Genomic DNA, 72089 nt, shown 5'->3' with positions numbered 1-72089 from the left:
ACAGTTAAGGCCAGAGGCAGCGGACAGCACAGGGCCACAGACACATGACGTTGACGACCCCAGGCCATCATCTCAGAGGCCATCCAATATTCAATAAGACAGGGTGCCTGACTTAAGCAGCACAGAGTTAGTGGCCCTGGATGCACAGTGGCTGGCACAGGCACACTGCCATGGGATGGTTACTTGCAGTACACTGAGGCAGGGCCACGCAGACTGAGCAGATCCTCGATGATGTCCAAGGGGACTGTGGCGGAGGGTCACTGGGGACAGGGGAAGGTTTCCTCCAGGGCATGATCCAGAGGGCAGTAGCTGTCCGGAAGCAGCAAATGGAGGAGTGGAAGGCTACAGCCTTTTTTCCACCACCGATTCCATTATCAGCTACATGAGGATGAAAACGACCCCCTAGTCTATAGACTCAGATGCCACCAAAATTCGACCAGAGAGTGTCCATGAATATCGGGGAACAGACTTAGTGGAACTCGAGCTGAGAGGGGAGGCAGTCTGCTATGATGCCGGTACAATGATATGAACTCCACCATTGCTAAATCAAGACTCTGTGACCTACACGACCGCAGTGTAGGCCGAGGCAGCTTTCAGCAGTGGCCCACTGACATGTGTTGTTGGCTCACGATGCACAGAATTAGTGACACCAGGGCAGTTGTTGGTAGTGTTTGTTCACCTCCTTAATGATGATCCTTTTTTCCTTGCGACTGCAATGGGTCATCCTCCTACACCTCTCCTTGCATGCAATGATCTGTACGTTGCCTTTGAAAAATCGATGCTCAGTTCCAATTGTGAAACATACTCGAGCGCAGCGTAGGCTGAGGACAGTAGTCTGCGTGGGCCCACAGACAAGTGTGGTTGTGATGCTATACACAGACTTGGTGTCACCACATTGAAGGGAGTTTAGTAACATAAACTCAGCCATAATTAATGTTCTCTGCCATGGTGTATTCAAGACTCAGTTCCAAATGTGTGACCTACTTGTCCGCTTTGTCTGCCGGTGGAGTACATCAACTAGAAAGGAGTACTGCGGGTCTGTATTGCGGAGGCCATGATGGTCTGAGGAGGCTGCCAAGGTCACGGGCCTCGGGCTTGGAGCTTGCACTGGCACGTGGTGTGCCCTCTTTGGCACACGCTGTTGTCGGAAGTTGGGCATTGTGGCCTGGGTGCACAGGGGAGGGCACAACTGGTTCAGCGACCAGCGTCCCAGGGTGCAGTAGGTGCACAGGATCGCAGGCATCAGCCTCATGGCGGGGTGAGGGGCACCCCCCTGGCAGACACTTAGGGCATTCTGGAAGAGGACCACGCCCAGAGGTACGTGCCTTTTATTCACACCCCTATGCTGGACTGGCATACGCCATGCCAGCCCACTCTGCTCACGCTTGCGGGGGGACATAACAAGCTACATTTCTGTGATCTTCCCCAGTGCCTGGGGTGACATGGTTGCGTTCACTGTCCACTACACTCCAAACACCAGTGGTGAATGTCGACATGGATATGTGTGTGGTCTGCATACTGCAGTCTGTCCAGCAGATCCACGCCACACTTGGCATTGTGAACATTCTCATTCATGGGTCACTTGCCTCCTTTACATATGCCTGGTCCCCACCTAATCCGACATTCTGCTATTGTATGGCTGAGGTGCCAAGCCGTTGATGGCTTATGTGCATGGCTGGCCCAGGTTCCCGCAGTAAGTTGTGCTGTAGTGTCTGGTGAGTGTGCATGTTGTTTGGCATGTTGTATATGAGCTTGTGATGTGTGCATTCCCAGTGCTGAGAGTTGCATGATTGTGGATTTGATGTGTGTGGTGTGTTCATTTGGTATTTACCAACGAGCTGTGCATTTCCGTGGGTCCCATCCTGGTAGCGCTGGTCGACAATGGACTGTAAGAAGATGTAGTAATCATGCACACTGCCTGGGTGGTTGGTAACAACATTGGTGAAGAGCCCCCGGTGGTCCACAATTGCCTGCACACTGATGGAATGTGTGCCCTTTTTGTTGCAGTTATTGTGTGCAGTGTTGCCAGGGGGCACAAGTAGGACATGTTTGCAGTCAATTGCCCCCTGATATGTGCGGGAAGCCAGCTGTGGTATAGTCGCCTTGCTTGGTCTCCGGCTGTTCCTGCACAGTGTGGGGGAAGTATAGATAGTGGAGTACCAAGCTGATGGTGTCATCCATGACCCTTGTGAGGGACTTGGATTGGGCTGGCTGGGTGTGACTCCTCCGACACAGGCAGTTGGTTGGAGGGTACCAGAGGCCAACACGTGAAGCACGTCCAGCAGCTTTGTCTGAGGTGGGATATTGATTGTTCGCTGTGTTGGTACTGTCAGCCTGTGGACAATGGTGGTCAGGATGCGGAGGATGTTTGTCCCTTTGAGCCTGTGGTGGGCAATGACATTCTCTGGTGTTGGGTCGATGAGGTTGGTGTGTACTCTGAGGGTCACTTTCTTTGTCTGCGCTGCCTCAGTGTTGGTCCAGGGTGGGGGATCCAGGGGGTTGTGGCAGTGGATGTTGTTGCCCTCTTGGGGCTCCGCGCTGCATGTTCGTTGGCTCCATGGCATCTGTTGTTCGTCAGGTGTGACTCTGCGCTAGGCTCCCTTTTGTGGTGCAGGCAGTCATCCAACTTTACACCAGGTCAGAGCAGGTGTTAATTTCCTGCTGATATTGTGTCTTATTGTATGTTTTTTGGTGTTATCACTGATCTGGCTGGTCGTTGCGAATGTTACGGCATGGTGTTGTCATAGCTATTTGCACGGGATTGCCTACTCTGTATCTCATTACAGATAGTTGCCGGGGTCGTCAGTGGCGATGTTTTTGCGGCTGCTATCGTGGGTAATCTGGTGAGATGGGCTGTTAGCACTGTCTTGTGAATGGGGAGATATATTTATCATGACTTCGGCTGCGATAAAGTGCCGATAACGGGGCGATAGTTCCTTGAGACCTGCCCCTTTGATGCTTAATGCGGGGTAACCACCCCAAGTACAGATCTAAAACACTCTTATTTAAATGAAAATGTTTTTACTAATTTTCATTTTGTGACAGCAATATCTTCTTTATCAGGGCTGCATCACAGTGATCCCTGAGAGCCACTGGCCTCCTGTTGGCATAGTTTGTTTACCTTTCACTTGTCTCAGTATACCGCATTTCAGTTGTACCAGGGCTTGACTGACCACATGGTCCCGATTTCTTTTGTTGAGAACTTACACAGCCCCGTGTTTTTTATATTTATTTTGCATATCTTGATTTTCCTGTGTACATTTTGAAAAGAAAATAGTTTAGAGGCTTGTGAAATATGCTATGTATTTCTTAAATGGAAATCTCGCTTTTACTGAGCATATCCATTTACGCTTCCTATTTCTGTGCCAATATTCGTTATTGATGAGGGCTATGCATATCCCCTAGCCGTTATTAGATACTTACATTTTAGAAAACTTTACCAAATACTGCTGCCAGCATCTAATGGTCCATGAAATAGCGCAATGTGTTGCAAGCATCAAGCACGGTGAAATTCACTGCGGACAAATTCAAATATTTCCAATAAAAAGCGTCGTACAGAGTCTGCAAATTTGCGGTGAAGTTTTAAAAGTAAACATGAATTCAAAACTGCGCTTGCTATAAACCGACACATGTCCGATGCTTAAACACAAACTAAAAAGGCTTGTGTTTTTATTATTTTTATCTAGGCATTAGTTGTGCACCACACTATCATGTTTGTTGTACCTCCAAACGCCACAACACATTGTACCTGGGTAGCATTGTGCATTAAAAAACAAGTACATGAATAAAAAAATAAGCTTGGGAGGCAATTGAGTTGTTTTCAAGAATTAAAGGAGCGTGTTTAGTGAGTTATTCAAGAACTTTGCAGGATATAACATTTGCATTTATTGGGTATAAGGCAACTCCATGCTGGTTCAAGTTCTGGTGTATGCTTGTTAGACCTGACATCCTTGGTTTTGTCTTCCCCCTTAACTTTGCCTTTCACCACGCCTGTTTTTGAATTCGTTTTAATGGCATTTAGACTCTGTGACTTTAACCACTGATAACTAATGTTTGTGTACTTGTGCTCTCTCCCTAAACAATGAAAAAATTGTCCTACACCTGATTGGCCCATTTAATTTGCTTACTAATTGGCACATTTAATTCATTTAGAAGTCCCTAGTGTATGATTCTGCATTATGCCCTAGACCTGTATATTAAATGCTACTAGTGGACCTGCGAAACCCATTGTGTCACCCACTGATGGAGCACTTAAAACATGTCTGAGACCTGCCTCTACCCTTTAGTGTAATTTTTAACTGCCATTTTGACCTGGCAAAAAAAACAACCTTTTCCAGGTGTAATCCTCCCTTTTTGATACAGAAAGTGCCTCATAGGGATGGCCCTAATATCTTATATGGCAGTGTGCAGTGTATTTAAAAAGTAGAACACATGGGTTTAAGCTTTTCATGTCCTAAATTTGCTGTTCACTAATGTAAGGTAGTGGCGGCCGCTAGCATGGAAAAATGCTGCGGCAGAATAGGTGACAAAATAACAATAGCATAAAATGTATCACCAGCCTCCTGCCACCTCACTGTGCTCTTCAGCACAGGAGCTGCATACACAAGCTCCCAGATTACCCGGCACCAAGCCAGATTCTACTCTCATGCTGATATTACCCAGCATGAGAAAAGCACCGAGATTGGGAAGAGTGGTCTGGTTTCAAGCTCCAGTAGGGACTAGTTGCTTGTGCTCTTTAGCCCTGTTGTTATCTCCAAGCTACAGCCTGGAGATATCCAAGTGTGCACGTCGGTTTGGCCGACCTAAGATGGCCGACCCAACCGACATGTGCACTTTATACCCTGTGCTTACCACTCTTCCTGCTGCTGTTGGCCCCGCCCTCAAGATTTGGCTGCTGTTACCTCCTACATGTAAAATAAAATGATAGTAAAGCAGTTTTAATAATTGTTTTATTTGACATGTTTTCATGCGGGTTCCAGTAATGGGGCGATGCTCCTCCGCCATAATGGAAGAGCCTCCCCTGATGTAAGGCCAATCTCTCCCACTGGCTAACATTGAGTTACCTTATTACATTTAATAACAGCTTACTTTTTATTAAGAGCAAATAAAATGTCATGTTTGGACTCTAATGAATTGTAATTTAAACCCCTCTTTAATGGTAAAGCTGGATTTAAAGTCACAATACTGGAAATTCTAGAAAGTTGGCATTTTCTTGCCCTTACCATTTGGTGCCTGCTGATAGTGTCCTAGGTCGCGTGACTGTGAATCACTCTGCTGTTGGCGGTGGTCTGTTCCTGCTAGACAGTGAGACAAAAGGGACTGGGTGTAGGCAGGATGGGTTATCTGCCAGGATTGATGGGGCGAGGCTGTTTCCTTCCCCAATAACATTTCAAAGGGGCTTGCCTCCAGCATACAAAAAGAACCTGACACTAGTCTTTTGTATCCCCAGACTCTGTGGAGCCTTGACAGGGGAACACAATTTTTTCCAGAACTAAATGTGGGGGTAGTATAGGAAGCCCCCCCACCACTTTAAAGGCTGGCACAGGGTATAAATATTAGAAGCTCAAAATACCTCTTCAGAACACTCCTGCACCTTTTCAAGTCTTTAGAAGGACTGCCTGGACCTGTAGAGTACTTACCCACTGCTCAAGAGAATTGCCCTGCTGCTACAATGCCTGCCTTGCTGCTTGAAGGAAAACTGTACAATCTCCTTGAAAACAGGAACAACCAAGTGACACCAAGGGCTAGTTGGCTGGCCTATTGTGTGAGGTACAATGACATAACAAGCTCCAGAGACCTTGAACCCTGCATCTGGCATCTTGTGGAGTGATTTCTAATGCCCAGGTGGTACTCCCCAGCTCCTGGACTCTTGGAAATTGTGTTAGAGCTGCGGCTCTTGCCTAACCCTAAAATTTGGGGCTTAGAAACATTTCACCAAAAAGTGACCAGATAACCAACAGAAGCCCGGGGCATACCTGCCAACCGATCCACCCAAGGTGCATTGCTGGTTGGCTTGACTTTGTGATAGCTCCTACTACATTCTTTTTCTCGTGTAACTGCAACAAATGATGGACAGAATGCAGAATTATTCAAACATTCTCCCCCAGTCAAGAGACATGGGTTAAATCCATCTTTCTTTTGCCCACCATGCCACCCCAGTTGGGACACAGCCATATGCAAATCAGTCTTGACCCTGTGCCTCATGGACCAGTCCAGACCGAACTGCCACGCCAGGTCTTCCCTGAACCCCAAACAAGCATCCTGGACCGATTTTGGGGTATGTCACCCTTCATCAGCCAGGTTAGCTTGAATCCAGTGGCACAGTGAGCAAGGGACCCACTTCTAGGCCTACCTGTCCCACTTAGGGTGAAAAGTGTAACTGCAACAAATGATGGACAGAATGTGAATGATTCCAACATTCTCCCCCAGTCAAGAAATCTGGGTTAAATCCATTGTTCTTTTGCCCACTAAGCCACCCCAGTTTGGACCCAGCCATACGCAAATCAGTCTTGACCCTGTGCCTCATGGGAACAGTCCCAACCAAACTGGCCAGCCAAGTCCTTACTGTACCAGAAACAAGCATCCTTGGACCGATTTCGGGGTATGTCATCCTTCATCAGCCAGGCTAGCTTGAATCCAGTGGCACGGTGAGCAAGGGACTTACGTCTGGGCATACCCGTCCCACACTAAGGGTGAAGAGTGTAACTGAAACAAATGATGGACAGAGTGATGAATGATTCCAACATTTTCCCCCAGCCAAGAGATCTGGGTTAAATCCATTGTTCTTTAGCTCACTACGCCACCTCAGTTTGGAACCAGCCATATGCAAATCATTCTTGACCCTGTGCCTAAGTGGGATGTGTATGCCCTGACTTGTGTCCCTTGCTCACAGTGACTTTCTACAAGTTCCAATTGAGAGTGCCTGTTAATCTTTCTGCAATACCATTGGCTTGAGGCCAGAGTGGGCTTATCCGATGATGCTCAATGCCCAAGCAGTTTAGGAACTTTCTGAAGTCACCACTGATTATTAGGGGCCTGTTGTCAGACTTCAGAAGTTTGGGGAATCCCCATGCCGCAAACATGTTGTCCAGGGGCGGGATTACCTTCTCAGCTCCAGTTGATGAGACCATTTTGATTAGTGGGAATGATGAATATTCATCTACTTCCAACAGTAGATACTTGCCAGACTCAAGTGGGCCAAAGAAGTCAACTGCTGTCATTTCAGACATTCTCTCCAGTATCTTTGACTTCTCCAGGGATAGTTGTCGCATGGCTGGTGATTAACAGATTCACAGGTGGCACTTTCACAGTTTATTCTCTACTATGGCATCTAGCCCGCAGAACCATAGTCTGTCCAGAGTGTCCTCTTGGTGGGAACTATCCCTCATTGCCCTTCACATGCCAGGCTGATGGCTCATTTGCAGAGTTTCTTGGAAATCATGATGCATGATCCTCTTGGGATAAGTCCTTCTCGTGTGGCCGCCATCTCGCCCCTGATGTAGTGAAAGGCTTTGATCCCCTCAGACTCGCCACTCCACTCTTTGCTGTGCTTTCACTTGTGCCAGTTGATGAGGCACTTAACAAGGGGTAGATCTCTATCTTCTTTTGTGGCATCGACTATTTTAAGAATCGAGCGTGCGGAAGACACGCTCGTGCTTACTATGAATTGAAGGTATTTCTCAGCAATGGATGAGTGCCACTTTGTCAGGTGCATTGGCTGTCTGGAAAAGTAGTCTGCCGGATTGTTTTTTTTTCCTGGTTTGTGGACAATGGTATAATCATACTCCAGCAAGCATATTTCCCACAGTTCAATCCTGGGAGGCATTTTAGCTTTGGGATTCCCAAAGATGGAAGTACTACAGTCCATTCGCCATTCCAAAACTGTCTTCAGTAGACCTACAGAAGAATTCCCGCGGAAAGACAGACAGTAAGACTGAGCATTTCCACGGATATATGCAGCGTTTGGTTTAACCTTCCTTCCTCCTTGCGCTTATCCTATCCTTTCCTCTCCCCCTGTACCTTTCCTTGTTCCTTTTTGTGCGCTTCAAGAGGAGAGAAGAACTATCAGAGACTGCTTTAAAGACTAGAGAATTCAGTTAAATTCAGAGCAGAACCCCCATTCAGAGCAAGGGCAGGAAGTCCTTTCAGGTGTTTAGAAATCTCATTAGTTCAATATTAGAGCAGTAGAATTGGTAGACTCAGAGTAATGTTAGTTCTCTTTAAACTGTAGACAGAAAGTTTCCTGCAGAACTTCCTCAAACTTATCACGAAGAGTTGCAATTGCCTTGAAGCCCACTGGTAGGACCAGTTCCTTTATTTAATATTAAGTGTCGTGAGAATGAGTGGGTAGTTGTTTATCTCTCCCTTCTGTGCATTAGGTACTCCTTTGGACAAAAAGCAGAAGCCTTACTCGCAGTCCAACAGGCAGTGCAGGTGGCAGCAGTTTCAAGGTGTCTCTTCTTTCTCTTCCACTTCCCCTTTTCCCCCTGACTGGTGTACTTTGCTCTAGCAGCGGAGACACTGGCGAGTGGGCAATTGGGACTAGCATCGATACTGCCTCTGCAAAGAGTTTGGAGCCTTCTGACACAAGCTTCGAGAAAAGCTTCGCTCCATTGAGTTGTATGATCATGTCCTCGATGTACAGACCAGGGCTGTGTTCTGCTTCTATTGCCTTGTTGGGCTGGCTCATATCAATGCAGATACTGACAACTCCTTTTTTGTCATTTTTGGGGACCACAACGATAGGGGACACCCAAGATGTGGGGCCTTTTCACTGTTCAATAATGTCAAACCAGAGGAGGTTCTCATTCTCCACTGCTTCTTGCACGTGAAATGCAACTGTCCTGTGCCTCTGTGCCACTGGGTGAACGCTCTCACTAATGTGAATGCACACACAAACATCCTCCAGTTTACTGAAGTCACTGAAGAGAACAGAAAACCGATGAGTAATGCCTCGGTCTGTCTCAAGGTGGTAGTTGATGGAGACAAAACCTATTGCAGCTGCTGTGGCAAAGCTGAAGAGTCAATCCCCAGATGCCTTGACATACAGTGCATTTATTGGCGCCATGATGGAGTTAGTGGCATGTGTTATGGTCACATTGAATGAGCCGTGCCTGTGGAGTGGATTGGATGTGGCCTATATATAGACTTTGATGGGTGACCACAAGGGCTTTAGGACTCAGTCAAGTTTAGTGAAGCGAAAATGACATCCCATTGATGGAAACCCCACTGTCAATGATGAACGGTATGGAATGTCTGTTCAGCTCCAGATGAACAACTGGACAGTTGCAGGTGGGTTTTGGCAGGTGCACCTGGTGGATAGTCTCAGTCTCTGAGTGCACATGCAGGAGTCCCAAACTGGTGGCAATGGGTAGACAGAGGACTCTTGGCACTGGTGCTCGACAGTTCGGGATATAGAAAGTGGCGGGGCACTTTGCCCCATGTAAGTGAGGGGTGCTGTGAATTTCCCTACGCAGTGGATTGGTGTGTCTTCTGCCCCATGAGGATTCTTTGTAGATTGTCAGTAAGTTACACACAACCTTAGTGGTCTCTTAAGTCTTGCCCATTGATGACATTGACCGAAGCACTACTGTTGATGATGAAGTTCAAGGAATGTGTCCAATCAGCACGAGAGTTACAGTGGATTACATGGTGCCATGTCTGTGTGTAGACAGCATCATGAGGTAGCCATCCTCCTCACTATTACTGACTGGGAACGCAATGGATTGAGAGGAAGACAAAGTGGGTGGCTGGCCTCTGGGTGTTGTGACGACGTTCCACACAGGATGGCGGGATCTGTTGCCTAGTCTGTGATGGCATTGACTTTCACCACTTGTTTTACCCCTGTGTCTACTTCTGTCAGAAGGCTGGTGCTTTGCTTGAGCGTGCCAGACGGATTTGAATTGGTTTTCCTTACAAAAACCTTTACACTCCTATACGATGGCTAGGCATCCTGTCATGAGGGTTTGCCATGCCACACCTGTAGCATGGTCTTGCAGCTTCTGGAAGCTGTGGCTTGTGCTTGTATTTGCGTGTCAAGTGGCTGCTCCCCATAGCTTACGCAGTCTCTTTGTTGGTTGTACCCACTTCCTTGGCAGATGCTTGCTTGTGAGTGCACTCTGTGCAAGCTGCAGCCAGCATCTTATCTAGAGAGTGGGCTTCTCTGAGCATGCATCTTCTGAAGGATTCAAATTGACAGCCATCTACTATCCTGAGGTGCCTGGCTTCCTCAGTGTAATGTTTGTTGAACCGCATTGATTGAAAAGACTTTCCAGGCGTGCTAAAAAGGCATCCATTGACTCACACAGTTGCTGTCGGGCTTTGCTGAATGTGTAGAATTCATAGTCCACAGTGATGGCAGGTTCAAATATCTTGGCGAGTGAGTCTTTCACCTTCTGATACGTGTTGGCCTCTACTGTTGGGATCTTATTGAGTGCCTCTTTGACACCATCTCCAGCGAGGATCTTGAGGTATTGAATTGCCTTGGTTTCATTGAGTTTATCCAGAGCCTCAATGAAGAAGTCAAATTTCTCAATTCAGTCAGCCCACTGCGCACCAACATTGTGTTCTTGGACGTGTCAAATGGGGTGGCGGCTTAAGAAATGCAGCAGCGTTGTGCATTGATCATCTGTCAGTGGACATGATAGCTGGTAATGTGGCACGCACCTTGTGCAGTTAGTGTAGGTGAAAGGGAATGCGGACAGTCACTTTGTAGATACTCAACAGAGGAGGCTGCTTCCAGTGGGATGCTGGTTTAAGGTAGGAAACAAGAGGTCGGTGTTCCCAATCCAAGATAGCCACTGAAGAGATGGAGGCTTGAGCTAGGAGGCAAATTGGAGGACTCATAAGCCAAGATGGCCTCAGGAAGAGAACAGAGCCTGGACATTAATACATGCTGGAGACACCGAGTTATCTCAAGAGTCCCCATGAGGGCTGCAGGAGCGTTGATGTGCTGTTAAGTAGCGTTGGTTGGCAGCACTGTAGATAGGGGTGCCAGGACTCAGGCGGCTGCTGAAGGACTGTGCTGTAGGCCATTAGGAGGTGCATGCATGATACACATGCCCTTGCGGTGGTCTGGCAAGTGCACTCGCAGCCAGAGGAAACCTGCCAGAGATGCAGGACTGGCAGCAGCACAGGGTCATCAGAGTTGGTGGAATGCTGCATGGGCAGATGCTCCCCATGTCGCCATTTGTCATGTCTAGCATCAAGAAGTAGACACATCACAGCATAATGAGTGAATTAATCTCTTTAGTATGGGCTCTCTCCAGCAGGCTGCTTACTTGGACGCCTGCCACACTGCTTCTGCTGAGCCAACTCCAAACCCTCCTCCCCATCTTCCGCCTCCTGCTGGCTGTGTTTTCACAGCTTTAGCCTGAGACGATCGCAAGATCCTAAGCCTGACTCCACGTATGTGAAACCATTCTGGATTGAATGATTAATCTCAAGATACATACATTACAAATGAGATTAATATATGGATTATATCTATGACACTATGTAGAAGTTCCTATCATTTGTTATCTTCAGAATATTTATTGAGTAATATTTAGTAACCAGTTAAACATTGGAGCTTTCCCAAAAGGAAATGCGCCATTTTTCCAGGTGGGTTCCAACCTAAAGAATAAATAAGAAATGATTCCCATTCAGTTATTTGCACAAGTGCTGCCACTGATGTTTTGTGCATCTTCTGTGGAGTGTGTATTAAACCCTAAAAAGAAGGGGTAGGCAAAGCAGTGTATTATTTTTCACAACATTTTGCAAAATTTCATTAAAATATATTTTTGTACAAAAGTGGTTTGCAAACATATAGCAAAACATTTTTCACACCGGGGCATAACTCTCATAAAAACACTCATGTGACATACCAGCAGGAGAGTGGTTTGAGTGGAAAATGTCTTTGGCATGGTTTCTGTGCGCATGAACCAGTATCCTGTAGGTCAAAATTATGAGGGTTCCAGGAGTTTCACACATTTTTCTAAAGTAATTTAAGATTCGGCCAGGCCAAAAATGATGCCTTGTGGTAAGATTTGTCCTGTGCGATAGTACCAACCAATTATAAATAGGATCACACTTTTAACACTGCCAAACAAATACAAAACACAAAGATAAATTGTTGTGCTTAAAATGACAGGTGTCAAGTGGGCGGTTGTTCAAATATACTATTCGTGAACAGCTCCAAACCTAGTGAAAGAGTTAAAGGTATAAAGAGATCATTTTAGAAAAACCAGTGCCGCTAATGATCGACCCAAAGCAGAACATCATATTGTCCATATTTCAAATGTATACGCACACGTAAAGATACACAGACATACACGCAATCTGTCTCTGTCTCCAGTGGAGACACAAGCACAACATTCGTTATAACTGTGAACTAATAGCAGGTGTGATTTCTGGTTCATCAGGCCTCCTTTTGCAGTTTTCAAATGTCAATTAACAGGAAATGGTGGAGGCATAGAGAGTACACCAGAAGGTAAGACGGTGGATATAATGGTTCTAGAAAGATCCAACAGCTCTTTAACTTCATGGATCTCCAAATAACTTACCTTACCAGTTGGACATCCCAGCACTATTTTTCAAACCCAGTGACCATGAGGTCTTTTGGGGCTCAATCAACATCAACAAAGGATATGTCACTAATATGCATTTTAGGCTTGATTGCACTTTTTGTTTACAACAGGGGGTAATTATAGCCCACTGTTAGTGTCATCCAATTTCTGCCACACTGAGGATACTGATGAGGGTTCCAGGATAAGCCCACTCCAGCTAAGGGTTTTTTTTATTTCCTTTTTAAACATAACATATTCAAGGGAAATCCTAGAGATTTTTCTATATTAAGATTATATCCAGACACATCTGAATATGCATTTAACACTTCAAAGAAATGTGGAAGGGAGAATTCAGGTTACCAGGGTATAGAAGGATGTTATGCACAGAAACAGTAAGTTTAATGCTCATTCTTTAGGTGGATACTTGAGAAGCTGCCAGAATGCTCCAGTCAACACAGAAAGGCTGCACGAATGATTAACATCAGCAATAAGGGAAAACCTTGCCTTTTAACTCTATTGATGGTAAGGTATTGAGATTGTATCCGATTTACTACAACAGAAGAATGGGGCGATGAGTATAATAGAGAGACTAGTTATAGGAATCTAGGGCCAAACCCATGCCATTGAAGGGCATGCATTAGAAATTGCCAATTAACTCTATCAAAAAGCCTTTTCAGCATCCAAAGATATTGCCACAAGGAAATGATGATTAAGTTCAGGGGTTTTGCTGAGAAAATTCAGAAATACCTGAAAATTATCTACAATATTTCAATCTTTAACAAAACCAGACTGTTCAATATCGACTAGAGCAGGCATGAGATCATTGAGTCTGATGGCTAATGTTTAGTGAAACTTTTGCAGTCCATTTCAACAAATGGAGGAGAAATGGTCAACTAATGATCACCATATCATAGCTGTTTGAACAACGGATTAGAAAGGAATTTTACCAACTCAAAAAGAATGCTGAAGATATTGAAAACAGGAACAGGAGGAACAATTTGCAGCTTTATGTTATTCCAGAAAACTCAGAGGTCCCCAACATGATTTATTTTTGGCAAAAGACCACCCCCTCCATTGTCTATTTCCAAGATCACAGCCCTCTCACCATCCAAAGAGCCCATTGTCTATGGCCCAACCCATGGGCATTAGCATCTCATACGCGACCAAGAGGTATATTTATTCTCTTTTTGCAGTTCTCCTACTTGATGCAAGTTCTCTCTGCTACCAAACAAGTAGTATCCGTGTAATGTTCTGGTCACAAAGGATGTTTCCTGCAGGATGTCGCCAGTGCTATGGCTGCCAGAAGAAAACACTTAACACCATCGCTGCGTGCAAGATTCCCCTCCTGTGCTGGGCCCTAATGTAAATGGGTGTGGGCATGACAAGCTCAGCTCGTCATTAGCGCACGAGAGGTATACCTCATGACGAGCTGAGCTCGTCATGAGCATCGAAGGGGTTAATATAATTCTGTCCACAACTAAAATCTTTGAATATTAAATACGGTCTGGTCCAGCCATGCTTTTTCAAAATTACATAGAAAGAGAACTCTTATACTTTTGAAGACCCAGCTGAATTGCTGTCTTTCCTTCATCAACATCAGCAGGAGGACATGGAGACCGGCACCATTGCGAAAACATGACTGCTATTTACACCAATTCTGATTGTTCTTATGTCTAACCATCTGTTTTTTCCTATCTAGGCACTGTTTTTCCTCCAGATTACTGCCTTATTTACCTTATTATTTTTTGCTTCTTTACCTTTGATTTTCAACACCGGGATGTGATATGGAGTATTCAGTTTGGCTTAGTCATCCCAGCTGTAATATTGTTGTGTACCATTACCACTGAATCCCCCCTGTCACCCATGGTAAGTTTGACATAATGTTATTTATTCTTCCATCTTTATCCTTCTGGTGACTGTTTCTTGTGACAATGTTTATTCCTGATCTCCGCAACCCTCTCCATTAGTAGGCTCTATTTTCTCTTCCTCATTGCTGTGTCTGTACCCTTTTTTCACCGAAGCTGAGGAAAGTTCCATCTTTTTTTGGGTGCTCTGGGCCCTTCTTTATCTCTCGGGATGTTCTCTTTTGTCATAATTAAATTGCCCAACTGAGGAATTTTCTTCCTGTTTTGCCTCTCCATTCTAGCTACTTTTCAAGGGTTTCTTTCTTCTTCTTCTTCTTCTTCTTCTTCTTCTTCTTCTTCTTCTTCCTTTTCTTCTTCTTCTTCTTCTTCTTCTTCTTCTTCTTCTTCTTCTTCTTCTTCTTCTTCTGCTTCTTCTTCTTCTTCTTCTTCTTCCTCTTCTTCCTCTTCTTCTTCTTCTTTCTTTTATCTGTCTTCCCTTCCTCTCTCACTTCTCTAATTGGATACCCTCAAAGTTCAAAACCACGATTCCTTTGTACTCTCTTAACGTTTATTGATGACTTCTTCCCATATGTTGCTCAGAATTGTAACATGAAATGGTAAAGATTTGAAAAAACCCCAGTAAATGCCAACATGTCTTTTCCCACCTATCTAGACTAAAATGCAGATTTCACATTACTTCAGGAAACGTACCTTACTGATGCAGATATTAACAAGCTTAGAAAACAATATGTGAAGGGAATTCTATTATTCCCCCTCTGTTGCATAAAAACCATGTAGTAACTCTGTGTCATGAATATTTAAAAAAATAGCAGTTGTTACCCAGGAGAATGATGAGGAGAGCAAATGATTAGTTAGGACTCCTAACTTTAGGACTCCTAAATGCTTTCTGTGAATCCCGAAAGTCTTAAAATAAGGATTTTTCTCAGTTTAGGAGTAGTAAAGTTAGGACTCCTAACTTTAGGACTCCTAAATGCCTTCATTGAATACCAAAAGTCTTAAAATTAGGATTTTTCTCAGTTTAGTAGTAGTAAAGTTAGGACTCCTAGCACCAGGCAAGCACCCTAGCGGGGGACAACTTCCTGCACATACAAAATCTTAACAGGCAATTAGCTCAATCCATGTGTGCTGCAGAATACCGGACATGTGGAAAGAGCAATATACGAGGAAAATAACACATTTCTCCTCTTATCGCCTGTTTAAGACCAGGTATTTCCTAGTCTCATTTTTCACGCTGCCCAATACCTTGTAAATATGGGGCAACGCCAAAAAGCAATGGGTGTTGTGGTGGAAAGGGCCATTAATTCTTAATTTATTAATACGTCTCCATGAAGGAACTTATGCTCAAGTGAGATAGGGTGTCCAAGGGCAGCTAACAGAGCAGATTTCTGTTGCCAAGGGAGTGCGCCAGGGTTGCGTGATGGCTCCCACCCCTCCTTGTATGTGAACTGGGTGGTGACGTTTCTCCAGGAGGACTCAGCTGACTCGCCTATCTTACGTGGTGACAAAGTGCCAACACTCCTGTCTGCCGACGATACTCTGTTGGTGGCAAAGACTCCAGTTGGGCTGCAAAAATTGTTGAATAGGTATCAATCCTTCTCCGATGCTTGGGGCTTAGTTATTAATACTACGAAGATAAAGCTTATTGCTTTTAACCCTCCTAAATCCGTCAGGAACTATTTCTTACTAAATGGCACCCCCTTTGAGAGAGTCGAGAATTTCAAATATTTGGGCACATTTCTCTCGGATAAAATGCTCTGTATGCCCCATTTAGCCAAAATACCATTGAACCATAGACGCATGACTGAGGCAATAAGCAAGGCACATTGCTCCACATATAGTAGGCCTGTTGCCCCTGCGCTCGCAGTCTATGAAGCAAAAGCAGTTAGCTCGGCTCTGTATGGAGCCGAGCTATGGAGGTTTGAAAATGTGGACGAAATACATAGGTCAGAGCACAAATTTTTGAGTGATTTGGTGACGCTCCCATGAAACACCCCTTTAACACCATTAATGTACGACATGGGTTGGTGTCTGTTTGGGGCTACAGCCAGGCTACAACCTTTACTCTTCTGGGCTCGCCTACGGCGTACTGAAGAGCTTACCAACTACGCCTTAGCCCTTACGGAGGTAATGAATCTGCATATGTGAAGAAAGCAATGATGCAACTTGGCCTTAAAGATTCATGGGATACCTAGACCCCGCAGTGTAAAGCGGAGTTTAAGAGATACTATTGGGACTGATTTGACAGGCAAGAATTATGCAAGCCAATGTTGGGTAGATTGACAGAAGAGTTTCTTTTGTTTAAGCAAGTCAGATGTATGGAGCCTTAACTAGAAGTGATCCAGGACCCACGAGATAGGACCCTGTACATTCACTTTAGGTTTGGCACGCTCCCTGTTAACACCCTTATGGCAAAGTGACATACAGCCGAGAACATGACAGAGCACTGTCTGTGCTGCGGAACTTTGGTCGAGTGTATTGCCCATATCCTCTTTAGTTGCCCTGCATACGCTACAGCTAGAAGTAAGTGGATAAAACCAATATGTAGGGGCATGGGCACCCGTGACTTCCGGTCTGCTCATCGCATTCTAAAATCCGAACCCAGTGTCCTATTTTCATGTGGAGTGGCAAAGTTCTTAGGCCAAGCCTGCCTAATCAGAAATAGAGAAAATTACAAAAAACAATTTGATGGACAGAATGTAGATCAATGTCTTACATTCACCCCAGTACAAGGATCTGGGCCTAAATCCATCGTTTTTTGCACTCCACACCACCCTGGGTCAGATAATGGCTTTATGCACATCAGCTCTGACCCTGTGCCCCATGGGAACAGTCCAGTCCGAACTACAACAGCCATATCTTTCCCAGACCGGAATCAAGCATCCAAGGACCGGACCGGTTTCGAGGTAACACCTCTCATCAGCCCGGCTAGCTTGACTCCAGTGGTGTGGAGGCTCTGGGACCCACGTCGGAGCTACCCCAGTACACTCAGGGAGAAAATTACAAAAAACAATTTGATGGACAGAATGTAGATCAATGTCTTACATTCACCCCAGTACAAGGATCTGGGCCTAAATCCATCGTTTTTTGCACTCCACACCACCCTGGGTCAGATAATGGCTTTATGCAAATCAGCTCTGACCCTGTGCCCCATGGGAACAGTCCAGTCCGAACTACAACAGCCATATCTTTCCCAGACCGGAATCAAGTATCCGAGGACCGGACCGGTTTCGAGGTAACACCTCTCATCAGCCCGGCTAGCTTGACTCCAGTGGTGTGGAGGCTCTGGGACCCACGTCTGAGCTACCCCAGTACACTCAGGGAGAAAATTACAAAAAACAATTTGATGGACAGAATGTAGATCAATGTCTTACATTCACCCCAGTACAAGGATCTGGGCCTAATGGGGCACAGGGTCAGAGCTGATTTGCATATCGCCGTTGTCTAACCCAGGGTGGTGTGGAGTGCAAAAAAACGATGGATTTGGGCCCAGATCTTTGGACTGGGGTGAATGTGTGACATTGATCCACATTCTGTCCATCACCTGTTTTGTTTGCAAATTCCGCCCCAAGTGCGCTGGGGATGCTCAGACGTGGGTCCCAGGCACTCCACACCACTGGAGTCAAGCTAGCCGGGCTGATGAGAGGTGTTACCTCGAAACCGGTCCGGTCCTCGGATGCTTGATTCCGTTCTGGGAAGGACATGGCTTTTGTAGTTCGGACTGGACTGTTCCCATGGGGCACAGGGTCAGAGCTGATTTGCATATCGCCGTTGTCTAACCCAGGGTGGTGTGGAGTGCAAAAAAACGATGGATTTGGGCCCAGATCTTTGGACTGGGGTGAATGTGTGACATTGATCCACATTCTGTCCATCACCTGTTTTGTTTGCAAATTCCGCCCTAAGTGCGCTGGGGATGCTCAGACGTGGGTCCCAGGCACTCCACACCACTGGAGTCAAGCTAGCCGGGCTGATGAGAGGTGTTACCTCGAAACCGGTCCGGTCCTCGGATGCTTGATTCCGTTCTGGGAAGGACATGGCTTTTGTAGTTCGGACTGGACTGTTCCCATGGGGCACAGGGTCAGAGCTGATTTGCATATCGCCGTTGTCTAACCCAGGGTGGTGTGGAGTGCAAAAAAATGATGGATTTGGGCCCAGATCTTTGGACTGGGGTGAATGTGTGACATTGATCCACATTCTGTCCATCACCTGTTTTGTTTGCAAATTCCGCCCTAAGTGCGCTGGGGATGCTCAGACGTGGGTCCCAGGCACTCCACACCACTGGAGTCAAGCTAGCCAGGCTGATGAGAGGTGTTACCTCGAAACCGGTCCGGTCCTCGGATGCTTGATTCCGTTCTGGGAAGGACATGGCTTTTGTAGTTCGGACTGGACTGTTCCCATGGGGCACAGGGTCAGAGCTGATTTGCATATCGCCGTTGTCTAACCCAGGGTGGTGTGGAGTGCAAAAAGACGATGGATTTGGGCCCAGATCTTTGGACTGGGGTGAATGTGTGACATTGATCCACATTCTGTCCATCACCTGTTTTGTTTGCAAATTCCGCCCTAAGTGCGCTGGGGATGCTCAGACGTGGGTCCCAGGCACTCCACACCACTGGAGTCAAGCTAGCCGGGCTGATGAGAGGTGTTACCTCGAAACCGGTCCGGTCCTCGGATGCTTGATTCCGTTCTGGGAAGGACATGGCTTTTGTAGTTCGGACTGGACTGTTCCCATGGGGCACAGGGTCAGAGCTGATTTGCATATCGCCGTTGTCTAACCCAGGGTGGTGTGGAGTGCAAAAAAACAATGGATTTGGGCCCAGATCTTTGGACTGGGGTGTATGTGTGACATTGATCCACATTCTGTCCATCACCTGTTTTGTTTGCTAATCAGAAATAGAGCCATACAAGGTGTTACCCTAATGTAGATACACAATTTATTATATGTGTTTAAACTAGATACTATATTGGTCTGCAATGTAACTCTCAAAATATTATTCATGATATAGATAGCACTAGAACCATACACATTGCTATACACTGCTCACTACAACTGACTTGTCCTCTATATGTACATAGTGCCCCAAAATTAATTCTCTTTTATAATACTTGTTTAATGTTATTTTAACCAAAAATGCTGCTATTACTTCTATCTTATGAGACTTTTAAATAACCCTCTGTATTACTTGATCTTTTTCTCTTTTTATTGTACATATTCTATTTTATTGTATATATGCTATTCGATCCTTTTATGACACAATCTGTCGAATAAAGTTATTTTGAACTGAACTGAAAGGGCTAATGCAACACCCATTGCACAGCCCTTTAAGGCTAAGTGCTGCTTGAATAGGGGCATTATTTACAAAGCAGCATTGAGCCACAAAAAGTGGCTTAACAGCACCTTGTAAATATGGCGATGGATTTAATGCCACCAGAATGTCAAAATAAGAGGCATATTTACAATAAACTGGTGGAGCGCAGAGTTACTCCAAAATAGATAACGCTGTGCTCCAACAGTTTTCAAATGCAGGGATGTGCCATATTTACAAAAATATGGTGCACCCCTGCATTTCCCCTAGCACTGGCACTAAAAAAGATGCCTAACACCATTGCAGGCACCCTAGCACCATTTTGCTAGGTTGCCTGTGCAGCAGGGGTGATTGTTTATGTGCAGGAAGGGACGCCTTCCTGCATATAAACAATCATAATAGGGTATTTGCTCTACCCATAGGTACTGCAGAATGAAACACAGATGGAAAGCGCAATATAAGAGTAAAAATAAATTCTCTGCGTATCGCCTGTTTAAGTCCAGGTATTCCCTGGTCTTATTTTCGGCACTGCCCCATATCTTGTAAATGTGGGGCAGCATCAAAAAGCAATGGGTGTTGCAGTGGAACACTGTTGGACTTGGCCCTTAAGGCAGGTTCACCCCTAATCTTTTTGCTTTTAGATCTGTGATCTGTGTGGATGATTTCTGGTCTGTGCGCACTTTTTCCCTGTGTCCCAGAGTAAAGTGCGTGCATGTAGTTAGGCTGGCCTGCTCTTCCATAGGAATGCATGGGGAATGTCTGTGTCCCTAGTAGTTCCTGATGCGTGGGGAGTGCATGCTCGAATTTGGTATGTGCGAGCTCGCGAGAATGAATGCTTCGCAATGGTGTATGTGGCATGTGTGTGTCATGTGTAGAAATGCCATTTCTAGGACTTGGCATATTAATGTAAAATATGCCTGCCGTGTGATTGGCTGGAGCTGGCTGGTGAGCCTGGCTCCAGGAAGGCTGGATGGGTCTGCCCGGTGGTGAGTGTGAGATTAGCATGTTGATGGCTTGGGAGGAGTGCACCTGGTCCCTGATGGGCCTGGACTTTCCCCACACAATGCTGTCTCCACCCCCTGTAGTGCGACTGATGTCCCTAGCCCTGCCAGTGAATAGAAAGGGTGGTTGAGGTAAACAGAGTACTTTAAAACCAGCTGCGACTGGTTTTCCCCCACCCTGCACCCATGAGACAAAGGGAATTTACTGTATAAGAAGGGGCTGTGTCCCCATACAATTTGTCCTTGGTTCTTCTTGTGGATCCTTGCCAGAGGGGGCTGCTGCTGCTGCTGGGGCCAGGAGGACCGCCACTTGGATTGTCTCCCTGCCTGGAGACCCAGTGAGCTGGCTCTGGCCCTGCCTTGCCCCCCCTGCCTGCCTAAGAGACTTTGTGCTTGACTTTGTGCTGAGAGAGCGCTGCTCTCTGCCCTTCCGCGCTGGGGAGCGCTGGAATCCCCTGCCTAGCGCTTGAGAGCGCTTTATTTGGCTCCTAGCGCTGTGAGCGCTTTATTTTTATCCTGTGGCGCTGGGGAGCGCCTGTCCTTCATTGCCAGTGCTTAGAAGCGCTTTGTGTGCCGCAGGTGCCCACCCGGCATCTGCCCGTTCTGTTTTTGCCGATTTTCGGCGTAGCGAATGCCACCTCGCTTTGTATTTTATTTAAAGGCCGGAGCCCACCCAGCATTGCATCGCTTATATTTTATTATTTAAAGCTGGTGCCCACCCGGCATTGCTTAGAGATCACCGCCACAGCCCAGGAGCACTGAAAACCGTTGCCGAGCCGCTGCCTAGTGCGACCCAGAAGTCCCGCCTCCTGACCCCCAGGGCCGCGCTGCCATTGGCGGCCCCAGCGGAAGTCAGGCAAAGCGCACCGTGATGAGGCCAGGCGGGAGACGAAGGAAGCCGGCTGCCGTGTCCGCGAGGCTCCCCGAGTGAAGAGGAGCCCTGCGCTGTCCAGTGAAGGTGAGCCCAGTAGCGTGGGGAGAGCCGGCGGTGTTCCTGCCCCCGCAGCACCAGCGAGGTCCCGGTGAGTGCGGGGACAGGGTCCTTTGAGCTATTTAGAGCGGCCCCAGTTGGCAGAGGGCCGCTCCAACGATCCTGGGGCATTTCTGTTGCGAGCCGTGCGAGGCTCAGGGGCACATTTGTTTTAAGAGCCCACGAGGCTCCAGGGCCCCGCATTTGTTCTTTGAGCCCGAGGGGCTCCAGCCAGTTATTTTACGGGCCCGAGAGGCTCCACCTGCCAAATTGATTTAGAGCCCCGAAGTTCTGGGGGCATTTTCATCATTTTAGAGCGCTGAGCTCTTAAGTGCATATTTGTTCTAGCGCCCAGAGAGGCTCAGCAGTGCCACAGTGGTGGTTCTTGAGCCCACGTGGTTCCAACATTTGCCCAGCTGTAATTCACAACTGTCCAGCACTTAGTGGACAGTTGCTACGTTTAGGCTTGTGGTTTGCGCTGCCTACGCAGACCCCCTGACATTGAGACTCAGGGTATTCCGCCCCTTTCGAGGCCAGTTGGCCTGAGGGACATTTCGAGTGTTGTGCTATGTGCACCCTGCGCATTGTAAGTTACTGATGTATGTGATTCTTGCGCAAATGTTCTAACCTGCACCTCTGAATGTGTTTTAATACCTCATGTGCAATTGTTGATGTCCCATTTTATGTTTAGGTTTCCTTCCCTTTGCTAAGAGTGTCCTGCTTAGGTGTTGGCATTCCTTCCTTAGGTCCTGATGATAAGGTCCTAGTTCCCTGCGTGATTTTCCTACAGTGTTTTAGGGTTGCGTAGGAGGTATTTACTCTTTTCCAGTGATTACTGGTTGTGTGCTACCTGTACTATTTTGGTGATAATCATTCTATGATTATGTGCTAAGTGTATACCTACAAGTATCATTTTCTAACAAGTGCCTACCCCTGACAGTGGTCCATGTGGCCCTGTCCTGTACATAATTCCCTTGTAAATTCTGCCCGTGCCTCTGGCACATTGTAACGTTTGTGTGTTATCTAATGTGTTTTTATTATAATACAAAGGCTATTTTTTTTATATATCCTGGTGTGGAGTTTCCTTTGTGGTGGGCCTTGGGTGTTGTTGCTGGGGTGCGTCTGCAAATACTTAACTCATACCGCCTCCAAGTTTAGCCTTGCTGCTCGCGCCACGTTACCTAGAGGGTGAGCAGGGGTTATCTTGGCGTGTAACTCCCTTGCCCTGACCTTAGGTATGGTGATCCCTGACTGACTTTGGCGTGAGTCTTGGCCAGCCAGGGTCCCGTTTCTAGCAAACACCCACTGCAAAACCCATTGCACGCCCCTTTCAGGCTAAGTGCTGTATGAATAGGAGCATTATATACAAGGCTGTGTTAAGCCAAGTTAAGTGGCTGAACTGTGCCTTGTAAATAAGGTGATGGAGTTAACGCCACCAGAACGTTGCAAAAAGTGAAGTTCTGTTGCTTTAACGCCTTGTAAATTAGCCCCTAAGTGATATTCTGGTGGTGTTACATATACCCTCTAGTTCTTTAACCCGTTGGTGGTAATGACGAGCTCAGCTCGTCATGAGGCATGGTTGAGCTGCACTCATGATGAGCTGAGCTCGTCACGACCGTTGGAATGTTTGCACGCGGTGATAATTTCCCCGCTGTGCTGAACATTTGAAAAACGGGTGTGGCCGTGATGAACTCAGCTCATCATGAGTGCATCTCCGCTGACCCTCATGACGAGCTGAGCTCGTCACAAGCTCGGCGCTGCGCCACGGCCCACCTCCCCACGTACAGGAGGTGAAAAACCCCTGCAGGGAAGGGGTTAATACCGAAAGAATACATTAATGGGGCTATTCACAAAAATCAACTTACACTTGCAAATTATTTACTCTTACATTTTTGAGTAACTTTACTACTTTGGGATATTCACAAAATCCACTCAAAACTGTAGACTTACACAGCTCCATCTCTTGAGCAAGATAGATGAGTCAAACTTAGCTTGTATATTACTACTGAATAACGAATATTAGTAGATCCAGCAGCACACATGGCCAACCACTTGCATTGCAACATCCTGCCAAAGAAAATAATAGAGTCAGGGCCTTAAACTTGGACATCTTAGGAAATAACAATGAATTACATTATATTTTTTAAATTGTTAAACATAGAAATAATTAGGATATTATGGGACTAATTACAATGCTGGGCGGCCACCGTATCTGTCTGGAATCACCAACCTTATGTTGGTAGTTCTGGTCTCATGATTGGGATGTGACCACCCATAGAGTGATTGCCAATATCCATTTTCCGACGGAAGCTTGTGCGGAGGTGGAAAAGGCATGCACCACAAGCTTACATTGAAAAATCGATGTTTGAGATTAGCTCTGCACTGTGTGGCAGGCACCATGTGGTGCCTGCCACACGGTGCAGGGTTGTTTAGTGCTCCAGACCCCATAACGGAGGGTCAGAGAGGAAGGGGGCCCAGCTAGGGCCCCCAAAAGTAATAATCTAACAGCATATCTATGTCGGAAAGGTCGGCATTGAAAGGCTGTTGGAAAATTACATCATGATCCCGAAGGTGGAGCCACCGTCATTGCCGAATCATGAGCATTTCCAATGCTCTGGCAGGCTCAAGAAGACCATCAGAAAATCAGTGGAAAGGCCCTTTGCCCAATGCCTCCGCTTCGTAATACGGCGGGCGTACCCTAGGGGCAGTTGTCGTGGGACCGACACCAACGTGTTGCCGGTGTCAGTCTCACCAACATCATAATTAGGCCTGTACACATAAAATATTTTATTAATCCTATTTGAATTTAAAATGTAATCTGATAACTTTTTAAAATATAATTAAATTACTTTGTATTCATTCTATAATATATTTTTCATAAATATTAAGGCATAACAAAACAACCTATTTTTTTAGTTAGATGGGAATTTATTTTTGTATTTAAACTTCAGAGGAAATGAATGTAAATTAATGCATCAACATTAACTATATCTTTAATCCAAACTTATGTTAATTGTGTTTTAGAATTTGTTTTAGTTTTACATTCAAAATAAATATACCCAGTTAATTTACATTAATATTTAACAAAAACATTTTTATACAAAATGTCTCCAATTTTAAAAAACATTAAAAATGTTCTCGAAATGTTGCATGTTTCACTCAGCATATCACACTTTTTTCTGACATTGATGATGAAGATGGTTGAGAATCCATATAAAATATGGTTTCATTTTAGCTTTTTAGTGCACTAGCCCTAATTTCCCTTAAGAATCAACTGACAGGCTGCTGCTGCTGTTAGAAGGGCATGTTTTATTCAGAATATCAGATTTTGTTCTCACATGGCAGAGAAAGATAGTGTGAACTTGCAGAAACTGTTCTCTCATTTAGCTTCTCGAGCACCTTCCACAACCACTATGAGAAAATCACAAGAGAAAACAATTTTCTCTCAAACATGATTCATCAAATTGAAGGAAATGTTCAGCATTTTAAGAGAGAAAAAACACCTGAGATCTCACCAGAATTCCCAAATTGAGAAAAACACCACCAACAACTGATTTACATTGTGACTTAAATCTGTTATTGCTCTTTTTATGTGCTTCTTTTTATGATCCTCAAAGGGTAGCATTCATTACAATGTATTACAGTGAGAACCATCTCCCTGAGGCCTATAGTAGCTGTCACAACTTCTTGTTGTTGTTAACAGGCAATCATGGGTTTGCCACTTTGGGGCGCCCCTATTTGCCCCTTGAGGTCAGGGTGTGCGCACCTTGCACTCTTATATTACCTTTTAATTCATGTTCAGGCTATGGGGGCCCTGTTCCTGAAGCCAGTAATGGCTGATACAATATATTGTTAATGTTGTGGCATCCAGTCAGGATCGACTAACTAGATTTAAATTGGCCAGTCAGAGCATATCTGGACATCAACAGTAAGTTATACCTAACTTTGTAGCCACTTCATACACAACCTGGGCCCCTCTTTAAATGCAATTTTCTCAAAAACAGCCACATGGATTTACAAAAACATTCAAATAAAAAAAGCATGATTTATTAACAAAATTCTAACTTTTCTCCAGATTTAGTATAACTCCATCAGCATTTTTTTCTGTATCAAACAGAAATGTCCTTATGGGAACTACCATGGAAATTGCACTTTTATTTAGACCACCCATTTTCTTGGCCCCCACTTCATGGATGAGTGCACACCTTTCTAGGACTGAGCTCAGGTGGATGGACTATATTTTGGGAGGTTTTGTTCAGATTCTTCAAACAGTGCAAATGGTATGCATAAAATAATGCAAACCCTCTTCCTATCTAAATGCTGACCTAAACATAACTGCACAGTGTTTTATGATTTCATGATTGATGTAATCATTGATGTCATTGGATATGTAATCATTGATGCCATTTAACATGTTGTGAGTGATGTAATATGTGAGATTTTAAGCAATGCATGGCGTTGGGGAAATGTATATATAGTTCTGTGATATTTAGTGCTTTTTTAGTTTTTATATGTTAGTTTTTATCTAGCTTCAACACCTAACTATAATGGCATTTTAATGTTTGCATTTTTCAGTGAATTTTTAGGTTAAAAAAAATCTGAGCTAAGGTCTTAGTAACATACCAAACCATATTGTCGCTTTAACCTTTTTTTCAGTGATTTTCTATGGGGTTTTAAACATAAGGGAAGATGTTATTGCCATACCTATTGCAATACCTAAATATAACATGAACTTAACATTTGTTTTTTCAGTGATTTATTTTTACATTATATTCAGTAATATCTCTTTCTTTCCCATACACCCTTGGGGGTCCATTCCCCAAAGATAACCAATCATGCTTTCTTTTGCTTTTTTAATGTTTTTGCAGGTGGCACAGTTCTCCTACTGTACTGCTCCTTCTGGAGTACCATAGTAGACTCTGGGGTAAATTTGATACGATTCTGTGCTGGGTTTAAGTCATAAAAGGGATGCAACCCAGAGCAGCATGATTATTTGGCATTTACCTTTGAGAGAGATTGGCCCGCTTAAACATCCCTACTCAACCAGAGGGCCTTTTTAGCTGCTTGAGAGGCAAGGGGAAGGAACTGTCACAATTTAAATTTCAATACAGTGTAACCGATTTAGTGACACAATAATTAACTCAACAACTAAATCTGATATTAATAAAGATTACTTATCAATTCAAAAATAGATTGATAGAAATCAATCTCAAAATCACAGTATAGAAACACAGAACAAAGACAATGAATCCAAATCTCCTCAAGAGGTTTACCCTATATAACAAGAATCATACGACTAATTCAGTTCTTCTGATACAAGTATTCAGGAAAAAGAATTGAAAATTAAATTGCATCAAATGATTCTCAAAGGTAAGCATGAGCACACTATCTCTCCCTGCCCTGCCTTAAAAGGGACAACCCTAAACTAAAAACATTAAGTAAGTATGAATAATAGAAAGTTGTTAGTTGTCAGAGCCTGCAGTAGAAGAAACTCCAACCAAGGGTCAAGTAGCATGGAGACACACAAAGCAGAAGCCTGTACCTCATGAAGTCCTAAGAGGTCTCTCGGACCCTCAGTATGTTACAGCATAAGACATAAGGGTACTAAAGGTAGGTCGCATGCTCATCTCCAGTAACTGTCCACAGTTCTAACACAAATTGGTTACTGGCACCGACCTTTCCTAAATTGATAAGTTGCTACTTCATTCGTCCTTGGCTATTCTTCTCCTCCTCCACAGGAACCTGCCTCCTTGCTCATTACTGCCTTTCTCATTGCCAAGCTCCATCTTCTCATACCTTGCTATCTAACTAAAACAAAAACCCTTCTTCTTTTTCAAACTAATAAGGATATGTCTGCACCTGCAAAAGAAGCAAAAAATGCAAGCAAACACATTCTAAATTGAAGGTTAAAAGGTTAAATAAGAATTACATGTTAGACTTTAAACATAAGCTTGTACTGAAACAGTTCTTGAGGCCCACAAATCAAGTCACAGGGTTACAAATAGGTGCACATTTCTACATACATATTGAATACAGTTTCATATCACATGAAGAAATTGCAAAAGATTGACCGCTTAACAGCAGTGCGAATTGCTCCGCGGTGCAGCGGTTTTAAAGAGTGGGCGGGCCGCGGTGGCCAACAGACACGTTGGCCGACTGGAGCACTTAAGGCGTTAAGAAATTATGTTATTTCTTCAAATACACCAATACAAATATAATTTCTTTTTACACATATCAATGCTTAAACATTAGTGTACACAGACACTTTATTTCATCAACTACACAATGAGACCAATCTAAATTTTCATCTCTTCTAGAATGTTAATATGTACATGTTGCAAATACTTTTATCAGTCACATTTCTATGCACACGATTTATAAGTCCCATTAGTTTTATGTGGAGTACTTTAAATATACAATACCCCTTCTCTTCTTAGTAACAATAATCACACAGAACATATTCGAGTTCTTCCTACACATGATTATAATGCAAAATGATGCTGCTCCACCTTCCATCTCAAAACTTGTTTTGTGATGGAAAGTTGCAAAAAAGTAACACAAAGCAGTGTTTTGCACTGCTTTGCATTGCAGGGTGGCGTTCCATGGGTGGTTTATGGGCGTTTCAATGCAATCGTCCGTGAGTTTTGATACAAAACCTTATCTACTGACAATACCATACAGGGAATTGTGCCACACGATTTTGCTTTTTTGAGAGTGGCATTAACCCCTTGCATGCTGATGACGGCCCCCATCCGTAATGCACTACGGCGCTCGTGTGCTGACGATGGCTGGGGGCCGTCATAAACCCGCCCACTCGCGATTTTGCCGCACAGGCGCGGAATCACGGCAGCATGCAAGGGGTTAAGTGAAGAAATGCTTTTATTTCTCCAAAATTTTCTGCCTTTGCATATGTGCAGCAATGAACAGCTTAAATAGAAAGTGCAACAATGTTTTAAAGATTGTCTAGGAATAATATTTTTACTTGACGGGTATCCTTTCCAGTAAAAACGGGAAACAACCTTTACAATGCAGTCATTACATCGCACTACACTTACAATGCAGTCATTACATCACAACATCCTTCACAACGCATGTCACTGCAACGCAGGCATTACAACGCATACCATTACAACGCATGACACTACATCAAATGTCACTACAACGCAGGCATTACAACACATGCCATTACAACACATAGTACCCCTACACTATCCAACACTTACCCTACTGTTGCACCAACTGGGGTTAGAATAGTAATTTTTAGCCATACACTATCCAACACTCACCCTACTGTTGCACCCCCTGGAGTCAGAATAGTAATTTTTACCCCCATACTATCCAATAATTACCTTAAATGCAATCTAAAGGTATGCGTTGTAATGGTATGCATTGTAAAGGTAGTATGCGATTAAATGGAATGCGTTGTAAAGGAAGTTTTTGAGTATGCGATGTATTGTCATGCGATGTAGTTGAATGCGTTATAGTGGATGTTGCGATGTAAAAAATGTGCTGTAAGTGCATGCGTTGTAAATTTATGCATTGTAACATCATACATTCAGCAAAAACCATGAATGATTGCAAGGCAATGCCCATGCACCACCCATCAAATGGCCCTTTGGTGCAAAATAATGCGAAGCAGTACAAATTACGGCTTTGTGTTACTTTCATGCAAAATAAATCCAAAATCAATATTTTGAACATGTTTGCATCACTTTTGTGACACAACCCCAGTGCACAATGTTATAATCCTCCCCTTAATGTCTGATGATATGTTCAAATAGATACAGATCTTTTTTCTTGCATGATAAACTTTTTGCATCAGTGATTAGATTTGTTCTTAGCATCACAATGGCTCCCCACAAAGAAGGTTACTACACAATCACCCTGATTATCAATTTCTAAGAGTTTTTCAACACCTAAGTAATTAATTCCTTGTCATTACCAGGTGCGGTAAAAGTCGAATTTTGGCAGGTCCAACCTGCTGGAATTTAACAGGGAAGACGATTACAGTATTAACCGAAACATGCAGATGATTTTAGTTCAGTAAACGTTTATTCTCCCAAACCCGTAATAGGTGCAGTTAGTCACACGATTCTGAACCACAGGGTACCAGATAGTATGCTTTGAGAGCAACAGCATCTAACACTCCAGGGCACTCGTAATCAGGGTAAATGCATTTTGCAAGTTAATGTTTGCAGCATTTCTATGGGACTATAAATCCCTGTATATGACATGAACAAATACAAACAGTAAAAGAAAATGCGCACTGCAGTATTCAGCTTGTTCGTGGCTCCTGACTTTTGCTAAACCTTGCTCACAATGCTCCCTATATGGCACCAAGGCGTTCTTATTTATTGTGAAACGGAATTTTGTGTTCCCACCCGTGCTTTCGCCATTTTATTTGCACACTTGAAGCTATGTCATTACAAGTTTGTTCTATTACTATTAAAGTCATGTAAAATGGAATGATAAAAAAGTGGCGTTGACCTTACTTATTACTAGGCACTCTTCCAACTTCTAAAAGAAAACATAAATGCCCAGATGCATCAACCTTTTTAGGAAGTGCAAACGGTGCGATTCGCATAAATCGGCCTTTTGCACTTCCTAAATTGGTTACTGGGATGCATCAAGCATTTTTTGGAAATCGCTTTTTTTGCGAGTTCCAAAAAAATGCGATTGCTGTTAAGGAATCGCACATTTGCGATTCCTTAACAGCAATGCATCATCCCCAAAACATTTGCGATTTCCAAAATTGCAAATGCAAATTACCACGAAGTTGAACTTCGTGGTAATTTGCAAAAATGTTTAAAAACGCATGAAAATGCATTTTTTAAACGTGTACGTTACAGGCACACATGTCCTTAGGACATGTGTGTATGTAACTCACATGTAAAAGTGCATTTCATGAGTGCAGGGGGGGGTCCTTTGGACCCCCCTCTCCACCCTTGAAAGGCTTTGATGCATTCCGAATAGAAATTGCGAATTCGCAATTCCCATTCATTCCTATGGGCATTTCAGCCCATAGGAATGAATGGGATTATCGGATTCGCTATTTGGAACTCGCAATTTGATTGGAATTCGGTAAAAATTGCGATTTTTACCGAATTCCAATAAAATAGCGAATTTAATGATGCATTGCCATTTGCGAATCCTTAATTGCGATTCCTTATTTTTCGCAATTAAGGAATCGCAAATGACAACGTTGATGCATCTAATAGTTTGTCTCTTGTATCCATGACAGCGAAATTGGTTTTATCCACCACTGGCAGACAGCTTCATAAGGCGTACAGTCTCATGTGATATACAGTAAATCTTCTAAAGCCACCATGGGTCACTTTGCTATTATTTTCCATTGCCTTTTACACATTACAGATGCAGTATTTATGACAAAGAAGTAGAAGAAGAAATCCAGAAAGTCACCAATCAACAGCACTGTAGGCAAGAGAAAACATGAGTGCCTTTACATTTTAGCTGCAAGCTTTTGCTAAGACATCAACCTGACAGCAACTGAGAGGTTTAGAATTGTGGTTGTGATTTACTAGGTAAATGTCAAGGGATGGGATGAAATGCCACCGTCCGACATTTTATTTATTTCGTAATACGGCGGGCGTACACAAGGGGCAGTTGTCGTGGGACCGACACCAACGTGTTGCCGGTGTCGGTCTCACCAACATCATAATTAGGCCTGTACACATAAAATATTTTATTAATCCTATTTGAATTTAAAATGTAATCTGATAACTTTTTAAAACATAATTAAATTACTTTGTATTCATTCTATAATATATTTTTCATAATTATTAAGGCATAACAAAACAACCTAATTTTTTAGTTAGATGGGAATTTATTTTTGTATTTAAGCTTCAGAAGAAATTAATGTAAATGAATGTATCAACATTAACTATATATTTAATCCAAACTTATGTTAATTGTGTTTTAGAATTTGTTTTAGTTTTACATTCAAAATAAATATACCCATTTAATTTACATTAATATTTACCAAAAACATTTTTATACAAAATGTCTCCAATTTTAAAAAACATTAAAAATGTTCTCGAAATGTTGCATGTTTCACTCAGCATATCACACTTTTTTCTGACATTGATGATGAAGATGGTTGAGAATCCATATAAAATATGGTTTCATTTTAGCTTTTTAGTGCACTAGCCCTAATTTCCCTCAAGAATCAACTGACAGGCTGCTGCTGCTGTTAGAAGGGCATGCTTTATTCAGAATATCAGACTTTGTTCTCTCATGGCAGAGGAAGATAGTGTGAACTTGCAGAAAATGTTCTCTCATTTAGCTTTTCGAGCACCTTCCACAACCACTATGAGAAAATCACAAGGGACAACTATTTTCTCTCAAACATGATTCATCAAATTGAAGGAAATGTTCAGCATTTTAAGAGAGAAAAAACACCTGAGATCTCACCAGAATTCCCAAATTGAGAAAAACACCACCAAGAACTGATTTACATTGTGACTTAAATCTGTTATTGCCCTTTTTATGTGCTTCTTTTTATGATCCTCAAAGGGTAGCATTCATTACAATGTATTACAGTGAGAACCATCTCCCTGAGGCATGTAGTAGCTGTCACAACTTCTTGTTGTTGTTAACAGGCAATCAGGGGTGGGCCACTTTGGGGCGCCCCTATTTGCCCCTTGAGGTCAGGGTGTGCGCACCCTGCCCTCTTATATCACCTTTTAATTCATTTTCAGGCTATGGGGACCCTGTTCCTGAGGCCAGTAATGGCTGCTACAATATATTGTTAATGTTGTGGCATCCAGTCAGGATCGACTAACTAGATTTAAATTGGCCAGTCAGAGCATATCTGGACATCAACAGTAATTTATACCTAACTTTGTAGCCACTTCATACACAACCTGGGCCCCTCTTTAAATGCAATTTTCTCAAAAATAGCTACATGGATTTACAAAAACATTCAAATAAAAAAAGCATGATTTATTAACAAAGTTCTAACTTTTCTCCAGATTTAGTATAACTCCATCAGCAATTTTTTCTCTATCATACAGCAAATGTCCTTATGGGAACTACCATGGAAATTGCACTTTTATTTAGACCACCCATTTTCTTGGCCCCCTCTTCATGGAGGAGTGCACACCTTTCTAGGACTGAGCTCAGGTGGATGGACTATATTTTGGGAGGTTTTGTTCAGATTCTTCAAACAGTGCAAATGGTATGCATAAAATAATACAAACCCTCTTCCTATCTAAATGCTGACCTAAACATAACTGCACAGTGTTTTATGATGTTATCATTGATGTAATCATGATGTCATTGGAGATGTTATCATTGATGCCATTTAACATGTTGTGAGTGATGTAATATATGAGATTTTAAACAATGCATGGCGTTGGGGAAATGTATATTATGGCCGGGATGCCCGCCACCCCCTCCCAACACAATCCCCAAGGATGGGAGAAGTCGGACACAGGTTGAACTTTTGGAAGGCGGGAGGGAGTCACCCTCCCGGCCGTATTTATTAAAATATGAAACAAAATTTAAAACATTAAATAAAAATTTCATAGTTAAGTACAATTTTACATTTATTACATTTCGATGAAGACATGTTCTTTGGCTAGCCTTAACAGATCTCTAATACAAAGGTTTCCTAGCCAAGTCTAACATCCTGCAAATGCATCCATTCTAAATTAAAATTGCACATCCTAGCATTACGGGCCAACGGCAAGGTCTTAACAGGTGTCAGATCCCTACTACCAAAACTCTCGCCCTCACGGTGTGAGTGGCGCATGCGCAGAGGACTCTACCGTCGTTGCCAACTGTAACTTCCCTTGTTGTGGTGGGGGCCCCCTTTCCACTCGATGCCATCTTAAAGGTCGTCTGAGTTCCCGTGTGAGGTATCTGTAGGAAGGACAGCGTGGACTCCCCCCATCCCCACACTCTCTATCCGCCGTCGCGGATATCCGGCCCCCGGGAAATTAGTAGGAGGGGCATCTAGCCTCCTCCCCCCTGGGAGGGGCCTATGGCCGTCTTCCCCTAGGCGACCCATCCTTAGTGGGTGCCGCCTCCCCATGGGAGGGGCCAATGGCCGCCTCCCCCCGGGTGCTCCCATCCATTCTGGGTTGTGCCCCCCTCTAGGGACCTTGAAATTACTGCTCACCGATCATGACCTTACCGCCACAGGCCGGATAGTTGACCGACTATCCGGCCCCCCCAACTCCTCCTAAAGGTCATGCTTCCTCAAACCCCTTAGCCATGCTACGAAGTCTCCTATGAGTAAATCATTCCCCTCCCTGGACAAGTGAACCCCATCCTTTAGATACATGAGATCACCCCGAATACACCCGTGAGGAATGCTATGCAACTGCGAAGAGCGAAACAATTTACCAATTTTATTGTTAACCCTTTTCACCGAATGGTTCAGTGCTGACACCGAAAGGCCCCCCCGCCAGTAGCGGTCGGCAGTAGGTGTTTCTATAGGGCGGTGACGTGGGCAGGAGGAGGGGCAGGGTGGGGGGAAATAATGTATGGATTACGGAGTTTTACAGGTAAGTAAACATTTAAATACATAAAACGAATTTCGTTGCGCGCACTGCATCACATTTGGTGATGCAGTGTGCGCAACGAAATTCGTTTGATGTATTTAAATGTTTACTTACCTGTAAAACTCCGTAATCCATACATTATTTCCCCCCACCCTGCCCCTCCTCCTGCCCACGTCACCGCCCCATAGAAACACCTACTGCCGACCGCTACTGCCCCCCGCCATACCTTCCTGGGAATCATGAGGGACCAGGCAATCGTGCACCCCGGGATTCTTTTAGCCAACCAGCTAACAGCAGACAAAATTTGTTCCAACAACACTCGTCTACCCAGTGTCACCAAGTCATTGCCCCCCAGGTGTACTATGACTACAGATGGCGGTTACCTTTGCCGCCCTAAGAGACCCTCAAAAAAAGGTTCGAATTGGTCAAAACAGAGCCCACCCTTCCCATGGAAGGCCACTCTGTACCCGTATTCCCCAGCTGCGTGAGTCGCGTCACCTGCTTTGAATACATCCCCGGCGCGCCTCACATATGAGTGGCCCACGACCCATACCACTCTCCCTCCAGACGGTGATCCTTGACCGCTGGTCTCCTGGCGCTGGGTCGACTGCAAATTCCGCCCCGCGTGACAGGCTCGCGAAACTGTAATTCAAACAAAAGACAAGAAGCGTGAGTGCATGTCAATTGATCTTTACAACATGTGCAATCGCACATACCTTTTGAAGCAATTCGAGGACCATCGTCCCAACTGTTTCACTTACTCTGCACTCTGACCCCTGGCTGTAGCCTCAGTAGCAGCCCCTATCCTAAAGGAGTGGGTCCCAAAATTGCACGGGTCCATGCCCGCAGCAGCGATTGTCAGTGCTAGCACCCTCTGGAACTGAAACCTCGTCAGTGGGGTGCCATCCTTGTGCCTTAGCAAACTCCCCCCCCATGTAGCCGCCCGTAGTGCCAAGTATTCCTCTATACACTTTATCGGGCACGTGGGGGACCCTCGCGCGCGCTGCACGACAACACTATTTCCCATAGCCCCCTGGTCGGTCTTGGACCTGGCTATCCAGACCACCATCGAATCACCCCTAATTTGGACGTGATCCCTGCACAAGCCTCCCTCAACGTCTTTCTTATTCTTTGCGACCAGTTCGCTCACCCGCATAGCCCCATGGAATGCTAATGCGAAAGCTGCCCGGAACAGAACGGCTTCGAAATGGGAGGCGCACGTCTCGTCTAGCTTCGCTACCAGTAGAGACAACCTGTCCAAGCCAATCGGGCGCCTCGGATCTTGCTTGCGACCCTCGAGGCGCTGCCAGCCGCGAAGGGCCTTCTTAACCAAAAAGGAAACCGTTGGGTCTTTTATGCCACGCACCTGCGCCATGAATGAAATGGCCGCCCTATGCCTACTGGCCGTCGCCGCTGATCGGCCTTCTCTGTGCAGCGCTACCAGGAACCCCAGAAAGGATTCCTCCTGACCCCAGCTCTGACTCCCTGTTGGACCCAAAAATGTGCAATAGGAACGAAACGCTCCTTCGTATGCCTTCCTTGTCCTTGGGGCTAAGCTTGCTCTCACGAGGTCTTGTAATCCGGGGCACCGATTAGCCATAGTGCTTCGGGGAATGGTGCCGCCACTAGGTCCGCTGTAGGCAGATATCCCCTGAACGCCTGCATATGTGAACGAGAGAGTGCATCAGCTGCATGATTCAGTACGCCTGGCACATGTTTCGCCCTGAACTGTACATTCAGTCTCATGCAAAGCAGCACAACTTCTTTCAACAATCTCAAGATCCATTTGCAGCGTGCTGTCTGTTGGTTAATGCATTCGACAACAGTCATATTATCAGACCAAAACACCACTGAACGGTCCCTGAAGTCGTCAGGCCATGCCATCAGAGCAACCCAAATGGGGAACAACTCCAAGAACCCAATGTTACCTGTGAGACCACTGGAGTGCCACCACGCCGGCCATGTTTGCGCCGACCATCGATTACCTAAGATGGCGCCAAATCCCACGCTCCCCGCTGAGTCAGTCCACAGACCTAGTTTATCTGAAGACGCTGGCGGCTTGTTCTACACGACTCGACCGTTGAAGTCCGCCAGAAATGCCAACCAAATGCGCATATCCTGGCGAACCTCCGCCGACAGTCTCGTACGGTGGTGCCCCTCTATGAGACCAACCATAGCTTGCGTAATAGAGCGTGAGAAGGGGCGGGCCATTGGTATCACCCTCAAAGCAAAGTTAAGCTGACCCACTGTTTGTTGTAACTGGTGCAGGGTCAATTTCTCCCTGCCCAGGCATTGCGTCAAGGAAGCCCTGAACTTGGCCACCTTTTCCATCGGTAAACGGAAACATCCCTCCATAGAATCGAGCTCAATTCCCAGAAACTCTAGGGAAGTAGATGGTCCAACCGTCTTACCTGGTGCCAATGGGACTCCAAACTCCCTCATGAGGATGCAGAAGTCGTGCAGGGCCTGCGCACATTTCGTATCGCCGGCTGCTCGCAAGAACAGGAAGTCATCAAGATAGTGCATAACATGCCTATGCCCTGTGGCCTCGGTGAATGCCCACTCTAAAAAACAGCTGAATATTTCAAAATAGGCACAAGAAATGGAGCAACCCATAGGCATGCATTTATCCATGTAATAACTCCCTTGAAATGCAAAGCCTAGCAAGCGCCGATCCTGTGGGTGTACCGGGAGCAACCGGAACGCCAATTCGATATCTGATTTCGCCATCAGCGCCCCGGGGCCCAGGCGATTTAACATTGCCACGGCATCATCGAACGATGCGTACCGCACTGAAAAAACTACTGGGTCAATGGCTTCGTTCACCGAGGAACCCCTTGGAGCAGACAGGTTATGAATAAGTCTAAACTACCCTGGGTCTTTCTTCGGGACAACCCCTAACGGGGAACAGATGAACTCTGCCACCGGCGGGCGATGAAAAGGCCCTGCCACTCGCCCCAAAGCTGACTTCTTTTGCAATTTTCTTCTCTGCCATGCTTGGGTTGTGCTGTATCGATAACTGGTTTTTACAAAAGGAGTTCCTCCGAAAATCCCCCGCCGGGATGTGGAAGCCATGTAAGAATCCCTTCCTCAACACCCCAGCGGATACATGATCAGGGTGTTTGTTCAACCAAGGAGTCATAGCCATGATATCAACGGGTGTAGGCAAACGGTCACAACGTTCTACCTCACTCCTGCTTAGACCCTCCTTTTCCTCCCGTCCCGCTATTTTTAGATCTACATGTACTCTCCGGGTGTGAGAAATTCCCACAGCCCGCACACACATGCTTGAACCTACATGTTCCCTGTGGTCTGTTACAGTTGCCTCGATTGAAGCCCCAACAAACCCCACGCTTGCCGCCATTCCCGCCGGTCTTAGGCTGGTATTCCCCACCGGCGCCCGCTCGAAAGGGCACCGCGGGCTTTTGGCGGACGACCCCTGACCCACTCCCGCCTGGCGAGGACGTACCTGCTGCCCCTGGCAGCAGCTGTTTGTGCCATGACACCGAGTCCAGGCAATCTCAAGTCAAAGTAGCATCGTATTCTTTCGCTTTCCGGAATTTCATGTCATAACCTTTCTATTCCTCCCCCTCATACATTGAATAAAAATCCATAATACGATTTTGATAACAAGTTAACTCAGTCATCAACTCGGGTTTACGTTCCCCCATAACTGCAGTAAATATAGAAAAGGCCTTAACCCAGTTCGTTACTGTCTCATCCACCCTGAATTCCGCCATTTTTGCGCGCCAGACGCTCGGGTGCCACAAATCCCTCTGGGTTTTAGCATATTCCATCCCGCGATGGTCAATTATTAATGAAAACATGTTAACATATTTGTCTCCCCATATTAACTCTTTCGTGGCCATAGGGATGTGCTGTGCCACTTTCTCCCGCCTCGAGGGTAATGAACCCTCCCCCGCCATTGGCAATGCGAGCTTACCCGGTTCGGCCGTTGTTCCCGCCGTTTTCTCGTGACCAACAGCAGGTCCTACCGGTGCCACCTGTGGGGAAACAAGAGGAACATTCGCCCTTGCGACATCTCTCGACTGCCGCAATTGCTCGATTAGTAGTCTGGCCTCCTCGGCCGGGTCTCCAGGGGCCACTGCTCCCCCTGCTTTTTTCTTGAGCCATGCTGCCAACTGGATGGCCAATTCGGGAGGCATCGCCTCATCATTATCGGGAGTAATCACAACCGGGATCGGCTGCCCCATATCTGGATTTGGTACCGGGTTGTCTACCGGCATGAGGGGGGCGACTGGGAGTACCTCTGGAACCGGGACCTCCCCCAAAACCGCCCTTTTCTTGACCCGTTTCCCTCTACCCTCGGGGACGACTCCCGGCAAGGCCGGGCCTATTACCTTCTTAGGGTGACCCGGGTTGCTCAGTGCAGCCAGCTGTTTTTTGACCTCCGCCAAACCTCTAACGATCGATTGGACTTGTCCGAGTTTTCGGTCCATGCAAGCCATCCTGTTCGACAATAGGCGTAACACCTTATCCGTCTCGGAACCCTTTCCCGCTTTCTTGCCAGCCATGATGTCGAGTATTCTACTCCTAGGCGATCGCGAGGTTCCGGACTCTTCGAACTCCAAGTAACTGAAAGAGAAACAACAAGAGTACAAGTTCTCAAAATGCTGCTTGTTCCGTCGAGGGCTCACGAGCAACGAGTGGGTGCAGCCTTCAGAGCACAGGAACAAGAGGACGCTTCTTCGGATTCCCGCTCTATTTATTCTTCTGCGGGAGGGCGTGTACCCTCCTCCGGTACGCCTACTGGGCGTGGCTTTCAGTGTAGGTGTCTAGGACAACCCCTCTTGGGTGGGAAAAGGCGCGCCCCGGCTACGCCGCTTCGGGCATACCAGCCGAGCCACACCCCCCGCCCAAAATGGTTTCCCGGGGGGATCGGGGCACCCAACCATACGTTCGGGGGGACCGAGTGGTCGCCCCTTTCCAATAGTTCTGTGATATTTAGTGCTTTTTTAGTTTTTATATGTTAGTTTTTATCTAGCTTCACCACCTAACTATAATGGCATTTTAATGTTTGCATTTTTCAGTGAATTTCTAGGTTTATAAAAATCTAAGCTAAGGTCTTAGTAACATACCAAACCATATTGTCGCTTTAACCTTTTTTTCAGTGATTTTTTATGGGGTTTTAAACATAAGGGTAGATGTTATTGCCATACCTATTGCAATAGCTAAATATAACATCACCTTAACATTTGTTTTTTCAGTGGTTTATTTTTACATTATATTCAATAATATCTCTTTCTTTCCCATACACCCCTGGGGGTCCATTCCCCAAAGATAACCAATCATGCTTTCTTTTGCTTTTTTAATATTTTTGCAGGTGGCACCGTTCTCCCACTGTACTGCTCCTTCTGGAGTACCATAGTAGACTCTGGGGTAAATTTGATACAATTCTGTGCCGGGTTTAAGTCATAAAAGTGATGCAACCCAGAGCAGCATGATTATTTGGCATTTACCTTTGAGAGAGATTGGCCCGCTTAAACATCCCTACTCAACCAGAGGGCCTTTTTAGCTGCTTGAGAGGCAAGGGGAAGGAAACTGTCACAATTTAAATTTCAATACAGTGTAACCAATTTAGTCACACAATAATTAACTCAACAACTAAATCTGAGATTAATAAAAATTAATTATCAATTCAAAAATAGATTGATAGAAATCAATCTCAAAATCACAGTATAAAAACACAGAACAAAGATAATGAATCCAAATCTCCTGAAGAGATTTACCCTATATAACAAGAATCATACGACTAATTCAGTTCTGTTGATACAAGTATTCAGGAAAAAGAATTGAAAATTAAATTGCATCAAATGATTCTCAAAGGTAAGCATGAGCACACTTTCTCTCCCTGCCCTGCCTTAAAAGGGACAACACTAAACTAAAAACATTGAGTAAGTATGAATAATAGAAAGTTGTTAGTTGTCAGAGCCTGCAGTAGAAGAAACTCCAACCAAGGGTCAAGTAGCATGGAGACACACAAAGCAGAAGCCTGTACCTCATGAAGTCCTAAGATATCTCTCGGACCCTCAGTATGTTACAGCATAAGACATTAGGGTACTAAAGGTAGGTCGCATGCTCATCTCCAGTAACTGTCCACAGTTCTAACACAAATTAGTTACTGGCACCGACCTTTCCTAAATTGATAAGTTGCTACTTCATTCGTCCTTGGCTATTCTTTTCCTCCTCCACAGGAACTTGCCTCTTTGCTCATTACTGCCTTTCTCATTGCCAAGCTCCATCTTCTCATACCTTGCTACCTAACTAAAACAAAAACCCTTCTTCTTTTTCAAACTAATAAGGATTTGTCTGCACCTGCAAAAGAAGCAAAAAATGCAAGCAAACACATTCTAAATTGAAGGTTAAAAGGTTAAATAAGAATTACATGTTAGACATTAAACATAAACTTGTACTGAAACAGTTCTTGAGGCCCACAAATCAAGTCACAGGGTTACAAATAGGTGCACATTTCTACATACATATAGAATACAGTTTCATAACACATGAAGAAATTGCAAAAGATTGACCGCTTAACAGCAGTGTGAATTCCTCCGCGGTGCAGCGGTTTTAAAGAGTGGGCGGGCCGCGGTGGCCAACAGACACGTTGACCGACTGGAGCACTTAAGGCGTTAAGAAATTATGTTTTTTCAGAAAATACACCAATACAAATATAATTTCTTTTTACAAATATCAATGCTTAAACATTAGCCTACACGGGCACTTTATTTCATCAACTGCACAATGAGACACATCTAAACTTTCATTTCTTCTAGAATATTAATAAGTACATGTTGCAAAGACTTTTAGCAGTCACATTTCTATGCACACGATTTATAAGTCCCATTCGTTTTATGTGGAGTACTTTAAATATACAATACCCCTTCTCTTCTTAGTAACAATAATCACACAGAACATATTCGAGTTATTCCTACACATGATTATAATGCAAAATGATGCTGATCCACCTTCCATCTCAAAACTTGTTTTGTGATGGAAAGTTGCAAAAAAGTAACACAAAGCAGTGTTTTGCACTGCTTTGCATTGCAGGGTGGCGTTCCATGGGTGGTTTATGGGCGTTTCAATGCAATCGTCCATGAGTTTTGATACAAAACCTTATCTACTGACAATACTATACAGGGAATTGTGCCACACAATTTTGCTATTTTGAGAGTGGAAATAACCCCTTGCATGCTGATGATGGCCCCCATCCGTCATGCACTCCGGCGCTCGTGTGCTGATGATGGCTGGGGGCCGCCATAATCCCGCCCACTTGTGATTTTGCCGCACAGGCACGGAATCGCGGCAGCATGCAAGGGGTTAAGTGAAGAAATGCTTTTATTTCTCCAAACTTTTCTGCCTTTGCATATGTGCAGCAATGAACAGCTTAAATACAAAGTGCAACAATGTTTTAAAGATTGTCTAGGAATAATATTTTTACTTGACAGGTATCCTTTCCAGTAAAAACGGGAAACAACCTTTACAATGCATTCATTACATCACACTACACTTACAATGCAGTCATTACATCACAACATCCTTCACAACGCATGTCACTGCAACGCAGGCATTACAACGCATAACATTACAACGCATGACACTACATCACATGTCACTACAACGCAGGCATTACAACACATGCCATTACAACACATAGTACCCCTACACTATCCAACACTTACCCTACTGTTGCACCAACTGGGGTTAGAATAGTAATTTTAATCCCTACAATATCCAACACTTACCCTACTGTTGCACCCCCTGGAGTTAGAATAGTAATTTTTAGCCATGCACTATCCAACACTCACCCTACTGTTGCACCTCCTGGAGTTAGAATAGTACTTTTTACCCACATACTATCCAATAATTACCTTAAATGCTATGTAAAGGTATGCGTTGTAATGGTATGCATTGTAAAGGAAATATGCGATGAAATGGAATGCGTTGTAAAGGTAGTTTTTTAGTATGCGATGTATTGTCATGCGATGTAGTTGAATGCGTTATAGTGGATGTTGCGATGTAAAAACTGTGCTGTAAGTGCATGCGTTGTAAATGTATGCATTGTAACATCATACATTCAGCAAAAACCATGGATGATTGCAAGGCAATGCCCATGCACCACCCATCAAATGGCCCTTTGGTGCAAAATAATGCGAAGCAGTACAATTTACGGCTTTGTGTTACTTTCATGCAAAATAAATCCAAAATTAATATTTTGAACATGTTTGCATCACTTTTGTGACACAACCCCAGTGCACAATGTTATAATCCTCCCCTTAATGTCTGAATGATATGTTCAAATAGATACAGATCTATTTTCTTGCATGATAAACGTTTTGCATCAGTGATTACATTTGTGCTTAACATCACAATGGCTCCCCACAGAGAAGGTTTCTACACAATCACCCTGATTATCAATTTCTAAGAGTTTTTCAAGACCTAAGCAATTAATTCCTTGTCATTACCAGGTGCGGTAAAAGTAGTATTTTGGCAGGTCAAACCTGCTGGAATTTATCAGGGAAGACGATTACAGTATTAACCGAAACATGCAGATTTTAGTTCAGTAAACGTTTATTCTCCAAAGCCCGTAATAGGTGCAATTAGTCACATGATTCTGAACCACAGGGTACCAGATAGTATTCTTTGAGAGCAACAGCATCTACCACTCTAGGACACTCGTAATCAGGGTAAATGCATTTTACAAGTTAATGTTTGCAGCATTTCTATGGGACTATAAATCCCTGTATATGACATGAACAAATACAAACAGTAAAAGAAAATGCGCACTGCAGTATTCAGCTTGTTCGTCGCTCCTGACTTTTGCTAAACCTTGCTCACAATGCTCCCTATATGACACCAAGGCGTTCTAATTTATTGTGAAAGCGGAATTTTGTGTTTACCCGTGCTTTCGCGATTTTATTTGCACACTTGAAGCTATGTCATTACAAGTTTGTTCTATTACTATTAAAGTCATGTAAGATGGAATGATAAAAAAGTGGCGTTGACCTTACTTATTACTAGGCACTCTTCCAACTTCTAAAAGAAAACATAACGTCTCTTGTATCCATGACAGCGAAATTGGTTTTATCCACCACTGGCAGACACCTTCATAAGGCGTACAGACTCATGTGATATACAGTAAATCTTCTAAAGCCACCATGGGTCACTTTGCTATTATTTTCCATTGCCTTTTACACATTACAGATGCAGTATTTATGACAAAGAAGTAGAAGAAGAAATCCAGAAAGTCACCAATCAACAGCACTGTAGGCAAGAGAAAACATGAGTGCCTTTAGATTTTAGCTGCAAGCTTTTGCTAAGACATCAACCTGACAGCAACTGAGAGGTTTAGAATTGTGGTTGTGATTTACTAGGTAAATGTCAAGGGATGGGATGAAATGCCACCGTCCGACATTTTATTTATTTATTGGTGTTCACAGTGTAATCCCCGCTAGATACGGTATAACCCGGGATTAACCTATTCATTGAAAATGAAATATCCAGGGATCCATGTGCAAATATAGTACGGGCTCAGGTATGATGGAGTGTTTCCCTTCAAATAAAGTACGTTATAAAGGACGAACAGCTAGATTTAAAAACGAGATTTACGGGAAAACATTGTAGACAGGGGATTTTACCTATTTAATTCAATGTATTGAACTTTCTAATATTTCACGCTCTCGCTAATTGAGCTGTTTCATGGACAGTAAACGGAGATGTAGTCTTTCACAAGAATGTAAGATTCTTTTTAGTTTGTTTTAGGATGTGAGGCATTTTATGAATTTCATCAAAATCTTCCTCTTATTTATGCCTCTTTTTTAAAACACAGTTTTAATTTCATACAACGGAAGAGAACCATTGACGGAAAAGACTCACAGGGCCTGATTCACAGAACTAACTTAAGACAAAATCCTAAACTTACTTCCATTTTGGTATTCAAAGAAGGCACTTACTCATTTTGGTATTCACAGAAGTTAGGAGTCCTAACTTTAGGTTTCATAAATGCCTTCTGTGAATACCGAAAGTCTTAAAATTAGGGACTTTTCTTAATTTAGTAGTAGTAAAGTTAGAAATGCTAACTTTACTACTCCTAAATGCCTTCTGTGAATACCGAAAGTCTAAAAATTAGGATTTTTCTCAGTTTAGTAGTAGTAAAGTTAGGAATCCTAACTTTAAGACACCTAAATGCCTTCTGTGAATACCGAAAGTCTTAAAATTAGAATTTTTCTCAGTTTAGTAGTAGTAAAGTTCTAACTTTACTACACCTAAACTGAGACTTAGGAGTCCTAATTTTACTACTACTAAATTGAAAAAAATCCTAATTTTAAGACTTTCCGTATTCACAGAAGGCATTTAGGAGTCCTAAAGTTAGGACTCTTAACATCTGTGAATACCGAAATGAGTATGCGCCTTCTGTGAATACCAATATGGTAGTAAGTTTAAGATTTTGTCTTAAGTTAGTTCTGTGAATCGGGCCCACAGTCATTAGCAATAACGTATCGACCACTGGGGAACTAATCACGGTTACTCTTCGTTTTTCCAAAAGCCTTTATTTTGTAGTAATTACTTCGAGAAATCATGACATTTACAAACTTGGTGGAACTGTAATATACTGAGCCAATGGCCTATTGTATATATCAAAACATAGTTTGTGTGACCACTGATCTTAAACAAGGTGTATAAACATTCTAAGATGCGTGCCATCTCAGTAGCATAATTACCAACTTTGCATTTGATTTAAAGGCCAAGTGGGCATGTCAGTGAACAGTGGCCCCTTAACCCCATGGCTGCTATGTGTTTTCCCCCCCTGTGCTGAAGTATCAGAATACCCATTGTTCATGACGAGCTGGGCTCGTCATGAGTGTTTGAGGAGGCTACACCATGACGAGCCCAGCTCGTCATGAGCGTGGAAGGGGTTAACACTCAGTGACCGTTCGTGGGTACTGCCCAAGTGGGCTAATGCGAACAAGATTTCTCGAGGGCCATTAAACTACAGCAGCATGTATAATATTAATGCTGTGTTCGTGTCTTCAGCATGATGCGTTTCAAATCTAAAAAACAAAAACAATAACAACGTGTCACTTTTCTAACACTAAATAAAAATAAATAAAATAAAATAAAGTACATTAAATTGCAGCTTAATCAAAAAACATTAAAAACATCATTAGCTCTGCGGCATAAATACAATTCTGGAAATTCTACAGAAGACCTGACCATGCAATTTCTAGAGGTACTCCTACTACCCAAGATGGACTGCTAGCTCTTCATCATGGTTATGTCCTAGCGGGGTAAGGGTCCTGTACTGTATGATCAACTTGGACTCAAGTCTACGGAGTTCTTTAAGTCTATTACCTCCTCTTGCATCTGCTTTAACAGAATCTAAGACTGCAAAGCTGAGAAGGTTCGTATTCTGTTCATGATGGCTATGAAAATGGAGGGATATGGGATATGCTTTGTGTAAGTTCTTTATCACACGTAGGTGCTCAAGGATCCATATTTTGGCCTTGTGAATCGTACTGCCAATATAGGCTAGATCACAGGGACAGAACAGTGCATATACCGCATAGTCAGTATTGCATGTTGTGTGTTTTCTGATCAGATAGGGACTACTCTCTGAGGAAAGGATACATTCTTTCTTGTTCCTGCTGTTTTTACAAGCTTTACAGCTCCTACACGTGTAAAATCCTTGCACTCCCGGGATCCTTGTTTTGTTGGTTTCTACTGCTCTACAAAGAGAGTCTCTCAGAGATCTTGCTCTCTTATACGTGATCTGTGGGTTCTGTCCTATGCAATCAATTAGATCTTTGTCTGTTTTAAGGACTGGCCAAAATTTCTTCAAACATTCTCGTACTGCATGTGTTTGTCTGCTGTATGTTGTTATAAACCTTAGACTTTGATTGTCACCTTTTTTGATTTCTTCGTCTGCTGAGATCTTATCAATCAGCAGCGATTTTCTAGAACGCAATGCTACTTCTTTCAACGCTTTATTAACTGTTTTATAAGTATAACCTCGTTGTAAAAACCGTTCTGTCATAGCTTTGCATTCTATTTCAAATTTAGCCTTCGTGCTACAGTTGCGTTTCGCTCTAAGGAGCTCGCCCAGAGGAATACTCTGGATGAGCGCACTTGAGCGGCAACTGTCAGCGTGCAGCAGACTATTTCCTGCAGTGCTCTTCCTGTAAAAACAACTCTCAATTCTGCCATTTTCAATAAATACATTCAGGTCCAAAAATTCAATAGTGGTTTTGGACCAATTGTGGGTGAGATGCAAGTTGAAACTGTTGGTATTCAGCGTTTGTATGAACTCGTTGGCCTCCTCTTCTGTCCCTCTCCATATACAGAAGATGTAATCAATGTACCTCATGTACATCTGGACTTTATCTTTAAAAAGTGTGAGCTGACTAACTACTTCCTCTTCCCAAAACCCCATATAGAGACCTGCAAAAGATGGCGCAAAACAGGTCCCCATAGAAGTACCAAGGGTTTGGTGGTAGATTGTATTGTAGAAGAGGAAGTAGTTCTGTTTGAGACAGATCGTTATCATTTCTAACAGCATTTCTGTGTGAGCAAGGTAGGATGCTGACCTACTCTCCAAAAAATGTCTGCATGCTTCTACTCCTTTTTTTTGAGGTATGCAAGTATACAGACTTGACCCATCCATAGTCAACAGGGAGTACTCCTCCTTCCATTCTGTTCTTGCTAATTTACGCAAAAAATCACCAGTATCTTTCACGTATATAGATATATATACATATATGTATATATATATATATATTATATATATATATATATATATATATATATATATATATATATATATATATATATATATATATATATATATATATATATATATATATATATATATATATATATATATATATATGTATATATATATATATATATATTTATTACCTACTGGCGGTCGCCAGTAGGTAGTTATAGTTAGGATTTTTTTCAATGTTAAATCTCAAAATTCTATTTGGAATAACTTTGGCGCCGGTTGACGAATCTGCTTGAAAATGTCCTCAAAATGGCCTCGCGGCGCCCCGGTCCTTCCCTGAAAGTTTGGGGGGATTCGTCAAGCGGGGGCCGAGATAAAAGGGGGGTCCCAAAACGTGTTTTCTCCATGTTAATTTCCAGAGGGCGGTCGACCTCACTTTTAGCCCGAACAGCTGAATGGTTTTCCACCAAACTTGGCAAAATTGTAGGGACTGGTAGCCCGATGTGCCTTTGCTATGTCTCAAGATATGTGCTTCAGTGGATTTTGAGTAATTTAGGTTAAAAAAAATATATATATCTATAGCAGCGCCCCGGTGCGCGCACCGGGGAGCGCACCGGGCGCGACACGCGACTTGCTCGCGGAAAGCGGATTGACTCTCGGGTGTCTGTAAACATTCTAAACAGTCCGGAGCGGCCGCCATCTTGTCTCTCGGTAAAATCGAGACACAAGAGGTGGCAAAAATAAAGGGGGGAATTGACCATAAGGGGGCAGGGTAGACCCCCCCTGGCCCCCTAGGTTTGATGTGGGGGCCATAAAAGGGCCCCCCGGGGCAATACATTTTTTTTTTCGATTTGCGCGGGGGGAGCGCCCGGTACGCGCACCGGAGAGCGGACCGGGGAGCGTACCATGGGAAAAAAAGAATGACAGAGTTTTCAAAAAATATAGCATTTTTTTATAAATTGGAGGTAGTTCTAAAAAGAACTGTTTTTTTGCTTCTTTTTTGGTTTTTAATTTTTTTTTACTTTTTCCGAACGTTTTTAAATTTTTTTGGTATTTTTTTCAGAACAAAAACAAAACTAAGGAATGCAAAACTGCTCAACAGGAGCAAAAAAAAAGGGGGAAAAATTAGGGCTGAGGGGCGCAGCGGTGTTCCTATCTCTTTCGAACAATCAGGTCAACGCTCTGCTCCCCATAACATAGCAATTGGTCACACTGCTTACAACAAAATGTAATATCAGCAAAAAACAGGCTGAATATTTTGGGTCATCACTGCTGGTCTTCCTCTCACCGATGATGTTGTAGCTCCGGTGGAAGTGGAGGGGCAATCGGGTGGTGGATTTCGAGCCAGGGCCCTGGTGCTCTCCCATGCAAAATTAATCAGGTGCTTCCTCTCAACATGCCTGAGTAATGTTGCATTGCCAAAACTATATTTCCGGGTGGGATTTCAACGTGAGAGAACAGTGTCACAAATTTTACAATTGACTTTTGCTGCATTGCATTTTTTCTCCCCCTCTGGAAAAGAGAAAAACTTCCAAATGAAGTGGTACTTCACTTTTCTCTGTGGGGGGACCTCAGGCAGGAATCCATCTGAAGAGTCTGAGGACTGGTCCTGGGAAGGGTTCTGGGAACCAGACATGGTTAAATTTGTTTTTTTGCAAGAACAGACAAGAGGTGTTGTCTCAGCAAAAGCAAACAGGTTGTGAGGGAAATGGGTGGGGTGTTTCCCTACTTGTGAAAAAAATTGTTATTAACCAATGAAAAGTGTTATTTTCAGGTCACATGACCCGACGCGCTTACGCTACGCGCCCCAGGGCGCGCCCCACGGCGTGCCCAGGGGCGCGTGTCACAATCGTATTCGCTCGAGTGCTTCCGGGTGCGCTTACGCCGTGCGTATCACGCGGACGCGGCTACACTGTACGTCACGATCATGAGATTGGCGCTTACGGGACGCTCCCCGGTGCGCACCCCGGGGCGCTTCATAGAACTACGCTTTCCGGGGCGCTCACCGGGGCGCGCAACGGGAGCGCTCCAAGGCAAAAAAAAAATGGAAAAAAAAATATACAAAAACAAATTTGGGCAAAATTGTAGAGACTGGTAGCTTGATCTGCCTTTGCTATTTCTCAAGATATATGCACAAGTGGTTTTTACGAAAATTAACTTTGAAAAAATATATATTGGGCTACATTGGGCTATATATATGTTAGAGACCAAATGTAGCCCAATGTAGCCCAATGTAGCCCAATGTAGCCCAAAGATGGCCTCCAGAGACAAAAAAAACCAAATGTAGCCCAAATATCAGCCAGATGTAGCCCAAATATAGCCCAATGACAGAATGTCCCAGAGTGTTCTAAAGAACAACTAGAGCGCTAACAGTCTTACATATAAACTGAGACTTATAGTTAGGAATTAGCATTTAAAAAACCTTTGAAATTCACTGAAAAAATCATAGGTTTCACACCAGTTATAGTTAGGAATTAGCATTTAAAAAACCTATTAAATTCACAGAAAAAAACAGAGGTTTCACACCAGTTATAGTTAGCTGGAAATTTTACTGACATAAAACCATTGAAATTCCCACGTCACTGACCATGTCATGAGTGATGTAATATGTGATGTCATTAGCAGTGCATTACACGCGCAAGTTATAGTGAGTCCAACTAACTATAACGTGGGAATTTCAATGGTTTTATGTCAGTAAAATTTCCAGCTAACTATAACTGGTGTGAAACCTCTGTTTTTTTCTGTGAATATGTATATATATTCAATCAAAACAGGTAGCCTTAACAGAAGCTTTGCCACACAAAGTTTTTCAATGAGCACGTTTATTTGAATCCATTTCACTGCTCGCATCCCAGCAGATTTCAGAGTCTCCTTCGAACATAAAAGCTTGACGCGTTTCAGGGATGACCCTTTCCTCAGAGGCAATGTTCGTGAAGGTCAATCAAACAGTTCCTGGGAGTGTCTACTCAAATAGCTCTCACCTGCCTCTAGGGGCGTGTCTAAGGTGCACTGTATCCTGGGTTTTGTAGTACACTGTCCTTTAACCCACAGTGGCGCTGCTTCTTCAACCTTGCAATTTGAAACCAATGTTCTCCCAGTGGAGCGAGGAGGGCACTGGAACCTGATGGGAAGCGCACTTGCAGCAGTGAATTTGTGTCCAAGACAGCACCACCTGCGTTGGCGCTGCGCCTGCCTTCGTTCCATGACTGCAAGCTCCTACCAAAAGCCTGCATGGACCCTCATTCAAGGTGGGACTTGCTTCCCGACTGGGCAACAGCCAAAAATATTCAATCAAAACAGGTAGCCTTAACAGAAGCTCTGCCACACGAAGTTTTTCAATGAGCACGTTTATTTGAATCCATTTCACTGCTCGCATCCCAGCAGATTTCAGAGTGTCCTTCGAACTTAAAAGCCTGACGCGTTTCAGGGATGACCCTTTCCTCAGAGGTAATGTTCATGAAGGTCAATCAAACAGTTCCTGGTAGTGTCTACTCAAATAGCTCTCACCTGCCTCTATGGGCGTGTCTCAGGCGCACTGCATCCTGGGCTTTGTAGTAGACTGTCCTTTAACCCACAGTGGGGCTGCTTCTTCAACCTTGCAATTTGAAACCAATGTTCTCCCAGTGGAGCGAGGAGGGCACTGGAACCTGACGGGAAGCGCACTTGCAGCAGTGAATTCGTGTCCAAGGCAGCACCACCTGCATTGGCGCTGCGCCTGCCTTCGTTCCATGACTGCAAGCTCTTACCAAAAGCCTGCATGGACCCTCATTCAAGGTGGGACTTGCTTCCCGACTGGGCGACAGCCGAAAATATTCAATCAAAACAGGTAGCCTTAACAGAAGCTCTGCCACACAAAGTTTTTCAATGAGCACGTTTATTTGGATCCATTTCACTGCTCGCATCCCAGCAGATTTCAGAGTGTCCTTCGAACATAAAAGCCTGATGCGTTTCAGGGATGACCCTTTCCTCAGAGGCAATGTTCATGAAGGTCAATCAAACAGTTCCTGGTAGTATCTACTCAAATAGCTCTCACCTGCCTCTATGGGCGTGTCTCAGGCGCACTGCATCCTGGGCTTTGTAGTACACTGTCCTTTATCCCACAGTGGGGCTGCTTCTTCAACCTTGCAATTTGAAACCAATGTTCTCCCAGTGGAGCGAGGAGGGCACTGGAACCTGACAGGAAGCGCAGTTGCAGCAGTGAATTTGTGTCCAAGGCAGCACCACCTGCGTTGGCGCTGCGCCTGCCTTCGTTCCATGACTGCAAGCTCCTACCAAAAGCCTGCATGGACCCTCATTCAAGGTGGGACTTGCTTCCCGACTGGGCAACAGCCGAAAATATTCAATCAAAACAGGTAGCCTTAACAGAAGCTCTGCCACGCGAAGTTTTTTAATGAGCACGTTTATTTGAATCCATTTCACTGCTCGCATCCCAGCAGATTTCAGAGTCTCCTTCGAACATAAAAGCCTGATGCATTTCAGGGATAACCCTTTCATCAGAGGCAATGTTTGTGAAGGTCAATAAAACAGTTCCTGGTAGTGTCTACTCAAATAGCTCTCACCTGCCTCTATGGGCGTGTCTCAGGCGCACTGCATCCTGGGCTTTGTAGTACACTGTCCTTTAACCCACAGTGGGGCTGCTTCTTCAACCTTGCAATTTGAAACCAATGTTCTCCCAGTGGAGGGAGGTGGACATTGGAACCTGACGGGAAGCGCACTTGCAGCAGTGAATTTGTGTCCAAGGCAGCACCACCTGCGTTGGCGCTGCGCCTGCCTTCGTTCCATGACTGCAAGCTCCTACCAAAAGCCTGCATGGACCCTCATTCAAGGTTGGACTTGCTTCCCGACTGGGCAACAGCCGAAAATATTCAATCAAAACAGGTAGCCTTAACAGAAGCTCTGCCACACGAAGTTTTTCAATGAGCGTGTTTATTTGAATCCATTTCACTGCTCGCATCCCAGCAGATTTCAGAGTCTCCTTCGAACATAAAAGCCTGATGCATTTCAGGGATAACCCTTTCCTCAGAGGCAATGTTTGTGAAGGTCAATCAAACAGTTCCTGGTAGTGTCTACTCAAATAGCTCTCACCTGCCTCTATGGGCGTGTCTCAGGCGCACTGCATCCTGGGCTTTGTAGTACACTGTCCTTTATCCCACAGTGGGGCTGCTTCTTCAACCTTGCAATTTGAAACCAATGTTCTCCCAGAGGAGCGAGGAGGGCACTGGAGCCTGACGGGAAGCGCACTTGCAGCAGTGAATTTGTGTCCAAGGCAGCACCACCTGCGTTGGCGCTGCGCATGCCTTCGTTCCATGACTGCAAGCTCCTACCAAAAGCCTGCATGGACCCTCATTCAAGGTGGGACTTGCTTCCCGACTGGGCAACAGACAAAAATATTCAAAACAGGTAGCCTTAACAGAAGCTCTGCCACATGAAGTTTTTCAATGAGCACGTTTATTTGAATCCATTTCACTGCTCGCATCCCAGCAGATTTCAGAGTCTCCTTCGACCATAAAAGCCTGACGCGTTTCAGGGATGACCCTTTCCTCAGAGGCAATGTTTGTGAAGGTCAATCAAACAGTTCCTGGTAGTGTCTACTCAAATAGCTCTCACCTGCCTATATGGGCATGTCTCAGGCTCACTGCATCCTGGGCTTTGTAGTACACTGTCCTTTAACCAACAGTGGGGCTGCTTCTTCAACCTTGCAATATATATATATATGCGGCTGAATTTGCACAAATAGAATCTTCAGCACTTACTTGGTCCATGTCCATACTGTTTCTATAACGGATTGAGGAGTTTGTCACTGGTTGGAGACACGGTGTACCGGATATATATATATATATATATATATATATATATATATATATATATATATATATATATACTGGCGGTCGCCAGTAGGTATATATAGTTAGGATTTTTTCTCTATGGGATTTTTGAAAATTCTATGTCTAATAACTTTGGCGTTTGTGGACGGAATTGGCTGCAATTTTCAGGAAAATGGCACATTTTGTTTCTGAGCTGCCCCTGAACATTTGGGGGGGGGTTCTTCAAGGGGGGGCCGAGAAAAAAGGGGGGTCCCAAAACGCGTTTTTCCCATGTTAATTTCCATAGGGCGGTTGGCCTCACTTTTAGCTCGAACGGCTGAATGGATTTGCACGAAACTTGGCAAAATTGTACTGACTGTTAGCCCGATGTGCCTTTGCTAGGTCTCAATATATGTGCTCCAGTGGATTTTGAGAAATTAATGTTCAAAAAAAGATATATATCTGTGACAGCGCTCCGGGCAGCGCTCCGGTTCGCGTACTTGACGCGTAACGGAACTTTGCGAAGCGAAGCTGATTGGCTCTCCGGTGTCTGTCAACATTCTAAACAGTCCGGAGCGGCCGCCATCTTGTCTCTCGGTAGGATCGAGAGACAAGAGGAGGCCAAAACAAAGGGGGAAATGAAGGAAAGGGGGCAAGGTAGACCCTTTCTGACCCCCTAGGATTGATGAGGGGGATATTATAGAGCCACGCGGGGCAAAAAAAAAAAAAAATGCGATTTTTTCGCTGTATAGACGCGTCTTGGTACGCGAACCGGGCAGCTAACCGGGTAGCTAACCGGGCAGCTAACCGGCAGCGTAACAGGAGTCTGAGGAGTAGCTGATTGGCTGTCAACATTGTAAACAGTCCGGAGCGGCTGCCATCTTGTCTCTCTGTAGGATCGAGAGACAAGAGGTGGTGAAAAACGAAGGGGGAAATGAAGGAAAGGGGGCAAGGTAGACCCCTCCTGACCCCCTAGGATTGATGAGGGGGATATTAAAGTGCCCCGCGGGGCAAAAAAAAAAAAAAAAGCAATTTTTCGCCATAGAGGCCCGTCCCGGTACGCCAACCCGGGCAGCTAACTGGGCAGCTAACCGGCAACATAATGGGAGTCTGAGGAGAAGCTGATTGGCTGTTAACATGGTAAACTGTCCGGAGCGGCCGCCATCTTGTCTCTCGGTGGGATCGAGAGACAAGAGGTGGAAAAAAAAGGTGTAAATGAAGGAAAGTGGTAAGGTAGACCCCTCCTGAACCCCTAGGATTGATGAGGGGGCTATTAAAGTTCCCCGCGGGGCAAAAGAAAAAAAAATTAGATTTTTCGCAGTAGAGGCGCTTCCCAGTACGTTAACCGGGCAGCTTTCCGGCAGCGTAACGGGAGTCCGACATATTGTGTTTTTGGAGCGTTTGTTTGCATACCGGGTAGCGTTCCGGTAAGCGTAACAAGGGGAAAATCAAGAGAAACAGTAAAATAAAATTTAAAGGAGTAGATTTCCACCAAACTTGGCAAAATTGTAGGGACTGTTTGTTTGATGTGCCTTTGCAAGGCCTCAAGATATGTGCACGTGTGGATTTTGTCTAATTAAGGTTAAAAAAATATATATATTTCTGTAAGCGTGCTCCGGCGCGCTTACGTTACGGGTTTTGTTTGCGCTGCAGAGACGATACGTCACGGTTATGCGATGCGTCATGAGGCGTCTCACGGGCTATGTGATACGTCACGTAATAAAGAATATATTTTACAGCTATAGATATTAGCTTTTAAAAAACCAATGAAATTCACTGAAAAAAACCATAGGTTATAGACCATATATAGTTAGGAATTTGCATTTACAAAACCTTGAAAATTCACTGAAAAAAACATAGGTTATAGACCATATATAGTTAGGGATTAGCATTTACAAAACCTTATTTTACTCGCACAAAACCATTGAAATTCCATATATAGTTAGTTGCACTAACTATATATCGCGCACCTGCAATCCACTGCTAATGATGTCACATATTACATCATTCATGACATGGTCAGTGACATCACTGATGACATCACTGATGACATCTCAAATGACATCACTGATCACATCAGGGATGATATCATTTATGTGATAATACAATGAACATCTTCAGACTCTAATATAACCTTAGATACAATCAGTATAAACAGACACTCACAGACTGTCACTTATCCATGGAGTTACTCACACACCTAGTCAGTTATGCAAAAAATCAATCACACCTCCATTTCCTCACTATACAGTTATACACACCTTACTTATTCAAACATATACTAACAGATATTTACTGTCTTATACAATCCCTGATACAAGTTCACAATGACCCATACAGCCACTCACACATTCACTGGCTCTTATGCACAGTTATTTATATATGTCAACTCTCACATGGACTGTGTTTTACATATCTACTTACTTTGACATGTAGCACTGAGATAACCAGTCACTCACCAATACACTCATGCACACAGTCAACTGTCCATACAGCTGTTTCCACATGCACTTTTGAACCCATACATTTAGTGAATCAACTGCTCACACATCTATGCACAGAGTCATACACCTCCCAGCCACCCACACACATACTCAGTCTCCCATACAAATACTTGGGCAACCAATCAATAACCCATATAGTTACTCATATAGCTACTGATTTAAACATGCAGCAGTTTACAGAACAACATATATAATGATGCACAAATTAAGACAGTTTAGTCACTAACCCATGCACTCAGTGAGACACATTTAATAATTCTCTCATACAGTCAGTCATGCACCTACTAAATCCTTCATCCAGACACTTATACATCCACTCATTCTTCAATATGTAAGACATATTTTAACTTTACAGAAACATACAGTCACTGGGTGTTGTCATCAGTGATGTCATCAGTGATGTCATTTGAGATGTCATCAGTGATGTCATCAGTGATGTCACTGACCATGTCATGAATGATGTAATATGTGACATCATTAGCAGTGGATTGCGGGTGCGCGATATATAGTTAGTGCAACTAACTATATATGGAATTTCAATGGTTTTGTGCGAGTAAAATAAGGTTTTGTAAATGCTAATCCCTAACTATATATGGTCTATAACCTATGGTTTTTTCAGTGAATATATATATATATATATATATATATATATATATATATATATATATATATATATATATATATATATATATATATATATATATATATATATATATATATATATATATATATATATATATATATATATATATATATATATATATCGCAACGCACTTCCAAACAATTACGTCCAGAAAAACGGCAAGCACTCCGATGTCGTGATTAAAAAAGTAGATTTATTTCCCAACCCCCTTCACCCCCGACAGACGCGTTTCGCTCACAGGCTTAGTCAGTGTCAGTATTGGGCAAACTTTCTCGCCATTTTAAGCTACCCGCCCTCCTTCATGTCATCAAAATAGATGACGGCCAATTACTTTTGTCGTGGCAGCCATCTTGTAGTATGTTAATACAAGGCTTTTCAAACTGTTCTAAAATGGCGACACATAAAGTGCTAAGTGCAAAATTAAAAGTGTTTGACAACAACAAATATTATTACCATAAAGTGCACACTTTTTTAGTATTTCATATTGGATACCATATATTTACAAATCAATTTGATCTATTTGGGTTACTTTCTCATTCGTTATGTGGGGGTGTATCCCCTATTCTTTGTCTCAAACATCTGTGCAGATCTTTTCTACATATGCAGTATAATACATAATAGAGCCCTACAAGTCCTATACACATATTTACAAGTTTTATCTACACAGTGCCAGAACCATTTTTTTTCGGTTTTTCTTTTGGGGCCCTGTATGGGCTGGTAACCAGAATAAGTATGGTGCCTCTATTTACAAGTATATATATTTACAAGGCATTAATAGGGAGCAAACAAAAGTATTTACAAGGCTTCAGTTTTTTGTTATTCTGATCTCTTCCAGGATTTTGTTATAGCTATCTGACAGAATATTATTATCAGTGCTCTAGAACAGGATATTTCAAAGGTGTACCCACATTTCTGCGTCATTATTGAGACCCCACAGTGTCGTGGTTTTGAGGTCCATAATATATCTGGATTCCATAATGCGGAGGGCTTTCTCCCTGTTCCCCCACGTTCTGGTCTTGGAATCTGATCTATGCAGTAATAAATGAGTACATCCCTGTTGCTGTGGTGGTGTTCAGCAAAATGACGGGCTATCGGATAGGTCTTATCATTGTTCACGATAGCCCTCATGTGTTCCAGGATTCTCATTTTGGTAGGTTTAAGGGTACTAAGATTAAAGGTTCGGGGCTGGGCATTCCTTTTGTTTTAAGGCTGTTTATTTAGTTTTGAACTCTTTGTATGCGTGCTGCTAAGGTAAGCACAATGTCCAAATTGTGCAATTCAAACTAACAAAACAACTCAAGTGAAACCACTTGACCTTATGCGCTTTGTTGCACTTCCTGCTGGAGGGCTACTGTTTAGTTTGTTAACTCAAATTGTTTCAAATGTTCAACAACATAAACTTAATCTAATACACTCGTTTTTCTTAGGATTTAAACCAAAAAGCACTTATTGGTTGAAACGCCTATGACTTTGTCCAGCGTTGCAAAGGTTGGTATCGTTGACGAAACAGTATTTTACGTGACACAAGCGTATCTGTGGTGGATTCTCGCTCCATTTTCACATGTATTTGTGAATAACGAATGAAATATTGTAATCCAATGAAAATGCAATTGGTTAGAATGTTTGAACTGAAATTTTGAATATGAAAGAAGTAAAACAATAATGAACAAATCACCTAATGCTTGAGTTTATTAGATTAAGTTTATGTTGTTGAACATTTGAAACAATTTGAGTTAACAAACTAAACAGTAGCCCTCCAGCAGGAAGTGCAACAGTGCGCATAAGGTCAAGTGGTTTCACTTGAGTTGTTTTGTTAGGTTTAATGGTACTACCTATATAGCGTTTTTTACACGGGCAGACCAAACAGTATACTGTATATTCTGAATTACAATTCAGATGTTTAGTAATCATTCTGTTTGGTTTGTCCTTTCCTGTTCTTCCTGGATACTCCTTGACTTTTTTACTGTGCTTACAAGCTTTACAGCGTAGGCATGGAAAAAAGCCTTTGATCTTGTTGGTGGTCGGGTTCACTGTTTCAGGGTAGTAGTGGCTGTGGATCAGATGGTCCGAGAGTGACTGGCATCTCCTATAGGTTACCATAGGTCTATCAGGTAGGTGTTTTTTCAGGACGTTGTTAGTTTTCAATATATGCCAGTTTTTCTTAAAGGACTGGACCAGTTCCCCGGATTTACTGTTGAATGTAGTTATCATTCTGACCTGATCGTTTTCTTTTTTCAACTCTTTAACCACCAGGAGGTCCCTCCTGTCAATGGTATCTGCTTTTACGGTTGCCTGTTGAAAGATGTTACTAGAATAACCCCTCGCCTGGAATCTATTACTGGCTTCTTTCTGGGCATCTTTAAAATCAGTTTCCCCTGAGCAGTTTCTTTTGAGTCGTAAGTATTCACCATAGGGTACGTTCCTAACCAGACTCCTGGGGTGGTGACTAGCCGCATGTAAAACGGCAGTTCCTGCCGTTGGCTTCCTATAGAGTCTGGTGTGGAGATGATCATTTTCCACAAACACCTCTAGGTCTAGGTAACATACGCTTTTTCACTGATTGTACAGGTGAATTGTAGATTCAGGTCATTATTGTTCAGTGTTGAGACATACTCCTCAGCCGAGGTCCTGTCTCTCCCCCAGACAATAAACAGATCATCAATGTATCTGGTCCACATCAATATTCTCTCATTCCACTTTTCATTGTTGCCTCCCCATGCCTCGTGCTTCTCCCACCAGCCCACAAATAAATGTGCGTAGCTGGGAGAGAAGCACACGCCCATTGAAGTGCCCCTGATCTGTTTATACAGTTGGCCTGCAAAAAGGAAAAAGTTATTGAAAAGACAAAATCTCATCATACACAGTAGCATGTCACTATGTGCCCGGTATTTGGCTTGTTTTTTCTCCAAGAACCACTTTGTGGCCTCTAATCTTTTGTCGTGATCTATGCATGTGTACAAATTAACAACATCAAGTGTTATTAACAACATATCCTTTTCCCAAGAGACACTGTCCATAATGCGCAGGAAGTCTTGCGTGTCTCTTACATAGGAGGGCAAGTCCTTCACGAATGGTGCTAGATAAGTGTCAATGAAGCGTGAAGTGTTTTCTAACAGGCTGCCAATTGCGGAAACAATCGGCCTCCCTGGTGGTCTCCTGGCGTTTTTATGGATTTTTGGCAGATGGTAAAACGTAGGGAGCATAGGGGAATCACAGTGTAAGAAAGAGAATTCTTCAGGGCTAATCATACCCTCATCCTTCCATTGGTTTAAAAGTGTCTCATATACAATGGTGCTATTGACATATTCCTCTCTTTTCACCGTGACATAGCAATCCTTGTCTCTTAATTGTCTGTGTGCCTCCTGTTCGTAATTCTCCTTACTAAAAATAACAATGTTACCACCCTTAAATAAATAAAAAAAAAATATAAATATATATATATATATATATATATATATATATATATATATATATATATATATATATATATATATATATATATATATATATATATATATATATATATATATATATATATATATATATTCACAGAAAAAACCATAGGTTATAGTCCATATATACTTAGGAATTTGCATTTACAGAACCTTGAAAATTCAATGAAAAAACCATTGGTTATAGAACATATATAGTTAGGAATTTGCATTTACATCAGTGATGTCATCAGTGATGTCACTAACCATGTCATGAATGATGTAATATGTGACATCATCAGCAGTGGATTGCGGGTGCGCGATATATAGTTAGCGCATCTAACTATATATGGAATTTCAATGGTTTTATGCGAGTAAAATAAGGTTTTGTAAATGCAAATTCCTAACTATATATGTTCTATAACCAATGGTTTTTTCATTGAATTTTCAAGGTTTTCTAAATTCAAATTCCTAACTATATATGGACTATAACCTATGGTTTTTTCTGTGAATTTCAATGGTTTTTTAATAGCAAATATCAAAAGCTGTCAAATGTCAAGTACGTGATAGGTAAAAACGTTTTCGTGTTTATGCACGCTCATGTGCTTTGAACGCTTCCCCCCCCACTCCCCTCTTTTCTCTTAGTAGTACTCTCTCTTTGCAGATAGTGAAGGGTAGTTAACGCAGACCTTTACCCCCGTTGTAATCCGTCGTACATGCTTGTCTCTCCATTTGATTGATTGTTATCCAAGCATTTACTGTTTTAGAATTGGTTCTCTTTGGATCATTCTCTATTTACAAACAAGCACAAACTCGCAATACTCTGTTTAGTCTTTGCAGATAGTGAAAAATCGTGTAAAAAAATAAAAGTAATCGTGCAAAATCAGTAGACCACTAATTGGATCTCTTTTTGACCTCGCTAAAATACAAACATTAGGAACAACCCTTCATGAGAAATATGAAAATAGTGAAATGAACTGAGCTCCACACCATGAGGGCTGCAAGACAGCTCGACTCCGCCACCCACCCCGCCCAAAATAACGACAAACCCTATGCAAATATTATAAATATAGACAACACACCAGCAAAGAAACAGGGTAAAACATTTTATTAAATAACTGTTTACATAACTATTTTATACTTTTTGTTGCCCGATCCGGCTAGCTCAATCGATCGAGCATGAAACTCATGCACTGATAGCAAGCATTGAGAGTTTGTAGAACGATGGCTTCAGATTTTCTACATACGGTGTAGTGGCGCGAACTGGGAGGGGGCGTTTGGATCCTGCCCCTTCCCCAAATAAGATTTTCATACGTGAGTGTTCGTTCATGCTTTTGGTCCCTGAGTTGCTTCGATGTCACTGCCTTACACAAATGGCATAAGTTCTGGATGTTGAGTGCCATACTTCAGAGTTCTAAGCAGCGCTTGTAACACTGTCTAAACCTTATTTGCACCTGCTGCAGCTTCACTATTCAAAGTAAGTGGGGTCCGTTTGTGGACCTGACTGCATTGGAAAACAATGTGATACGGTGCCTCCCTAAACCGCTTGACGGAGGCCCCCGAGGGGCGGTGAGATGGCGCGGACTGGGAGGGGGCGCTTGGCTCCTGCCCCCTCCCCAAGTCGTGTTGCCCTGGTGTGGCCTGAGATCGCCCCCAACATAGGCGGCCGGCTCCCGGGGTCCGGCGGAATTTTTTGCCTTTTGATGACTCTTCCATTCTGGACCTTGTCCCACAATCCGTTTGACCTGAAGACACGCTGTAGTGGGGCGCCCCTTTACCGTTTTAGTTGCCATTCCGCCCGCTTTTGGTACTCTGTGCCTCTTCCGCCATTCAGCTGTTTACCGCCCGCTCTTGCGACTACAGCGTCTCGCTCACCATGTAGTTGAGTTGCTCCCGCTCTTAAGATTTAACAGAACTTTTTGGACTGCTGAAAGCGGTTGTATTCTGACCGCTGGTTGGTGGAGACATTTTGACTATATTCTGGACCTGCGTTGTCGCGTAATGCGTCATATGACGTGCCGCGTTAGCGCACCCGGAAGTGCTCCGGTGCGCAAGGCGCAGCTTCCCGGAAACGATCCAGAGCGCGCCGCGCAGCGTGTAACGTAAGCATAACAGGTCATGTGACTTGTTAATAAAACTTTTCATTGGTTCATTTTACTTTTGTTTTCCTAATGATGTAAGACTAGGTCATGTGACCTAAAAATAACACTTTTCATTGGATTAAAACATTTTTTTTCCCAAACGATGAAAGCCCCACCTTGTTTCTGGATGTTTCAGACTGAAGCTGGCGTCACCATGAGAGCACCACCATCTCGTAGCTCCGTCGTGGCCATTCCACAAGCAATCATGGCAGCCGCTCCCCACCGGAAGCCTGCAGGAGTCGAGGGCCCCCAAGACTTTTGTAAAATCTTCAAGGCTGAGGGGACGCTTTCGAGAATGGGACCCAAGCCCTGGCAGACAAGCGTCCGAGTTCCAAGGTGTCCCAGGGCCATTTTACTGGACCAGGCCCAAATCCGAAGAGCCGGCCGCCATTTTAAGAGTCCTGTGGCAGCCGCCTATCGCTGCACCGCAAGAGTGGGAGCAACTCAACTACATGGTGAGCGAGACGCTGTAGCCGTAAGAGCGGGCGGTAAACAGCTGAATGGTGGAAAAGGCACAGTGTAGCAAAAGCGGGCGGAATGGCGACTGAAACGATAAAGGGGCGCCCCACTACAGCAGACGAGCCTCCGCCATGTGCTTCATAACTGCATACGTATCTCGTGATATCAAGGTTGGGCAACCAGTACACAACAAGCAGTTACGAGTCCCATTTACACCGGCGCCATTTTTGGCGCGGCCGGGCAGGTCCAGGATCTAGTCAAACATAACAAATGAGGCTGACGTCTCTGAAGCAGTTGACGCACAGCAGGACATAGCAAATAAACATGAAGTCTCTAAAGCTGTTAACTCACTGCAGGACAAAACAAGTGAACCTGAAACCTCTGGAATAATTGTCGCTCAAAAGAACAACACACAAAACTCTGTAGAGCCTGAAGAAAGAAAAACAGAAGGGCACTGTAGTTTCAGACACACTTAACACTAATGACTTAACAAAGATATCGTCTGTTTATGAAGCAGTTATCATGTTCACAGAATTGACAAAGAAGTGTGCAGACACCAATGCTATTAAGAAACACAAGGAAATCCCTAACGCATCAGCATTCTCGGAAGAGGTTGACACAGATAACATCTTAAGGAACAAAGAAAGACAAAATAAGGATGAGGAAGTTATCACTTTAGTTTTTTCATCAGCTAGCGACAGCAAGAAACATATTGTAATGGAGATTAGAGAGGCTACGGATGGATGAATAAATTATCCAAAAAAATGGCGACTCCCCCCTTTTACCAGATTAGCTAAATCTTTGCGTAATTTGGACATTCAAGTTATATTATTGTTGTTGTTGTTGTTATGATTATAGTTCTGGTTAATTTTAGCAAGAAACACATTGTAATGGAGATTAGAGAGGCTACGGATGGGTGAATAAATTATCAAAAGAAATGGCGACTCCCCCCTTTAGCAGATTAGCTAAATGTTTGCGTAATTTGGGCATAAAAGTTATATTATTGTTGTTGTTGTTGTTATCGTTATAGTTCTGGTTAATTTCCATTCAGAGTGTCCTACACAGCACCACTCTAGGTAAACACTACTTTATGTAAAACCTGGGACATAGCACTCATTGAAACTATAGTTGGTCACCATGGGGTTTAAAGAAGGGATGGTTCTTCACCTGGGTGCCTTCCACAACTCAGCACGTTGTGCTGCCTTGGGACTATTCGCACAAAAGACAGCTTCTGACCATTGTTGTTTTTTTTAATCAAAAAATGTTTAAATATATTTACAGTTTTTGTTGCGTTCGTTATATTTAAAAGTTAATAAAGTTTTATAATCCAACTTTCTTGGAGTACTATATTTTTTTAAAAAATCGGGTGAATGGGGCCTTGAATCGGGTTATTGTCATGTGTGGGCTTTGCAAGTGTACTGCTACAGGATCGGACATTTCAAACTCAAATGCACGTTCTTTTTCTTACCTTTCCGAAGCATGGAGCGCAATAGCAGGCAGAAAAAGGGTGATGCACGTGTTGAACACTGCCTGGCAAGTTGCTGGCAGTGCCCCCCCGCCCGCTCCTGAAAGAGGGCACACACACACCGCCGCCCGAGTACTTCACAAATCTTTAAAAGACCATGCGCTTGTTCATGAGGCTTAAATGGTTTATCACCCCTTCTAGAACCCCTGCATCGACCCTCTGACGTTTCCTGGAAGAATTAGCACGTAACACAATACCAAGCCCTGTCAGCTGAAACCCCCAAGGAATCGTGGGGCATATTATCAAGGGGGTTTATTTCCGCTTTTTTGGCTTTAAAAGCCAAAAAAAAGGAGATAAAATTATCTCCCTATTACCAAGCTGTCGCTAACACCAATTAGTGACAGCTGAAAGGAGATAGCGACCATCTTGGGCCCCGCTTTGCATGTCAGTGATATTTATCACTAATGACATGCAAAGTGGGTGTGCCAAGATGTTAGAGACTGGAAACAGTCCCTAACCATCGCTATCTCCTATTACCAACTTTTGGAGATATTCGCGCTAAGCGCGAATATCTCCAAAAGCTAACACCTGCCCTGAGCAGTTTTTAGCCATGTTATCCAATGGAAGGTGGATAACATGGCTAAGAGCATTTGCTGGATAATGCATGAATATCGCTGACTTTTCAGCGATATTCATGCATTGCGGCCGTTTTTTATCGCATTTGCGATAAACCTTGCTAATAGCAAGGTTTATCTGCGATAAAATTCGCCGATGTGCGGCGATAATTTTTGTCTCTAAACAAGTTAGAGACAAAAATTATCGCTAGTTGTTGGTAATATGCCCCCGGGTTTTTCCTTGCAGGAATCGGGAGGCGGAAGACTAGCACTGAAATCAGTAGTCTCACGCCTGAATCGGGAGGATTGGTATGTCTGGATTCTCTACAGCTGGGGCCATAAACTACATCCGCAGGGCTAGGTGATAGCTTGGGTCCGGCCTGGACAATCGGACACAGAGGAAGAGGAGTGTCAGAGGGTGCGGTAGTGAATAGGGTGAAAGGGAGGTGTCGGGCGGGCACAGGGTGTGATTCTCAGGGAAGAGCAGCGCAGATGGGGGGAAGTATTTGGCCCATGCATGAGAGAGAGAGCGGGGGTGACCAGTGCGTGGGGGAGATGCTTGCGAGGGTGGGGAGCCGTGCTGAGAATCGACGGCGTGCAGAGAGTGGGTCTGGTCAAGGCATCTAAAATGGCTGCCGTGCACGACAAAATTGTGGCATTGGACAAAAAGGCAAGATGGCGCAGACAATGTTTATCAATAAGGATTAATTTATAACAAAATATTTACTCGCAGTGACAAAATGGTGGTCAACACTTCCTGATTTCCATCGAATCGAACGTTAACAGACGTCACGCAGCAAAAAAAAAAAAAAGCTCATGCACAGCCGCTGGAAGACATGTATCAACATATATGAGCCTCCTCAGCCACCCTCAGAAAACATAAGGGGTCAGGATACGTCTCCCGCACCCCCTTATTGTAATGATTGAAAGCAGCGCAAGAATCGCATGCGCCACTAACCTTAAGGCAATGTCCAGCAGGAACGATGGGATGACTGTCCTTGCCACCTCCCACTGCACGTTACCCAACAATGGGACAGACACCGCTGTTAGAGCACGCACAGCCGGAGGCCGCAAGGGGAAAATGACAAGGTGGAGGAATGTGGGTTTCTCTGATCTCTTCAGTTCAATTTCTAGGGTCAGCGGCTTTACTGGGAAGACCTCCCTGGAGGTGGGTGAGAAGAGAGAGAGAGAGAATAATGTGACTCTGTCCTGCTTTGAACCACCCCACTTCCCCTGTGTTCCGGGACTTACCACTGGTAAGAATGGATACTCCGTGGATGAAGGCTACCGCTTCTACGGAAGTCTTTGTAGCTGTCAACAGGTTGCGAAGAGTTAACTCACTCTCCGCTCCAGGCTCGCTCACGGAAGAGACTTTCCCCAATAATATTCTTGACAAGGTGCTGCTAGAAGGACCCAAAATACTCCTTTTGGGTGATAGTCTCGCAGCAACAGCTCTGCAGTCGCAATGCTGCCTGATATCCAAGGATTTCAACGTTACAACAAAAAAGAACGATGCAATCTGCAATCTCCCATTAGGGTTAAACGGATAACTAGAAGAAAACACAAAGGTAACGGAAGAGAGCGAGCCCGCTCTCCTCGATCTGTACAACAAGCGCGGTTCTGTTAAACTCACAGGGATGCGCTGGTTCTCCGTCGATCTGACCTCGCTGGCACTTCGTCGTCGCGGCGGGTGTTTGATCACTGGCCTCGCTGGCACTTCGTCGTCGCGGCGGGTGTTTGATCACTGGCCTCGCTGGCACTTCGTTGTCGCGGCGGGTGTTGACATAAAGAAAGAAAGGGCTTGAACATGAATCTCCACGGCAGAACTCTAGATGCACTAACAAACAGGGAACGAACCAGGAACAGGATTGACAAGCCCCGTTTTGATCAAGGGGTGGAGCTTAAATAAGGTCTTCCCATTTTGCCTGATCCCGGCGTCGCTTGGCCTTCTGGGACTGGTAGGTTTTCCTGAGATGACTTACATGACGCTGTCTGCAGCAACCTGCCGTTCTGCCTAGGGTGATCGCTACACTTATACCTAGTAATTTAATTAAAACGAAACACAAAATGGCGAATTCCCGTTACGCTACCAGTTTGCGGCCCAGTTCGCGGCCCGGGAAGCGCTTCTACCGTGAAAAATATATATTTTTTTATTTTCCCCACGGGACCCTTTAATAACCCCAACATCATTCCTAGGGGGTCAAGAGAGGTATACCTTGCCCCCTTTCATTAAATTCCCCCTTCGTTTTTTTCACCTCTTCTTCTCTCTCGATCCTACCGAGAGATAAGATGGCGGCCGCTCCGGACTGTTTAGAATGTTGACAGACACCGGAGAGCCAATCAGCTTTCTGCGCGCAAAGTTCCGTTTCGCAAAAAGTAAGCGGACCGGAGCGCAGCCCGGAGCGCTGTTACAGATATATATCTTGTTTTGAACGTTAATTTCTCAAAAACCACTGGAGCACATATATTGAGACCTAGCAAAGGCACATCGGGCTAACAGTCCCTACAATTTTGCCAAGTTTCGTGCAAATCCATTCCGCCGTTCGAGCTAAAAGTGAGGCCAAAGGCCCTATGGAAAAATGAATGGGAAAAACGTGTTTTGGGACCCCCCTTTTTTCTCGGCCCCCCCTTGATGAAACCCCCCCGAATTTTCAGGGGCTGCTTAGAAGCAAAATGTGCCATTTTCCTGAAAATTTCAGCCGATTCCGTCCACAAACGCCAAAGTTATTAGACATAGAATTTTCAAAAGTCCCATAGACAAAAAATCCTAACTATATATACCTACTGGCGAGACGCCAGTAGGTAATATATATATATATATATATATATATATATATATATATATTCAATGAAAAAACCATAGGTTTTAGCCCATATATAGTTAGGGATTAGCATTTACAAAACCTTATTTTACTCGCATAAATCCATTGAAATTCGCATATATAGTTAGATGCGCTAACTATATATCGCGCACCCGCAATCCACTGCTGATGATGTCACATATTACATCATTCATGACATGCTCAGTGACATCACTGATGACATCACTGATGACATCTCAAATGACATCACTGATGACATCACTGATGACATCTCAAATGACATCACTGATGACATCACTGATGACAACATCCAGTGACTGTATGTTTCTGTAAAGTTAAAATATGTTTTACATATTGAAGAATGAGTGGATGTATAAGTGTCTGGATGAAGGATTTAGTAGGTGCATGACTGACTGTATGAGTGAGTGATTAAATGTGTCTCACTGAGTGAATGGGTTAGTGACTAAACTGTCTTAATTTGTGCATCATTATGTCTGTTGTTCTGTAAACTGCTGCATGTGTTGATCAGTAGCTATATGAGTAACTATATGGGTTATTGATTGGTTGCCCAAGTATTTGTATGGGAGACTGAGTGTGTGTGGGTGGCTGGGAGGTGTATGACTCTGTGCATAGATGTGTGAGCAGTTGATTCACTAGATGTATGGGTTCAAAAGTGCATGTGGAAACAGCTGTATGGGCGGTTAACTGTGTGCATGAGTGTATTGGTGAGTGAATGGATATCTCAGTGCTACATGTCAAAGTAAGTACATATGTAAAACACAGTACATGTGAGAGTTGACATATATAAATAACTGTGCATAAGAGCCAGTGAATGTGTGAGTGGCTGTATGGATCATTGTGAACTTGTATCAGGGATTGTATAAGAGAGTAAATATGTGTTAGTATATGTTTGAATAAGTAAGGTGTGTATAACTGTATAGTAGAGGAAATGGAGGTGTGATTGATTCTTTGCATGACTGACTAGGTGTGTGAGTAACTCCATGGAAGAGTGACAGTCTGTGAGTGTCTGTTTACACTGAGTGTATCTAAGGTTATATTAGAGTCTGAAGAGGTTCATCGTATTATCACATGAAGGATGTCATTAGTGATGTGCTCAGTAATGTCAAATGAGATGTCAAATGAGATGTCATCAGTGATGTCGTTTGAGATGTCTTCAGTGATGTCATCAGTGATGTCATTTGAGATGTCATCAGTGATGTCATTTGAGATGTCATCAGTGATGTCATCAGTGATGTCACTGAGCATGTCATGAATGATGTAATATGTGACATCATCAGCAGTGGATTGCGAGTGCGCGATATATAGTTAGCGCATCTAACTATATATGCGAATTTCAATGGTTTATGCGAGTAAAATAAGGTTTTGTAAATGCTAATCCCTAACTATATATGGGCTAAAACCTATGGTTTTTTCATTGAATTTCAATGGTTTTTTAATAGCAAATATCAAAAGCTGTCAAATGTCAAGTACATGATAGGTAAAAACACTTTCGTGTTTATGCACGCTGATGTGCTTTGAACGCTGCCCCCCCTCACCCCCCCTCTTTTTTCTTAGCAGTACTCTCTCTTTGCAGATAGTGAAGGGTAGTTAACGCAGGCCTTTGCCCCCGTTGTAATCCGTCGTGCCTGCTTCTCTCTCTATTTGATTGATTGCTATCCAAGCATTTACTGTTTTAGAATTGGTTCTCTTTGGTTCATTCTGTATTTACAAACAAGCACAGAGTCGCAATACTCTGTTTAGTCTTTGCAGATAGTGAAAAATCGTTTAAAAAAACAAAAGGAATCGAGCAAAATCAGTAGGCCACTAATGGGATCTCTTTTTGACCTTGCTAAAATAGAAACATTAAGAACAACCCCTCATGAGAAATACGAAACTAGTGAGATGAACTTAGCTCCACACCATGATGGCTGCAAGACAGCTCGGCTCCGCCACCCACCCCGCCCAAAATAACGACAAACCCTATGCAAATATTATAAATATATACAACACACCAGCAAAGTAACAGGGTAAAACGTTTTATTAAATAACTATATACATGGCAGCCTGCTGCAACATCGATCCAAATGCCTTTTGGTGACTCTTCCATTGTGAACATTGTCCCACAATCCGTTTGACCTGAAACGATTACACAAATAAAACATTTGTGAGTTTTAAATTTCCGGAGAAGTATAATTCACCAATAGTTTTCTCTGTAGATCTTTTTCCATTAACAATCCCAGTTCCATCACCCGCCCAGGATATCACTACTGTTAGTTGTCATTGTTGCTTCTGTTTTAATAAAAAATGTTTTAAGGTGTTTACTGTTTTTGTTGCGATGTATATATTTATAAGTTATTAAAGTGTTATAATCCTACTAATTTTTTTTATCGATTATTGCTGTTTGAGATATTCCCTGTCTACAAAGAGAGAAGAATAGAAATATTCTGTCTCCCTTTGCAGATAGTGAAGGATAGGTAATGCAGACTTTTGTCCCCCGTTGTAATCCGTCATGCCTGATTGATTGATTGGCTGGACATTTATTGTTCAAGGTATAGTTCTTTCAAGGTACTCTCTGTTTGCAAATAACGTGGAATAGAAATATTCTGTCTAGTCTTTGCAAGTAGTGAAGGAAGGGTAATGCGGACCTTTGTCCCCGGTTGTAATCTGTCATGCCCATCTACTCCCCACTGATTGAGAAACTAGTTCCACCCGGACCATTTATTAGAGGTACATCATCTGACTCAACCGGAGAGAACCCCTAATAAAGAAGACATATGTAAAATACGAAGTAATCCCTGTATCCTGTTAAACAGAAACTTTAGCATGAAACACACTTGAAAAGGAAGGGAAAGAAATCAAACAAAATCAGCAGGCCTCTGATGAGTTTTTGACTTCGCTAGAAATAAGAAACATGAAAGTGGTGAAAGAAGCCAAGCTTGACGTTACGGCAGCCACAAGGTAGCTAGGCTCCGCCACCCCCCCACTGCTCCAAGCATGTCTGTCCCACCGCCCGCCACGCCCAATAACAGTAACATGAAATAAATACAAATCAGCAGATACCTACCCCCATTCCGGAAACTCCCGAGGTGCAACAGGTTCGCGGCTACGCCCATCCGGAAGACGAGGCCTTCGGCACGTGTAGGGCGAGTCCTGCTGGCAGCCGTCGGCTGGGGAGGTCATCCCGTAAGGTGGGCCAGGAGAGGAGCCGAGGCCGACGGGATTCTTCTTCTTTCTTAGATAATGGCTGCGACAACGGGGGGGATGTCTTGCACATGCCACCGACCCCCGCCCTCGTATCTCCTGGTCTGGCCCCGGCTTGATATGAGCTCCCCGTTCGGGCCTGAAGCGGCGCCCTGCAGGCCACGGGGGGGATGTCTTGCCTCTGCCTCCGACCCCCCCCCTCTTATCGCCTGGTCCGGACATCACGGATATCAACGCCAGGTGTCGGCGTGGGGTGCGCTGGGAGGGAGAGGCGGCGCGAACAAGCCTCTCCCATCCCCACAGGTGAGGGCCCCTCGGCTGCACCCCCAACGCTCCACTCACCCAACAAAAGGGTTCCTCCACTCTTGCGATACAGCGACGCTGCATTCACCTGACAAAAGGGTTCCTCCGCTCTTGCGATGCAGCGACGCTCCACTCACCCAACAAAAGGGTTTCTCCACTCTTGAAATGCAGCGACGCTGCACTCACCCAACAAAAGGGTTTCTCCACTCTTGCGATGCAGCGACGCTGCACTCACCCGACAAAAGGTCTCATCCACTATTGCGAGGCAATGATGCTCCGCTTACCCAGCGGGGGTCTCGTCCACTGTTGCGGTGCAACGGCGCTTCTGAGTTCAACTAGAAAATGAGTCCTGCATCCAGAAACGTTCTTCTCAACTTTGAAGATTCTATAAGAGCCACGGGGGCCCCCGACCCCGATGGGGAATGACTGCCATGATCACCCACGGAACGACCACGACGTAGCCGCGGGACGTCGGCGCGCTCATGCCGGCGCCGGCCTCAGTCTTGAAATCACCAAAATCCTGCAAGACTACCAACTTGATCAGTTCCGGTGGGACACCAGTATGACCCGGTAGGAGAGATTTTTACCTCCCACCCCTCTTTGACTGATGGTTCATGTCGCCAGTCCCCTCTACTACCCTTCAACGAAAACTTTTGGACTGCCAAAAGAGGTCCCGGTCCAACCACGAGTTGGTGCAGACATTTTGACTATACTTGGACCTTCCTGACCTCACCCAAAATGGCGCCGGTACAAATGAAACTATTGTGCCCCGATTGCTCAGCCTTGATATCATGAGATATGTATGCAGTTTTTAGCACATGAATTGATATGGGATAAGACTGATTATATGTTCGGACAATTAATTGATCAGGGATGGGTATTGATTATACGTTCGAACAATAAATTGACATGGGACTTGTACTGATTACACATTCGGACAATGAATTGATATTAAGTTCTAATGCATCATTGATTACTGTATTTATTGAAGGTTAGAATTGTCGACACTTTTGGTACTTGCTCACAATGAATTATCGATATGATTTTGTTGCACTTGTCGCACTTTTTACTGATTATATATTTGGACAATGAATTGATCCGGGATGGGTATTGATTATAAGTTCGAACAATGAATTGACATGGGACAGGTACTGATTACACGTTCGGAAAATGAATTGATATTAAGTTCTAATGCATCATTGATTACTGTATTTATTGAAGTAATACTGATCTCTCCGCATGAAATTAATTTTCCACATGCTACACAAGTCAATCTCATCTGCCCAAAGTTCTTTTGCAGATTTGGGACCGTTTCCCTTGCCTCTGACTCACTTATTGCTAAGTCATTGGTGGATGTTTTTGCCGGTCGGGGGTTATCCCCCAAATCTCGAAGTTGTGCTTTAGAATAATTAAAAGGGTGCCACCTCTCCATGTGCCGATGCATGGTATGATTACCATAGCAATATTTTTTTTCGGTCCCTCTCGAGAGTTTTTTTTTTGCAGATGAGGCAGGTAACGAACCTGGCTTTAACTTTCTTTTCATGAGAAGGAAAAGAAAAAAATTGCCAGATAAAATTCACTTTCACATGGGTCGTTCTTGGCATTTCTTTTAGTTTTTTAATGTACATGTTCATAAAACGATTACACAAATGAAACATTTGTGAGTTTTAAATTTCCGGAGAAATATAATTTACCAATAGTTTTCTCTGTAGATGTTTTTCCATTAACAAACCCAGTTCCATCACCCGCCCA

This window comes from Lissotriton vulgaris, chromosome 4_1 (genome assembly GCF_964263255.1).
Source record: "Lissotriton vulgaris chromosome 4_1, aLisVul1.2, whole genome shotgun sequence".
Classification (NCBI taxonomy): domain Eukaryota; kingdom Metazoa; phylum Chordata; class Amphibia; order Caudata; family Salamandridae; genus Lissotriton; species Lissotriton vulgaris.
This window is presented reverse-complemented; position numbering follows the sequence as displayed.